The following is a 70,068-nucleotide window of genomic DNA, read 5'->3' on the forward strand; positions in this document are numbered from 1 at the left end:
TGATATTTGATAAAATATTTCACGTTATATATTTACAATTGAAGATTTAGCAATATAATAAAACTGATAAAGATGTCATTCTAGATGAACAACTGAATATTTAACAATGTGATGATAACTGATAAAAATGTCACCCCAGATGTACAACTGAAGATTCAATAATGTGATGATAACTGATAAAGATGCCATTCTAGATGTACAAATGAAGATTCAATACTGTAGGATAGGCACAACGTGGGATCCACACTTTTCTGACAATCAATACAGCAATGAGTTGCATCAACAGGTGTTATTAACTTGACAAAATATGATTTATAGCCTTGCTATCTGGAATATCCACATGCCTACAAATCTGGATTCAATACAACGTTGATATGTTTTGTCTCGAGACAATGCTGACGAGTTAGGATTTAACACAATACTGACAATTAATTGATTCCACATAATACTGGAGGAATGTTAGGACACGCAATAGTTACAATTAGTTTGGAATCATTTAATACTAAAAATATTGGAAAGTTTGGATTTAACACAAGAATGAAAGAAAAAATATAGGATTCAACACAGTATTGACAAGTTTTGTATTCAACACAATAATGAAAAGGAAAGTGCAATACTGTGGTGAAAACGCTCCTTTCCTTTCACGACCATTTCTAATGCCAATTTAGGAATTGAAAACTATCCCGACAGTGGACAATTCACTACTTAAACTCGTGATGTAACAACCAAGGATTATCAGGACTTAAATCATTAAGTAGAAAGACCAGATAATTGTTATATCAAAAATTGCCTATCGATTCCAAACAGCCTATACTACCATTTATTTGGTCCTTAGATTCAATTGACAAGTCATCAATGGACGAAATATGCTGATGACTCAGTAAAGATGCATTTTGTCCTCATGTCATATCTAAATGATTCAGAGTTCATGTTTTTCTGAAAAAATGAAATATCTTAAATTTGAAAATTGTGTCTATGAAGCAACATAGAATGCCAACAAAATAACGAAGACATAATTCTAACTCAAAATCGAATAAACGTGGGCAAAATATAAACACACATATATATATTTGTATGACGACACAAGGAAGAAACAAACTACAAAGGGAATAAATCCAGATGCTCTTGAAAAAGTAAGTCTTCTGCTTCATCGATGACACTCACCATACAAATGTAGGTGAAATCTGGATTAAGTCAAAAAATGTTCTGATACTATCTTCAATATAACTAGCTTCGTAAGAAAACATTAACAAGTCAGCCAACAGACGGTCTTAATAGTTACGGACTAATCTAACTCACATCCTATTATAGCATACTTGGCCAGTGTTAATATCCTACCCAATATAAATATCCACACCTACCGTGAACTAGGTCTAGAACATAGTACAGTGTCATTATAAGGTATGTATCTAAAGCTTAGTTTAACTATAGAGGTGATATATGTACTCGTGTGTCTGTTACACCATCTTTTGATATACTTTCTGTTTCAAATTGCTGTCGACTTCAGGTGAAACTATCACTAACATAATCTCTAAACCTCAAGTTCAATCAATTTTACGTCTGTCTCTTTCCCCTTGTCTCCTTCATCTGTTCCCTCCCCGTTTTCATCCTTCTCTTCATCAGGAGGTTTAGCAGATATGTGACCGACTGGTATAACGACATTGAACAGTGTATGCTTCGATGGGAATGACCATGCCATTTCTGTTTCAATCTGAATAAAGAAAATTAAAGACATCACACCTACACCCGATTCCAGCATTAACATATGGATATGTATATAGAAGTTCATTCATAAAGCAATAGTCAAATTATGCCTTTGAGCTACATCAGCAATGACAATGCATGTACAGTAGTGGACTACCTACGACAATCGTACAGCAGGTGATATATGCCATGTATGTATACAGTTAACTTTTGTTACAGTGTAATATTGCATTAGTTCACAATTTCGCAAATGTTTAAATTCGGTCTTACACACAATTTGATTGTGCTAAAATGAATATATTTTCAGACCCGGCAATCCGATCAGCAGGTCAAATTTTTAGATATGTTTTAATACAAACATAAGCTGAATTAAAAGCCGAATTCTTCTTTACCTTCAGAATGTATTTCACTTCTATATATTTACAGTTGAGAAGTGCTGGAGGCATGTGACTTGGAATTTTCAGTTGAGCGTCCTCCCAAAAATCGATCTGGCCTGCTTTTGTCGGTCCATGCTTTACGAATGCCAAGACGGTCTTTTTGCACTTCTGAGTCCAGTTGTCTTTTATGTATGTAATTTTCTGTTAAGAATTTGAAAGTACATTTAAGTAATGTCTATCCAACAAAAGATACATCTGTTTAGGATGTATATCGGGTTCCTGTAATACACTTGTGACGTCATTATTTCATCATTTTTATTCCAGCTATACAGTATTACCTAGACACATTTTAAAATGTAGCGTGATAATGTTACTTAGAAAATATGACTTTCATATAAGTCAATGGGATTGAACTGAATCTATTCTAGATAGTATCATCATCATTTATTAGAGTAATCCGACACTGATTTAATGAGCATATAACAAATATCGGTCGTTCTATTTTGATGCAAATATACTAAAAAGAAAGAAAAAGGCAACGCATAAAATTTTTTCTGCAGAATACCCCAGCATGTCATGAAAGACTGAAACACTTGACCAGGTAATAAAGCATGGATTGTCTCCTTTCTCGAAAACATATCCTAAATCAACCAAGAGTGACGAAGTCATTGCCTGACTTTGTGAGTTTCTTTGGTCAAAATCACGTAACCTGATTAAGCTATGCGATTTTTTTCATCCAATCATTTCACTGAAGTCTTTAAGTGAAGCCTCATTAATTTTCCACGTGTACGTTTAGAGGGTTTGAACGATGATTTACTTTACAAATCCTTACGCCTTTCTTCCCACGGGTTTGGTAGATGTTGATGTCGTTCAAAATACCACATATAATGTGTATTTGGTTTGATGTTTTCTGATTTGCAGTGTTTATCTTCTAAATTACTGTGGTATTTATTATCTTATGATGACAATATGTACAAATGTACCATCTATTTTTATAATTCATTCTATTCACAGTGTTATAGATAACCTCTGAAGATATTTACCAGAGTCAGTGAACACTTGGTGAACTTCATCTGTTTTTTGGAGTGATTTGTGATCATACCCGTCACTGTAACATACTCCCCGGGTATGTAGGCCCTTCTGTCGATCTGTAGTCTCCCCATCACTTTTCCGGAAGAGCAGCAACACGCTACCACATCTTGATGTTCTATGAACCGCAGCGGAACCTACAGAATAAATCATCAACATCTGAACGTTCTCTACAAAACAATGTGTCTATGATAGTTATACAGCATGATTCATTGTTCCCCGTTCCAGCACTTCACTCTATTTGAAAACGAGGACTGCAGCATGATCGAAACATATTTTCAGCTCAATTACCTATCGCACAAATACATATCGCGTATATATTTTTTTATAATTAATCTTATATTTTGAAATCATATTGTACAATTATTTACATGTATGACACACAGAGACAATAGTATGTTAAGATATTCTTACTTCTGAATTTTCCTTCACACACACATATATATATATATCATTGTTTACACCCATTTATCCTCACATACACAATTTTAAACTAACTTAATATTAGCGTATTTAAAACATATTTATCTGCATGATCGACATCTAGGCTGTGTAATCTTCCAGATCGTCAATGACCGATATATATGTTGGTACTTAGATTGAAGGGAGCTTATATTTATCTTGCAAATCAAGGTTGTCGATTACAACTGTCGTACTAAGCACCATATAGGTAAAATTCATCCAATCAGTTTGTCTCTGATCAAATAACAATAATTACCAATACATACTCTAAAAGCAATGTATATAAAATGAACTAAATGGAGATTCATTGAATCAAGTGAATAATGACTGCGAATATGTATTAATAAGTATTAGCATGTAGCATCACATGACAAGAATTATTTACTGAATGTGGATATAAAACTATAGTATTACAGATGCCTACCATATTCTGAGGATCCTTGCTTAAATCTAAGGGGGCGACGATTTTAATCCTCTGTAGGTGAAAAATGATAGGCTTTTCGTCTATGATACCTCTAACCGATAAATAATAACGAATAAAGCCCCTGTTGCTTTCAAACGACGGCATGACGTCATCAGGAATGGTGAATTTGGCGGGTAAGGTGTAAAAGCCGATTCCATATGACACTGATCCATCTTGCGAAGGTTTGGCTGAAATGTTTAAAAATAACATACACAAGTTCCATTAATCACACTTCCAAAATTTGTGGTTTGAAAAATTCTTTAGAGCTAAATCTCAATCTGGTACTTTTATTCTTTTCTACCAACTCTACACTCCTATATGTGTCCATTTTCACGTAATTAGGTCAATTCCTACGACTGCTCCCGTATGATTTAAACTAATTATATGTAAAAGGAATACGAGGATTCGTTAAGCATAAAAAGAGCGTAAATGCCTAGATTGCTGGCGGGGAGTTTGATTTTGAGATGTCTTAGTTGGATAGTACAGTGTTGTAAGGGAGGATTTGTATCCATATCGGCGAGAGTGATGGTGCGTGCTGCTCATGTGAACTGTTACAACTACCATGGTAATTCTGAAAACAGAATTCCGAAAACTAAGAATACGTTGCAGCGGGGAGATTTCACTGTAAACCTGATGGCAGCGGTGAGATTTTATTGAGCAATATATGTTTTCTTTATAATATTTCTAATATGTCTGGTGTACAGTTTATGAGATACCCTATCTATTTTATAAGATAAGATAACTACAAGAAATTTTATATTATTTTCTTTAACATATATATCATATTTATTAGATAAGAAATCTTATTAAGTTATTAAATAAGTTACATATGTATCTTATCTAATTAGGATAAGTACTGGTCAACACTTCTCTATGAAGAAATTACAACTTGGCTTGCCATATATTGAGCTCATTTGTTCTTATTCCACGACTAACCTTTCCCCATAAACATTCGACGGAGAATATCATGAGAAACAGGCCATGATGTATTACACCGATGGTGAAATCATGAGGATAATTGATTCCATGTCGATAATACCTTTGGAGCATGGTTGCACGAATCGTCCTCAGATCCTGGACATATCCAGTTATTTGTGCTTATACGGTTTCTAGAGCACTTCTTCCTCTCTGTTTTATATACTTCTCAGTTACAAATACTGCTCGTGTATAGGTAATAGATTTATATCCTTCGCATAGACTTCAGCATATTTTACAAGACAACTCTGGATTGATTGTAACAACAAGATAGAGAAATAAAAATAAAAATAATGGGATAGAATCGCAATGACGACGTGAGAGTAGTGGTGTTAATCAATAATCAAAATAAAGAATAATCACAGTGTCATTAGTTGCAGGAACATACAATAAGTAAATAGACTATTTGTAGGGGGAAAATGCAATATGCTGTCTGATTTGACTTACAACTTTTGATTTCTTCCTCCAAATTTACGATGTCTTTGTGGACTCCATATGTTAATTTCTTCTTTGGCCCGACCGTATCTGTCCATTTTGTCTTTATATAGCCTCGCAGATGTACCTTGAAATCTGAGGTGTAAATACACACATGTACATTTTATTACAATCTGATTCAGAGTCTGATCAGGGAAGCTAATGAAAGTTTCTTTTGAGATGATTCTATTTCATGAATAAGAGAGAGTTCTTGTGTTCTTGATTTTTGATATTCGTGGGTATTGCCATTCCGCCCCCCCCCCCCCCCCCCCCCCCCCCCCCCCCCCCCACATACAAACTGTACCACCTAACTTTGTAAGTTTCGCGAATTTGTTATTTCGTATTTCACATTCTCACACCTTTCACATCATAATTTTTTTAAAACTTAACTACTACACTTTTATCACCGTTCACCATTATAGGTGTAGTGGATTGTTTAAAACCTAACTACAATTATCTCACCTTTTACTTCTCGTATTATAGGTGTAGTGGATTGTTTAAAACTAAACCATAACTATTTTACCTTCTCACACCTTTCACATAATATTTTTTTTAATCTATTTAACACTTAACTACTACACTTTTATCACCTTTCACCATTATAGGTGTAGTGGATTATTAAAACCTAACTACAATTATCTCACCTTTTACTACTCGTATTTTAGGTGTAGTGGATTGTTTAAAACTAAACCATAACTATTTTACCTTTCATAACACTGCAATTTTCTTCCCTTCTTCGTCATATAAGTTAAGTGAAATGTGGCATTGTATATTGCATTTTCTCATTTTTCATCACTGCAGATTAAGTAGTAGTGTAACATTGTAAACTATAGCTTTACAGTGCTTCTCTCATCTGTTACCATAGAGGTTTGGACAACTGGAGTTTTTTCTCTTAACTTTTATCACTATTGGTTTGTTTAGTTGTAATATACACATTGCAATCAATTAACTTTTATTACAATACATTTTGTATCATATAATTATATAGGTTTTGTGAGTTGTAGTTTACCCTTCACATTCAATTAACTGTTATCACTATAGGTTTTGTGAGTTGTAGTTTACACTTCACATTCAATAAACTGTTATCACTATAGGTTTTGTGAGTTGTAGTTTACACTTCACATTCAATAAACTGTTATCACTATAGGTTTTGTGAGTTGTAGTTTACCCTTCACATTCAATAAACTGATATCACTATAGGTTTTGTGAGTTGTAGTTTACACTTCACATTCAATAAACTGATATCACTATAGGTTTTGTGAGTTGTAGTTTACCCTTCACATTTATTCCACTGATATCACTATAGGTTTTGTGAGTTGTAGTTTACACTTCACATTCAATAAACTGATATCACTATAGGTTTTGTGAGTTGTAGTTTACCCTTCACATTCAATAAACTGTTATCACTATAGGTTTTGTGAGTTGTAGTTTACACTTCACATTCAATAAACTATTATCACTTATGTTTTGTGAGTTGTAGTTTACACTTCACATTCAATAAACTATTATCACTTATGTTTTGTGAGTTGTAGTTTACCCTTCACATTCAATAAACTGTTATCACTATAGGTTTTGTGAGTTGTAGTTTACACTTCACATTTATTCCACTGATATCACTATAGGTTTTGTGAGTTGTAGTTTACACTTCACATTCAATAAACTGTTATCACTATAGGTTTTGTGAGTAGTAGTTTACACTTCACATTCAATAAACTGTTATCACTATAGGTTTTGTGAGTTGTAGTTTACCCTTCACATTCAATTAACTATTATCACTATAGGTTTTGTGAGTTGTAGTTTACACTTCACATTCAATTAACTGTTATCACTATAGGTTTTGTGAGTTGTAGTTTACACTTCCCATTCAATTAACTATTATCACTATAGGTTTTGTGAGTTGTAGTTTACACTTCACATTCAATAAACTGATATCACTTATGTTTTGTGAGTTGTAGTTTACACTTCACATTCAATAAACTGATATCACTATAGGTTTTGTGAGTTGTAGTTTACACTTCACATTCAATAAACTGATATCACTATAGGTTTTGTGAGTTGTAGTTTACCCTTCACATTCAATTAACTGTTATCACTATAGGTTTTGTGAGTTGTAGTTTACACTTCACATTCAATTAACTGTTATCACTATAGGTTTTGTGAGTAGTAGTTTACACTTCACATTCAATCAACTGTTATCACTATAGGTTTTGTGAGTTGTAGTTTACACTTCACATTCAATTAACTGTTATCACTATAGGTTTTGTGAGTTGTAGTTTACACTTCACATTCAATCAACTGTTATCACTATAGGTTTTGTGAGTTGTAGTTTACACTTCACATTCAATTAACTGTTATCACTATAAGTTTTGTGAGTAGTATTTTACACTTCACATTCAATAAACTGTTATCACTATATGTTTTGTGAGTTGTAGTTTACACTTCACATTCAATAAACTATTATCACTATAGGTTTTGTGAGTTGTAGTTTACACTTAACTTCACATATTGCAGTACTGTTATATGGTTAAGGGTCGTAGTTTTACATTTATCTACATTCACCTACCTTTCACCGATATGCCTTTTGTAAGCTCTAGTTTCATAAAACACTTCACTAAGTCTCCGGCATGGAACGTGCACTCTTCCCGCATGGTAGTCAGTTCTAACGTCAAACTACCTTCCCGTATCAATGACTTAGCTACGTTTGGTTTGTCTTCCTCTTTTTCATCCTCGTTTTTTACCTTTTCTTCTTTCTTTTTCTTTGGAGTTTCATTTGTTTCTTGTTTCTTTACCTTTGGTTTGTTATTCTTCATTTTAAGATAAAAACAACCTGAGTTATATATAATACACAGAAGTTAATACACACAAGTTATATGTGTGTAGTGGTACCGACGCTACTGATAAACACGTGTTTAATGGGTCAATACACACATTTACAGTACCTTGTGATATTGAACAGTATTTTTGTGCTCAATAGTTTGATCATGTTTTGAACAAACCAGGTGCATGAATATAAGCATGTACATTTTGTATACATATTTGGAAGTTTGACTTTTCAAGTCTGAATATTGGTTTTCTTGCTACTCAAAGTAATTAGATGTTTTTCTCCTATCGAATAACTACTTGGACCACTTATTCCCTCGCATCTCATTTCTACTCCGTTACGTTAAGATTACCGATTTTCCCACTTAATTCCCATCTTATCTTATCTCCACTTTCCTTGATGTTTACATATAATGGTACATCCTCGCCTGTTCTGTGCAATTTTTATTTGGTTTCATTGTCTGCGGTCTCTCTGTCCAAATTTCCACAGTTGATGTTTTTGTCATTCTCACCATTACTTGTTATATCTATCATTTGATCTTAAAGTCTAGAAAACTTCTATTTCTGTTTACCTATCCTTTCATATTTGTATCTAAGAGAACTTTACTGCTGGGTTTCCTTTCCTTAATTTTAGTGCCTGTTTGATATCTCCTTTGGTTTAAGTGTTTTTGCTGGTTTCAATTCCTTCCTCTCGTCGATTTTCTTTTAAGAATTTCTGCATTTCGGCATCTCCAACGGTGAAGTTCTGAAGAGACGTACACCGTTTTAATGCCGTTCTGTCATTCAGTATAGAATAGAGGTTTTTATCCTTTGGTATGCCTTTACAATCCTTTCCGACAGTTATTAAAATTCACTTATACTATAAATACTGCAATGTTAAAGATTACACTGGATTGTATAATATATTATTATCAAGTTGATTTGATATTCTCTTCCACGCACACGTAAAAATCTTTATTTGCAATGTTTTAATGAAACCCTAATAGATAAAATTTGATTATAATGGACTTAATACTCTTTTAAATGTAAACATCCCAACACAAGCCAGACTATGTTTTATTAGAACGAGGGTTCACTTGTCCAAGTATCCAAGAGTTGTTTCCCTTACATGTAATGGAACATTACCTATTTCCTGTAAAATAATATATTACTAGCCTTTGGTATTTTTTTAAAGAAAAGTAAATAGTTTATATTCATATTTTAAGACAATACACGAGCAAAGACTCTGAGGTAGAAGTGAAAAAAACGCACACGTCGTGGTCAACGGTGTTAAAAAAACAACCTTCAATTGCTGTATAACATAATACATATGTATTATACCTCGTCATACGTGAGTACATCGTAAGGTAATGATAAATAAGCTTTATCAATACTGGTAACTATATTAATACAGGCCGTGTCTGATACAAATCTACAATGTAGACTTTCACCTCGTCTCCCAACCAGGATGTAAATTGTTGCGAACATAAACATACCCAGTGAACACCCGGAAGGTTTATCGTACAAATATTATTAAGGTAAGTCCTTTTACCTGTTTACGAATCAATAACCAGGTCAACTGGACAGGAGGTAGATATAAACAGGTGGTATATATAGACAGGAGGTCGTTATAAACAGTTGATATATATAGACAGGAGGTAGATATAAACAGGGGGTATATATAGACAGGAGGTAGATATAAACAGGGGGTATATATGGACAGGAACTAGATATAAACAGTTGATATATATAGACAGGAGGTAGATATAAACTGGGGGTATATATAGACAGGAGGTAGATATAAACGGGGTATATAGGGACAGGAGGTAGATATAAACAGGGGGTATATATGGACAGGAACTAGATATAAACAGTTGATATATATAGACAGGATGTAGATATAAACAGGTGGTATATATAGACAGGATGTAGATATAAACAAGTGATATATATAGACAGGATGTAGATATAAACAAGTGATATGTATAGACAGGAACTAGATATAAACAGGGGGTATATATGGACAGGAACTAGATATAAACAGGGGGTATATATAGACAGGAACTAGATATAAACAGGGGGTATATATAGACAGGAGGTAGATATAAACAGGTGATATATATAGACAGGAGGTAGATATAAACAGGGGGTATATATGGACAGGAGGTAGATATAAACAGGTGATATATATGGACAGGAGGTAGATATAAACAGGGGGTATGTATGGACAGGAGGTAGATATAAACAGGGGGTATATATGGACAGGAGGTAGATATAAACAGGGGGTATATATGGACAGGAGGTAGATATGAACAGGGGTTATACATATAGACAGGACGTATATATGAACTGGTGATATATATAGACAGGAGGTAGAAATAAACAGGTTGTATATATATATACAGGAAGTAGATATAAACATGTGGTATACATATAAAGAAGGTAGATATAAACATGTGGTATATATATAGACAGGAGGAAGATATAAACTGGAGATATATATTTAGACAGGAGGGATATATAAACAGGTGATATATATAGATAGACAGGAGGTAGATATAAACAGGTGGTATATATAGACAATAGTTAGATATAAACAGCTGATATATATAGGCAGGAGGTAGATATTAACTGGTGATATATATAAACAGGAGGTAGATATAAACAGGTGGTATATATAGACAATAGATAGCTATAAACAGCTGATATATATAGACAGGAGATAGATATAAACATGTGGTATATATGTACAGGAGGTAGATATAGACAGGGGGTATATTTAGACAGGAGGTAGATATAAACAGGTGAAACAGGTAGTATAATTCGGCCCTTATTGCAGCCATTGCAAGGTTTAGTGTTTATATAATGAATATAAAACCTTATTGGTTGTAGAAAAATGGAGTTTGTTCTGAAAGAAGTGACTGATATAGTACGAGAAATAGGAGGACTGAACAGGACACTTGAGACTTCATTTAAGAGGTAAGAGCCTCTCAAGCTTAACGGTATTCCTGTCGACTGAATGTCAATGTTGAGAACTTTTGGGGATATACATTGTTGTTATGTACATGTGCTTGTACTTCTATGGTTGCTGTATCGAGATTGGTTATCGCATACATTACTGAATATTGTGTTCACTACAGCGCGGGCTATAACTGTAAAAGCGATCCAAAATCTGATAGTGTTGTATACTGGAATGTATAGCATACGGACAGCAAACTCAAAGTCTGACTCTCCATTTGCTCACTCTCTTTCAGACCCTTGGTGAATACAAGTGAAAATGTCCGAAGTTTTATACAAGGTATGTGTACCATTAGTCTCATACAGGATATCATATTATAATAGGCTTAAAGAGGATAGCAAATTTAAAGTCTTTTACAGGATATGACAACATAATAGTCTTACAAAATGTATCAAAAATATCATACTAATATAGTCTTATACAGGACACAATACTTGGAACAGTCTTATACAGGACACAATATTATAACAGTCTCATACAGGATATCATACTATAATATTCTGATACAGGATATACTAATATAGTCTTATACAGGACATCATACTGTAATATTCTGATACAGGATATACTAATATAGTCTTATACAGGACATCATACTGTAATATTCTGATACAGAATATACTAATATAGTCTTATGCAGGACATCATACTGTAATATTCTGATGCAGGATATACTAATATAGTCTTATACAGGATATCATACTGTAATATTCGGATACAGGATATGCTGTAATAATGTTATTTAAAAATGAAGACCAAAATAGACGTGATGTCTCCAATAACAAATTAATCTAGAGGTCTAGCTGATTCACTTTGATGTGCTCGTTACTCTACACAGCATGATGTGTGTCTATTTTCAGAAACTGAGCAGATTTTCACAGCCATAATCGAAAAGGCTAGAACTGCACAAGAGATTATGAAGACAAAATTATCATATTACTGCAATATATTGGAGATACATGGACGTCAAACTATTCCCTCTTCTATCAAAGATGAGCCTAATTCCAGTCCACAGAAGACACGGGGTGCTGTACCAGTTTTCACAGTGAAACTGCCAGTAAATCCACCAGACAATAGGTCTGAACAATGGACATCCAGAGAACCGAACTTGTCACCGAATTCACAGCTACCACTCCGTGAACCGTCGAACTTCGGCAGCGATACCATAGGAAATACATCCCAACTGACGCGTCTACCTTTAGAAGGTGGCAGAGATATATTTGGAAATAACCGTAAAACTGACAATGTAAAACAAACATCAATGAACGATGGAAATGGCATGACTGCGGGTGGAAACAGACAATATTATGAAATGGAAAACACACCAGTTTACGGCAATATAGCATCAGGCGGTTCCTTTCTCACATCTACACCTAGAACATTGATGCCCAGTTTAGGTGAGCTAGATTTGCAAGACCTTCCAACTGCTCAAACACAAGATATCGCCGTTTTACAAGGAGTGCCTGAGACGGGATGACGATTCATGTCTAATAGAATGGATACTTGATCTACATTCAACTGCTGATGTTGGTGTGCAAATGATCAAGTAAGGAGGTATGTCAAACTTCTTCTAGCCCTACTGCATGAGACATAAATTCTGTCCGCAGAATAAATCAGTTCACATTGGAGAGAATTTGATAGATAGATATCATCTACAAACATATGTTTACTAACGCCAGTAAGAAAAGAACATTCTACTTTCTTCTAGCCCAACTACAGACAACATTAGACATAAATTGTGTCCGCAGAAAAAAAATCAGTTCACATTGGAGAGCAATTAATTTGATAGATAAATAAATATATATAAACATATGTATACTAACGCCAATTAGAAAAGAACATTCAATTATATAATAGATTTTTATTTACAAAAATAATATAACAGTTCACACGTTTGCAAGCACAACAAAATCCATTTATGTCTCGCGTGTGTTTATGTGAGTTACCTAAAAATTATTGAACGTGATTTTTAAATTAGTTATATCTTCCACATTATCTTTTTTCTAAATAACTACATAAATATCCTATTATGTCAGATATCTATCCCAATCTAATAATTGTGTTAGTACATAATGTGTCTTAAGATATTAACGACATGGCCTGGTAGAGCACGACAATTATGGGATGGAAATAAAACAATATGTATTATACCTTACACTTTACTCCAAAATAATACACCATGTAAACAACATACTGTGTAAAATATGTATCAATATATGACATTTCTTAAACAGGTTGCTTAACGATTTGTGCCAGGAGTTCATGGAGTGCATGCAACGAGGGATACAACATCTTAATGTCTGTATGTATTTCTTCATATCTGACAATGTCAAAATGATTAATCTAGGTGCGATAGTGGAACGATGTTTTGTTAAAAAATACCTGTAGGGTAATTAAATGCTTTGCCATTCGTTTTATGAGATGCAGGTACATGTTAGCATAGAAAACACATACGGCAGAGGCAAAATTTATATATATTCACTTCATGAGAAATGGGCTTAAATATATCATTTTCCTATAAACGTGATTATATATAGTGTTTCTTAAACAGCTGATAATCAATACAAAAAAGTGCATACAAACGATATCAGTAAAATGGGGGCAATATTTGAACAAAATATTAATTTGCACGGTGACACTTGAAAACAGTACCAGGAAAGTAAGACCAAGTGCATGTTCCGGAAGGGTATGCGTCTTCATTTACAGCACCGGCCATACAAAGCTAGGTCGAATCAAGGTCAAGTTTCTACATCAAAAATAAAACCAGGATATCTTACAGTATAAAACATCATTTATATCGGTTATGGTGGTGACGAGGCATATATAAGAATTTTCATTTCCTACATACCCATTTGCATATATGTTTGGGGCTTTTTTCAGTCGAATTGGGCCAACCGGGTTTTGATTTCCCTGACATTACATCATTTATAGATGATATAGATACAGAAGTGGACAGAGGTGAGTTAACGGTAAATGAAATACTTTTTGTAGTAGCAAGAAGAGAAAACTGGCATATAAAAAACTGTACGAGGACAAACTATAAAAATAAGTTAACGAGGCAAGGGAGATCATGTCTTCTTCAAATAATAGTTATTCACATAGCTTCCAACAAGCAGGAGAAAATACTGTATCAATATTCTGAGATAAGATTATTTATTTGAATAAATATTAGAAGTGTTTCAACATCAGAATTCTAATTCTAGTCCAACACTAGTTTTAGGGTAACACATTTTATTCAGTATCATTTCAATATGTTAAAGTTGTGAGCATATCACACAGCAATACGCCTTCGGCCAAAAATAGGATTAACTTATTGTACTGGTACACGTCCACTACTGTGCACGGTAACCTAGTCTGGTATTGACTTGTGCGTGATGCCTCTTTAATAATCAATACGCATACACTCTCATAATCACTATTTTGGCCATTTATTAGCATGTTTTAAGAACATATGCTTTAATCATGGCGTTTGTAATTGAGTACTGATTTATAGTCGGGACACAAAGTCTGCCTGTTCGGGGAAAAGGTCCAGATACAATTCTGTGTCTCGACACGTCATCAAGCATGTGCGGAGAAAACTTCAACAAAATGATCACAGCTGTGCATAAGTTAATTGATGGTAAATATACATCCAACAGTTAATTTTTTATCAGCTTTCCATCACTACACATTATCATCATATCAGAAAGCACAGATTGTTTTTATTTGACTTAATAACATTTTTAGAATTCACCAAATATTCATCTAGTATCCAATAAGTTTAACTCGCCCAAATCTCCACTTCCATTTTGTTTTATTATCATGTTTTTGAAATCAAATGCATTCAATTATTTATATGATATGGTATGTAAGAAAATAATAAACGTCACTGGGCATGTTTAATATGTCTACCTGTTAGTAATACGGAAGCAAACACAGTTAGTATTTCTGTTGTTAAAACAGAAAGAAAAAGAAAAAAAATGTAATTCAGATTCTACAAACGTTTGTCACACAGGTATTGAAGAGCTTGCCAATTACGAGGAAGTGCAAGAAAACATAGCTGTAACTACGTTTGGATCCTACTCAAGAGTTGTCACTCATCTTACAAATGACTATACACATGTCAAAAATGAAATAGGTAAAGATTCTCAACGAATACTTCAACCGCATTTTACAATTATATTACGGTAAAATATGTTTCCAATCACAGTATAGGGAAAGGATTCTCTCAATTTTGCTGCCAGCCAGATGTCAAGCACACCCTCTAAACTATCCTGACATAAATCACAAACACAGCCTCTAAACTATCCTGACATAAATCACAAACACAGCCTCTAAACTATCCTACCATAAGTCATATACAAAAAGTACATTAATGATAACCTTGGCAACCTGATAGCTACTCGGTCAGGGCAATCTCCTACTTAATAAGTGTTTAATAATCTGTTTAAAATGAAGTCACCTTAGGAGAGCGCTGACAAGGATTTTCTATAAATAGTGACAGTGACTTTATCCTTGAAATTGGTGCCCTGAAACACGCACTCGTTCGAGTTGTACCCGTACTCGTATATATTTTGACCAAAGTACGTATGAAGTTTGATTGAAATCCGGTAAGATATGAATTTGCTAGAGCGCTGGCAAATATTTTATATAAACAGCAACGGTGACTTTGACCTTGTCCTTGACCTTGTCACACTGAAGCACTAACTCATTTGAGAGGCGCTAATATTTGACCCATGTATGAAGTTTGATTGAAATCTGGTTGAAAATGAAGTCGGTAGAGTACTGACAATAGGCGAATATACGAACAAAATGCTATTCCGCTATATTTATATCTCGACTTTACTTTCGTCGCGAAGGGATAATAATGAAATAAATGACAATTACACGCTACTTTACTTTACTTTATTGGATAACAAATATTATGTAAAAAAAAAAAATGCAACCTTCTGATAAAATGGCCCCAACCTTAGAGATTTAAATCGAATAACAGATCAAATACTTTTTAGTAGGCAAATGCTTCACCATCATGGGTGCGGGTCACATTACCATTATTGGAACTCGACCTCAATTCATTTCACCATGCTTCATAAAATCGTGCTACATAGGATTCGAGGACCATTTGAGGCATTGAAAATACGACAGAGAATACCGACGTAATAACGAAATCGTAATTATCGCTCAAAATCGATAAAAACGATGGCAAAGTACGAACAAAAATGAAGATTTTCATGGAGGCCCTTGAAAAGTTACAAGGATAAAAACACCAGGCTTTCCGGGAGGATAAACATGCGTCGTCCGATGAATCGACGTCACCCGCAATAAGAATATAGGTCACACTGTGGTTAGATCACATTCTTAAAATGAGAGTGTGGTGACAACAGAACCACTACGCATATCAAATAGTATCAAACACTTCTGACTTCATATCCCAAAAGGAAAATAAACAATGGCTTCTGTTTTACTTTGTCGGGTATAATACGCGACATTAACTGTGGATTAATCAAAGAATATTGTCTGCGATTAGTTAAGATTTATCAATACATCCTGGACAAATAGAAGGTATCAGTCAGGTGATAAGCCGAATGATTAAAATCAGTAAAACAAAATTTAAGCCCAGCTGGTAGGGTGAGAGCAAAAGTGCTTTACTTATGAAAAATATTTGTTATTAATAAATGTTCTATTTACTCCATATGTAATTCTGATTAACAATATTCAAATAACATAAACCATATAGGAAATTTCAAATGTTCTGCGTCGTCAGTTATTTGTTAAAGGCAAGTGAAATTTGTGCAATTTCTCGTAGATTTCCTTACTGCTAGTGGTCCAAGTTCACTACACCGTGGTTTGTCCATGTCTTTAGCGGCTTGTATTGCAAACTGTAAGTATACTTATAAATCTTGGTTTCAAGGTTTATATTTTAGATATTTAAAACACCAACTCCTTACAGAAATATGATCAATGCTTCAAACATGCGCATTGACATTTTGGGGTAAATATATTCCACTCGTTTAATGAAAAATATTGATGTTCCCTTTTTATACATAGTGGTGATACATCTTACGCTACAACTCCCCTTCTTCCATATTGTGTGACGATTTTAACATTGCGATGTAAATATTAATTTCAAACAAGACATGTACGACTCATTCTCTTACCATAATGTTACATCATGTATTATCAAGACGCAGAAGTTTCTGTCAACGATGTCCGCTTAATGGCTCGGGTCATAGTGATTACAGACGGAATGTTCTCCACTCAACATGGTGTTTCTGACGATGAGTTTGATCCGATGAATACTATCATGGTACTATTGTTTTCCTATTTGTATATTCTTAATGTTATAAAGGTTTATTGACAAACAGAAAACTTTAATAAAAAATGCAATATTATTCCATTCTAATATCAGATCGGATAGAAGTTAATTGAAATGAAGCATGCATTATCTTTCACCAAATTCCGAAGTATCGATCAAGAGAACAAATTTCACCATTTGCATATAATGTTCTCGCTAACATAACGTAAAATAGTATAAGATAGTGGTATTCAACTCTCTTTCACAGGTCCCGCTCGCTGCCAAACTTTTCAAAATGAATGGATTCGTTTGTTACTGTGTACAGATAGGGAGTTCAGAAGATACGGTAAGAAACTTAAAATAGGAACTATGGAAAGCCAAGTTGTCATTGATTCACTGAGCAACGTTGATCCAGGATTTTACCAAATCGTATAAGATATCTTATATACTTTATAAGATGTCTTATATAATAAATGAGATATCTTATGTACTTTTCTTTATAATATATCTTATATAATATATCATATATAATATATAAGATATTTCATAAAAGATATGATATCTTATATAATATAATATATAGGATATCTCATAAAAGATATAAGATGTATTATAAAGAAAATTAAATAAGATATCTTATATGTTATATGAGATATCTTATATAATATATCTTTTAAAGGAAATTATATAATAAATTTTAATAATGAGATATTTTATAAAGAACGAGATTTGAATTTCAGATAATGATCTCTCCACCACTTGATGAAGGAGCCAAGATGAAGCTGAAACTACATATAATGGTTTGAAACACATTTATAATTGCCATATATTCATGTTTGCTCGAACACGACATTGGTTGATTGTGTGTGTTCCGCGTGCCTTCCAGCAAAACGGAATTTATCTTACCGAGGGAGCAGTCATTCTCGAACTTTTAGGTTTTGTCGGTCTCACGAGAGTCTCGTTCTTCATAAGATATCTTATAAACTTTTCTTTATGAATATCTTACATATTATATAAGATATATCATATCTTTTATGAGATATCTTATAAAGAAAAGTGTTTAAGATATCTTATATCTTTTATAATATATCTTATATATTATATAAGATATCTTACAAGCTTTAAATAAGATATCTCATAAAAATAAACAGATTAGATATCACATAAACACATAAGATATCTTATGTAATTTAGTTAAATACTGGATCAACATTGCTCCGCTAATAAATGACAACTGGGCTTGCCATAAACTGCGGTAGGTTGCATTAATATGCATCCTTGTATAAAAATTCATATAGATGAAAAGCCTCATTTGCCGTGCATTTTCCTCATTGATATCAAGTGTACTAGAGAAACGGTTAAGTCATGTATGTATGTTTTCTCATTAAGTCATCTTGTATCTAATATAATGATCAACTTGAATGCATGTTTATGTAATGGAGATTTAACACACACACAAAAAGAGAAAAGGCTGGATAAACCGCGAAGTGGTTGCTTTTTTCAAGTGGTTTCATCGAAGCATTTTAAAGGCCGTGATTTTGTTTATTTTGATAATCAGAGGACAATAAGCTAAACATATATTTTATAGCAAAGATAGATTTGACGAACAAAATCGCTATCATGAGTTTTGAATAACACACAAAAAAAAAATACTTCTCTGAAACCGCAAAAGAAAAATGGAACAATCTGTCATCATAGATGGTCCCGAGTTGATGGGAAAATATGGTCTTGGACTGATCTTACCTTGTTAAATTAGGTTATAGAATTCGTTTATCGTGGTAAAATAGGTTCAATTTTTTATATGACAAATCTGGATGGTTTGTTTTTGGTTAATTTTTTAAAAAAAAATTTTTTTATTTCATTGACTTTTTTGGTCAAAATGAATTTTACAATTTTGATTTAGATTAGGTTATGTGACGACTTTTAGGCATTGGAGAGGACCGATGTTTACCTCATTGTCGATGAAAATGCTTCATGCTTCAAGATTTATACATACATGTAATCTTTCAAAAAAATATAGATACTACAAAGTTTGATTTATTTTATACATGTATATCTATGGGGTAAAATAAATTCATGTAGCCAGTCTGAACCTAGAAAAAACGCTAGGTGAATTATTTTTCTAAATTGATGAACACTTTTCTCTTACAAATTAAAACATCGCTGTATCAACTAGTTAAAAGCGACGTTAAAACAATGACGTTTTTTTAACGTTATGGGCCGATAACAGCCCATGAAAAGGGTTGCTGCAAGCAAGATTCAATTATTCATACATAACCACATTGTGAATTGATATGGGTTTTGATATTTTCAGGAAATGTTACAGTTATTGACAAAGACTACCAACGGCAAATTATTTCCCTACGAACAAATGGGTGACCTCGCAATATTGTCAAAGCATTTGGTAAGAATACATATCAGCAAGATACACAAGAAAAGGGGAACTGTAAGATAATTATACATAGGAATATCCATAGCTTTATAACATAAATATTTCGTGTTAATGTTATCAATTTTAATTGGTACATGTAACACTCGCTCAAATATACCAATATATTGGGTAAACAGCTTATAAAGAATACATAGGTCATGAAAATCAATGACGCAATCATTATTCGTTATTAATTAATTTATCTATACAAATACATACGCTTAATTTGCGATTATAATAATCCTGCGGTTATATTAATAATGGGGCTAAAATGTCTACTTATGTTTCTTTAAGATTGTATTTACATTGGTTTACAATGTACTTCTTGTATATTCTGAAATCAAATGCCTCCTTATAAACATGGCCCTACAAAACTCAGAGGCGATTATGAAAACATTGTATATATTATAATATACAAGTATGATTATAATGACATGCCATATTTGTTCTTGAAATAGATTACTAAACTGAAAAGGCAATGACTTTTCTTTTTGCGTAAAGTTTATTGATTGGTGATGTAAAATAGTTTGTGCTGTTCCCAGTGTAATCTTAATTCAGTTTTCGGTATCCTGTTGAACCTGTAGTGCTCTAGTTTGTGCTGTTCCCAGTGTAATCTTTATTCAGTTTTCGGTATCATGTTGAACCTGTAGTGCTCGATATCTGTTCCCTGATATTTCAGTTCGCTGCGACTCGTCTACTACGCCAGAGTCCAGCGCTTGTGGATGGCGATGAAGAAACAAGAGAAAACGGCGAAGCAACACTTCAGGCACTTCTGGATTTAGAAAGTTCAAGTCGAGGAGCCTTTGGAAGAGAATTTTCTGATTCTGAAAAGGCAATACATTTATATTTATTTGATAGTCAAAATATCAGTTTACATATGTTTAACACGCAGAATGATAGGTACGATGGCCTCGTGTTATGTTTTTTTTTTTTTTATTGATGACGGTCTGAATAATAAACACTGTTATTATCGAATACTCGATACGTTTTTTCTGTCTGTTTCAGGAAACTATCATTGAACTCGCTATGGATATTTCTAAACGTCCGTCTACTAGAATCGCGGAACCAAACGAGTACCCTGTCCAGGAGCTCAGTTTACAGCTACCCCCTCTCGGAACACGAGTCAGGCGTGGTCCAGACTGGGTTCCGACCTATAATCAGGACTCACACGGACCCGGTACCGTAGTTAACCACAACAATAATGGTTGGTGCTTCAATGAATGTTATTGTTTGAAGGAAAGCTAATAGAAGAACTGAAAACTGTCTATGCATATTGATATGCAGCGTGGTTCCGTTGTCTCAATCCTTGTTATTTTTAATGTTAAAGATTTACATTTGAACTGTTATTTCCTTATCTAACTATATATTTGTTTCACCAATGTACATACAACTATTTAACCTGAAATGTATAAATGTTCGCGGTATTCAAGGTTGATAAGGAATAGAGTACAAAATATGAATAATCTCTCACATATGAACGAAAGTTTCAATGCAACCCGCTGTCTCTGGCAACTGCAAATCACTGCTGTGAATGACCTTGGAGCGTCTACGGACTACTGAGTATTGTATTATTTGTTGATGAAATATACATGCAATACAGTACTACGATCAAGAGCATCGATCATATGGCATTGATTTTGAAAAAAAAAAAAAAAAGGACAAAAAAAAAGGAAAAAAGAAAGAAAAAGCAATGAACCCTGTCCTGGCTTACCTCTGTGATGAAAATTAAACTAATTAGATTGCCGGATATCCCTCCTTACTTCGTAGTAATTATGAAACAAAAAGTCATAATTACGAGATTATTAAGTCATAATCACGAGATAACGACAAACTAAGGTGTTATAACGGCATAAAAAATTGCGTAGCATTATCTGGCTTCCTTAAATATCCTCTTTCTCTAAAACTCCTAATATTTTTGTCAGATTGCGAAATGTGATTAAAGCTCCAATATTGTTCCAGGTACGGTAGATGTGCTGTGGGACTGTGGTGTAATGCCTTGTACATACCACTGTTATGACCCTTGTCAAGTACTGACCACAGATAGAGATGAACGTCAAGTCAGGGCCGGTGAATTGATTCAGGTCGGCTGCAAGGTCACGCGAGGTAACTGTCCCTGGTTCATCAAAAGTTTTTTTTATAAAGTATGAAAATTTATTCAGTTTTTAAAATGAAGAACTAAGAGTATGAAGCAGATCGTATAACTGCAAAAAGCGTGTTTCAAAACGTTTGATACCTAGTTTCCAGATATGGATGACAAACTCGAAACATATATCCTTCCATTGTTATGATGCCCAACCTTCCGCGGTACATGTTGCCCATCCATTAGTACCTCTCAGATTCAGTATTATTTCCAGTGTTGTCGCGAGAGCTTTCATATTTTAATTACCCTACGCTGTGTGAATCATTTGTTCGAATGTACAGGGACTGGTTGGAATAGTGGTGACGATGACGGAGGTCCGGACGCATGGGGTGTCGTGTGCATGTGTACGAGGAAAGGAACTGTAACGGTATTGTATATTTGCTTCACGCTTTATACAAACAATAGAGAATACCAACATAACAAAAAATCGTAATTTTACTTCGAAATCGATCGAACAAGAGCAAATTACAAAAATATAGATTCGAATGTGACCTTAAATTCGAAGGGAAATAAGACCAGACATTCTAGAAAAGTACGAGTCTTCTACTTCATCGACGACACCCGCCATAAAAATCTAGGTCACGGCGACACCCGCCATACAAATCTAGGTCACGACGACACCCGCCTTTTAAATCTAGATCACGACGACACCCGCCATACAAATCTAGGTCACGACGACACCCGCCATACAAATCTAGGTCACGGCGACACCCGCCATACAAATCTAGGTCACGACGACACCCGCCATACAAATCTAGATCACGACGACACCCGTCATACAAATCTAGGTCACGACGACACCCGCCATACAAATCTAGGTCACGACGACACCCGTCATACAAATCTAGCACACGACGACACCCGCTATACAAATCTAGGTCACGACGACACCCATCATACAAATCTGGGTCACGGCGACACCCGCCATACAAATCTAGGTCACGGTGACACCCGCCATACAAATCTAGGTCACGACGACACCCGCCATACAAATCGAGATCACGACGACACCCGCCATACAAATCTAGGTCACGACGACACCCGCCATACAATTCTAGGTCAAATCCAGGTTCAGTCACATTACGGTGGGGACAAATTCACCATTAGACATATGAACAGGCATCAGACACCTCTGATTTCATAAGAAAGTATGATATTTGTAAATGAGATCATGATATCGACCAATAAACTTTATTATGATCTCCATCAATCTCCATTACTCAAAACCTTGTTTATAGTGTTATTGTCTTCGTCAATAGTCGACATCTGCCATAGCAATCGTGAAAATGGGACAAAACCGAATCAATTAGGACATTTAAACTGTGCAGATATAGGGGAAGCCGGGATGTTACTATCTAGAAATTGACAAAAGTAACAATTGGGAAATTGAAACTACCACATTTAACATACCGCCTAGCTGTAAGGTCTTCCTGCAGGTTATGTTTTAAGTAAAGGTTGAGGTAAGCGGCTGTAATCTGTAGTGTCCTTGGTTTTCTCGTGGGTTTACAAGGTATATCCTGTCGACATAATAAAGTGTTTTGTTATTTAAAGATAGCACATCGTCAGTATACCCATATGTTAAATTGAAGGATTTTGTAAGGCAAATCGCGATTATCTGTTCTGATAAGCTCGTCAATATAATCAATCTCCGTATGTAAAAAACGAAAAAAAAACAAACAAAAAAACAAAAAAAAACAACAAAAAAGGGTCAACAGAGGAGCACAGAGCACAATTTGTTCCCATGGGTATGTCTGTAGAATTTCGAAAGATCTGGTCACTTTACTCAAGGTGTTGTCGATTTCAATCAGAAATTCATATATTCTATTTATCTATATATATAAATAAAATATATAGTTTATACGTTATGCTACATCTGAAAGTGAAATTGAAGGTCTTGGCAAGACCTTGATAGGATATCCTCAATATATATTTGATACGAAAACAAAATCCCTGCAAGAAAGGGGACCAATTTGTCTCGATAGGTGCCTACTATACAGTATTGTCAACGAGAACAAAACGATATCGTCTATTGGAAATTCTCAAAATTTCACCCTCGGCATGGTTTATCTAGGTCTTTGTTTAACATGTAGCATACGCAGTTGAAAAGTGAAAATGTTTGATAAAAGATCATTCTTCAAAAACGGGTATCGATGTTGAAAAGAAATAGTTTGAGACAATACGCCATTAATCTGTTCATGGCATTCTCTGGTTTGACGCTATCCTGGATATTAGTCCTTTGTAGATAGACATCTTGTTTGAAAGTAACATGTGAGAAGTTTTATAACGCAAAAATCACACGCACAAAAAACAAAAATGAGTTTAAATGTCATTTATTTCCATGTAAAAAATGCTTGCATGACTAATGTTGAATTTCAGGTCCGATGGCAAAGTAGAAAAATTGGGAAATATAAATATGGGGATGAGGTAGAATTGATGGACACCTCTGTCGGGTAAGTATTGTCAATATATCATCAAATAGCTGGCTGTATTGTAGAATTACAATAAAATGATTATATCAGTTTCCGTCTTTTTTTGCAATATTTTGGTATACTAATTGGCTATTTACAGTTAGGGCTATTTCAAACGTAACAAGGCTCGAGGTTAAAATCATTTTTTTCAAGTCCCAGATCTAGTTTTTTGTACGGTTTTGTCAATTCAAATTATAGATCTTTTAAGATATTAAATATACAAATTCCCCTGTCAATAAGGTCAAGGAGGACATAATTGATATCATTATGGTCAAAGATAGTACATAATATTGCATAAAACACAAACTAGTAAAACTTATGTTTTGCATATGTGGGAAATAAGTGTTTGTTTGTAACTAAAAGTTTATCTGATGGTAAACAACAAAGTATCTTAGCTAGCTAGTATCAGTTCGTTTTGCAATGATAATTTATGAATGAAAATATATGTTAACCTTTCAGACAAGCACAAGCGACTGGTTTTGACGTCAACACCGGTCCTGAATTTGAAACAGATAGTAAACCGACGTCTGGTATTAAGAAAAAACGTCTATTGTCTATCGTGTACGATACCGGTACAAGAGACTCAAATGCCCAGTTTCTGAAGTCCACCACATTCAACTATCACGTTAAATCAGGTAAAGTGTTTGTATGGTATAATATATTAAATAGTCTTAATTCGATATGGGGTTTGTTTTAGGGGTAACGTCCTCGCCAAAGGTAGGGTTATATGAGGACGGGTGTCAAGGTCACAACAACAGCCAGGGTTATATGAGGACGGGTGTCAAGGAGACAACAACAGCCAGGGTTATATGAGGACGGGTGTCAATGAGACAACAACAGCCAGGGTTATATGAGGACGGGTGTCAATGAGACAACAACAGTCAGGGTTATATGAGGACGGGTGTCAAGGAGACAACAACAGCCAGGGTTATATAAGGACGGGTGTCAAGGAGACATCGACAGCCAGGGACATATGAGGACGGGTGTCAAGGTCACACAAACAGCCAGGGTCATATGAGGACGGGTGTCAAGGAGACACCAACAGTCAGGGACTTATGAGGACGGGTGTCAAGGTCACACCAACAGCCAGGGTCATATGAGGACGAGTGTCAAGGTCACACCAACAGCCAGGGTTATATGAGAACGGGTGTCTAGTAGACAACAAAAGCCAGGGTTATATGAGGACAAGTGTCGAGAAGACACCAACAGCCAGGGACATATGAGGACGGGGTCAAGAAGACACCTCGAGTACGAAAAGAAACACAGAACTTGAGAAAGGCAAAGAAGAGAGGATAGAAAAGTAAAATTTTATATCCCGATTGTTGTTGATCGAGGGGGGGGGGGGGGGGGGGGGGGGGGGGGGGAGGAGGAGAGAGAGATTATTCTTGGCGCCTCTCTACTGTCCCCTGGATAGAATATAAAGGCGAAACCATCCCAGACCGGGGAAGGGGTTGAAATTAGTCGTCTCTTACGATATGCAGTGAGATAATGCAGTTACCTCCCTACATTTCCACTATACAATAATGTACATTCATGAAATCAATGTTTTACATTACTACACTGCATTCATACAAGTATATTCATAAATGTTTAACAACATTATGACCAATATATATTATTCATATATAAAAGATACTTACATAGAGAGTGAAACAAAATAGTATTCTTTGTAATATATATTTTGTGTTATACGACAGAGTGGTAAGACACTTACCTTTTATTTGGGTCACCTGTCTAATGTGGGTTTCCCCCTTGTACATTTTACTTCGTTCTGCTCCTACTGAAGAAAAAAAAGGAGGGCCTCCGTAGGATTCGAACTCGCGTCGTGATAAAAATTTATTGAAAGACTATCCCATTAGCCCACTCGGCTATAGTTACCTTTTTATGGAATGGGTGAATATTAGGTATATAAAATTGTAACAGCCTTGACTCACGAGCGTGTATTATTGGCACGAGCGTGGGTTATTGGAAAATAATACATGGTTTTAAACCAATCAAAACTGGCGTTGCATAGCAAACATGGTAGAATGAAGCTTATTTCGCAGTTGTTGTGAAATAAATAGTTTACTTTTACAGGTATTCTGGACTACGCACCGGATAACCATCCGAAGCCAGTGAGATGTCGACCTTTCCAAAAGCCGCCTGGAATAGAAATACCTGTTGTGTGGAGTTACCAGGAGGAAGCTCAAGACAAATGGATCGAGTTTAGTGCTGACAACGCCAGAAAACTTGAGACTGATTGGTTAAACAAACGTAAATCTTCTTTGGTTTCAATTTTAGACAAAGGGTAAGCTATGACGTAATAATCAAACAGCTTTATGCATCTTTTTGCATTTTATTCATCAATTTAAATTGTTTTTGAAACCTTCTTTGATTTCAGTATAAAACTTATTACAACTGAAACACTCATTCGGATTCAAAATAATCCTAAACTGACATTCGCAAAATCCTTTTTTTAAAGACGAACATTGTCAGCTTAATACTGCATTGAAAACCCATTCCATTTATCATAGAAACAACCTTAAGCCCCAGTCACACATAACGGCGAATCAAGGCGACTCATTTGCGATCAATTTTGACAGCGAACTCTTGCGAACTTTTAAATTAAAATATCGTTTGCAACCGCTTTGAGAATTATTAGCAACACTTTGACGACAAATAGACGAACTTCTTACGAAAAAACAATTTTACACCAGGAAGATTTTGCGAACATGGCGATCTTTTGCGACAGATAGCGATTGTAAGCGACCCTATTAGCGACACGGGCGCGACTTTTTTACGACACATTTACAACTAAACGCGACAGCGTGTAAGATCACTTACAATCGTTTGAGACAGATTGCGACATGTTTACAATTAATTACAACAATTAGCGATTATGATGAGATTGATTGCGAATGATTACGAATGTCATGAGATTTTGTTATATTTGCATACTTTCTCTCTGCCCTTGTTCCTATTTTTCCCAACCATAGCTGTTCCCTCCGTTTCAGATACTAGTAGGTCCAAAGCCTCGTCTTCTGACTGATTAGGGGTGACCACCTTGGTTTTCCTCGGAGACCTCCTGGTTGGTGGCTTCTTTCTTCCTTTGTCGTTTTTGTCCTGGCCATATTTTGGGTCTGTCTTGTTCAAGAACAATAAAGAAACTGGATGCACCCTATACATAGGCTAACCGTATGTATACCCTCCTCGCAAAAGTCGTTGACAGTCGTAATTATAACGCAAAGGAGTCCCAAACGGTCGCTAATGTAATCGTTATTATTCGCCAAAAGGTCGTATGTGTTTGTAAATGTCCAAGTCTGTATCGACATATGTCTCAAACATGTCGTATATTGTCGCTAACAGTTTGCAAGTCGTTCGTACTTGGTTCGTTAACAATTCGTAAATCTGTTGTAAATGATCGCCAAAGAGAATACTTTGCGAATCGCTAAGACAAGTTACAACTCTTTTTCAATTACATACGACAGAGTGGAGAATCGTTAGAGAACACTTTACGACAAAAATTATTTAACGAATTTTTTTGGCAGTCAAAAAAATTCGCAAAGCATGGCGATCATTGAGCGAACCTTGGAGAGCCTTGGAGAATGTTTTAAGACAAAAATACGACATTCCGAGACAACTTCGCGATCGACTGCGAATCGTAGTTCGTAAAACATTCGCCAAAGGTCGCGCCCATGTGTGACTGGGGCTTAAGGGGTAATATACTACGGAATATATGTAAAATAGTTTGCTTTAGTGTAGCCAGAAGCAATTTCAAGCAAATAACGTTTCCAGATAAAAAGATACATTCATGCTTGAATAAGAGTATGGCGTTCCAAATGCAATTTCTCTTTTAAAAGGACAAGGTCATAAACTGCCGTTTTAAAAAGAAATATGTTGGGGCAACATGGGCGTCATTGAGCTCTAATAAATATAAACGTCCAACAAATGCAATATGTCAGGAAATCAAAAAGTACAACGTGGTCTAAACTCCAAAACTTATAGATTTTAAAGTAAAACGTTAGCTATATGTGGCACCAATCATCTCTAAAGGAAACTGGACTAAAAGCGTAGTTTGATTTCAATTAGATATTAGTTCCTTATAAGTTATTGAAAAGATTGCAGAAAATCTCTCTCTCTCTCTCTCTCTCTCTCTCTCAAACGAAAGTGCTTAATGTAAAAGAAAAAAATAGAAAATAATACTAACATAGCGATATTAATGTTGTAAATAAGCAATTGTAGTATAGAACATTGTGAGAAAAAAAGACATCATGACCCTCGGATGCCGTCAGCACCTGTAAAAAAACGTTTAACCTATATTGCAGTGAAGGACGGACGGGCGAACCGACACACGGACGGATCGAGTCAAGGTAAAACGGCACACTCCTGACTAAATTGTCAAATGACCATATGGTTTTATACTGGTATTTAGATAGCAAGACAACATTAAAACTTGTTCCAGTTTAGATAGAACGGATACTTAATCAGAGATGTTTGGAAAGAATGAATATCTAATCAGAGATGTTGAGAAAGACTGAATAGTTATTAGATAGTTATTATCTTACCTGATTGATGATATAATCATGGTATGGGTTTCTCGATTATGTTTACATTTTAATGATATTCGCTGTCCTATCACAGATGGTTATTGCATGAATACAGTTAAAACAATGGTACCCTACGTCGTTTCCTGATCAAAATCAGTAGCGTGTGTGTCCATCCTGGCATTAGTCGCTGTTCTTATTCTCCTTAACATTGGCCCCATCAAGGTGTTTATTGCCCTTTTAGGGATAGTATTCCACTCCTAAATAAGGGTCTCCGTGAGTTGAGCAGCGTTATTGAGGACGTTGACGCACTTCCTAACCCTCATGTCGAGCTAATCCCCAAAAACGATCAACTGGGGACATATATAGACTGTATGGTGGCCAATCAGGAACAGGAACGATGTTTTGAGCCAGAAAACCATGACAAGGTCAAGCTACAGTACATGGGACGTCTCGTCTGCTGCAACATAAGGTTACGTTGATGGATAAGAGGAAGAATAAGTGGTCTCAAGACCAGATCCCGGTATCTTACTGCTGTAAGATTACCATGGATAACCATGATTGGTGTCTTTACGCCTTTAAATATCCATGCCCATACCATGACAGAATCTCCCAGGAATCTGTCGCTTTCGTGTGAACAACACGCATCTCCAATGATTGAATGGCCCAAACGAAACCGATTAGGTGCATGTGCAAGCAGCCACTGCATTCGACGTTGGCGTCGCCTTAGCCCGAGGCTAGCGTCGCCTCTGTGTATGTGGTGGACCAGCAGAGGGACGTCGTAGCATTAAATGAAACAGCAGTCGATTCCTAATAGTTCTTGGACACATTGGCCGACCATGAGTTCTGACAACTTGACGTGCCGTCGCCGTCTGAAATAGGTTACGGAGGTGCGAGAGACGGTCACCCAATCTCCCGGTGGCTCAAAGACGCCCAACTTAAACGGGATATTGTTGTCTCGTATACACCATATAACTGGACTACATGACGCTGCGAATGCTTCTGCATTGTCAGAGCTATATTTACCATTGTATGGCACTGCCACTATATAACCCTACCAATTCAGTTGCGAGTTCACCAGCTTATGAACTGCCAACTGAAATTTGAATTTGAAAATTTCAAAAAAAAATCGCACGACAAATAAAAAATCGCAGATGGTAAATATAAGCATTGAACGGCTTTCAGTTGGCATTCATGGTCAATATGAATGCCAACTGGACAGAGGCAAATTCAACATGAAGCGCATGACCCTACCCCTACCGACTTCATTCGCTTCGAAAAGAAAAGTTATGTAACTGATCTGCACTACCCCAATGTTCAATTTGTAATGATTTACCAGCGCATATAATCTGCTGAAAGCATGCACCTTAGAGTGGGGTCAAGGTCGACTAAATTTTAACTAAAGAACATTTTCACAGTGCACGGAGGTACTTAGTAGTAAGACCACATGTCTAAAAGTTGTATTAGAAAAACTGAATTTGCGTTTCTTTTATCCGACAGTGTACTTAATCAGAGATGTTTGATTAGACTGAACATTTTTTCAGAGATATTTGGATAGAAGGAAATCTTAATCAGAAAAGGTTGGGAATTTCAAGTGTTTTTGAATACCTCTGTTTTTGGCACAGGGTTGTCTTTGCAAAAATGACAATGTCTTCCATCTCAGTCGGGGAGCGGAAATCACAGCTCACATTAAAAGTCAAGAGGGTATGTAATAAGTTTCCATTGCTAAATATGTCTGCGATTTCATTTTCAAAAGAAAATGTAAATACTAGAATGTCAAAAAGTCCCTCATACGAAACCAATGAAAACTACCTTAACAGTGTTAGTATTTGACTTCTTTAAACTTTGAGATAGTTGTATAATGTTTGTTTGAGCTCTGTTAACTTTGAACGAAAATGTATAATGCTCGTTTGACTTCTGTTAACTTTAAAAAAAAAATGTATAATGCTCGTTTGACTTCTGTTAACTTCCAGATAAATATATAATGCTTGTTTGAACTCTGTTAACTTTGAGATAAATGTACATTTGTTTGTATAATGCTCATTTGACTTCTGTTAACTTTGAGATAAATACATAAGGCTCATTTGACTTCTGTTAACTTTGGAATTTATGTTTAATGCTCATTTGAGTTGTTAACATGGAGATAAATGTATAATGCTCGTTTGACTCCTGTTAACTTTCGAGATAAATGCATATTTATCATTTGACTTTTTCATTTGATAAATGAACCATATTGAAGTGATTGATTCCGATTTATCATTTTTACTAGGAAGAAAAGTTAAATCAAGAAAGACGCAATGAACAACAAATGTCGGAGGCGGGAACAGATAAACCATGAGTGTATAAAACAATATATGCAGCTGATGTCGTCCTTGAAATAATGTGACCCAGAGGTTTAAGAGCAACAGGGAGCTATGATGTCCTCTGGGTAATATTATAATACATGAGTTTAAGATGTGCAGGTAGTTATGATGTCCTCTGGGTAATATTATAATGCACGAGTTTAAAAGGTGCATGTAGTTATGATTTCCTCTGTGAATTATTATGACTCCGAAGTGATGTGGAATAATGGTGTCCTATGAAATAGTTTGCATTGCGTTCCCTCCTGTCCCGATGTAATGTAACTAGCCAATCTCAGGAACTGCTGATGCGATCTTCGCCAGACTGTTTCGAGGTGTCAAGTGCCAACGGGGGCATTTATATCTTACATATATTTTCTAGTTACATCATATGACGACCAAATATGCGAATATACCAGAATTCACAAATAAAAGTGTTCTTTGTATTCACTAATAACTGAAGGCAGTCCTGTGACATTTTTACCTAAATTAGACCATGTACAGCTTACCCTGTGACATCTGTGGTATTTGTTATATCTTTGTGTTTACCATCACTTTACATCCTAACTATGACAAGTGTAAATAAAGACTGAATTCAATTATTACCTTTGTCTGTCCGTCTATCTAAAACCTTTGTTCCCGATTCATATAGTTTGGTATCTTGTCCGATTTACATTAATTTTGGTCAAGATGTTCAGTTTGCTAAAATACACACTGAGGTCAAAATCAAGGTAAATAGTCCATAGATCAAGGTCTTTGTATAGTATATATATCTTTACCGATGAACATTTTATTACATGCAAGATATTATTTCCTGCAGTTGGTCAATATTAAACAAGGAGTCCACTGACTAAAGGTCTAGGTCACAGGGCCAGAGGTCAATGTAAAGTTTTGAATCTTTTCGCCGACGACCATTTGTTATATTATGAAGCAAAGTTTATCAGAATTAAACGGTGCAACTAAGTCATGGTCAAATTTTGTACCTTTCCCTCAATGGACATTTGTTATGTATGTATGTCATTATATAGGAAAGTTTGACAGATTTCACACAAGTCAAATGATCTGACCAAATATTAAGGTCAAGGTCATTTTTTGCATCTTTTCACACATGAGCATTGGTTAGGACACTAGAAAGCAAAATTGGTCAGAATTAAACAATAAATCGTATCAAAAGGTACAAAGGTTAAAGGTCAAGGTCAATTTTGTAACGTGTGTTCACTGATGTCACATTTTGTCATGACATTATCAACCAAAGTTGATCAGAATTATTCAAGTAGATAACTGACAAAAGATCGAGGGAATATGGGTCTAAAGGTCAAGACTAACAAATGAGTAATCAACCCTAATTTACATTTGTTAGCAAATCAAATATGGGGGAGGTGGAGGAAGAAAAAACCAAATGTCAAAACTTCAACTTCAGTGGCTATACATGTATCCACACGACAGAGACTTTGCCCATTGTTGGTACTCTACTGTAGTTATGTTCAAATTTATTCTTTAAACAAGATACAGGGAAAGAATATACCCTGTGGGCTTCCTTGACTTTGATACGGAGAAGCTGGTCATCAAAATCCTTTTTTGTTGGTTTATCTCTGCAATAATTCTATACTTTCATGGAGACCTTTGCTTCTAAAATGATATACTCCTTTATATGTTAGGTTACATAATTGTCTTTAAGATTTTTTTTTATCTTTTTGTTACGGTTAATAAAAACTTTGATCAGGAAAATAAAGGTGTGTTTTTGTAATCTTTTGAAAGGATTGTGATCTCCTACAATCCTACATGCTGTCAATCAATTCATTTATTTTAAGATGATAGACTGTAATATATGCATATTAGGTACAATAAACATAATGAAACAATTTTCGACAAAAAAAAAAGAACCATCAATGTTTCCAAACAATTACTTTATTTCACATTATCTAAACAATATGATCATGCAACTCAACAAGATGGTAAACAACATATGAACCCTATATCAAAAACCTGTCTAGATGTACAAGCAATACAAAAGTATACTACATATTATAATCATGTCATCATTATATTAATCGGTGTATTTGGAGAGAGTAATGTATACCTAGAGACATCTATTCTATATATTGACCACCAGTCTAGCTATCGATCTCTGGACTAACAGGTTTGTATAAAACAACACAGACTAGCGGTAAAAAAATGCCAAAAGGAACTTGGCCAACAAGTTATTAATAGATTGTCGTATTTTGTTATTGAAGTGTAGTTATTGTATGATTACAATTTCATGTGAACAGTAATGTGATAATATTACAATAAACCTCAAGTATAGTTACAATGTGTGCAATAATGATATTTAATACTGTTCTGCTTGGCTACAATTTCAACTGATGATGAAAAAATACGGGATCAGAATACATGGATCAAATTTGTTAGAAAGGCACTTAATTTATATAAAAAAAATCCAAATCAAGTGCTGAATTAGAAACTATCAAAGATTTGTTTTTTAATTATTTGTTTCCAAGCTTCTACAATTCTACTATTACAACAATCGTACATAATTTCATGCCTTGCCTGTCAAACTTTGATTCACAAATATTTCAGTATTTTTTCAAAAAACAACAAAGATAACCCCACTTGAAAGTATGACAATACCTTGTATAAAATGACATGCAAGTTTTGAGGTATTTCAAACCAAACATCAAATTTCGCAAAATCATCTTCTAGTTCTCAAGATTCACTGAATAGGTCATTTTTACCAAAATCACTCTTTCTAAAAAGTAAGAAGTAACAAAGTCAGATTTATTACAGAATTAATTCCAATTTGGCTATTAACTTATTTGTAAAAATCAATAGGAGAAGCAAAATTTTTTTCATATAATTTTCTCTAAATCTAAGGTTTTTTACATGTTACCCAAAATTACAGCAAAAAAATAAAATTCATGTAATCTGTTGGGTGTATCGAGATGTCAATACACTGTACCACAATGCAACCATATTCCAGGTTTGGATGGAATAACATTGATCTTTATTGAGAAAATGAGTTAAATAAAACAAAACTTACAAAGTCTAGATTCTCAGAATCTCTATTTTCCAGAGTCAATTGAGGGAAATTTTTTTAATGAAGAGTGTATTGAGATTTCCACTATGACATCTAACTATAAGATTAGTTAAAGGTGGGACATGTTTTTGAGCAATGAATCTGAACGCTGAACTTTTAAGTAAAAAGTTGATAACATTGATAATACCATCGACATTGGGAATTAAGTAAAACCATAGTCTCGCTTCAAGACTTTGTTGCAGACAAGACAACAAAATGAGGTAAATTCAGTTTTGATTTTTATGAAACTGTGTAAAGCGTAATCATATTAAATCATTGCACCAATAGGATTTTTAAAACAGTAAAATACTATATATATATATATGAAATATGACTATATATACCTGAAGCACTTTGACAATAGATTTCAAATAATTGATATAAACGAATCAACCCAATATATATGATATATAAGAACACATCTCTGAATAGCTACAAAATCAAATTCTATCTAAAAGCGAAACAAAGCATAAAAACGTAAATATTGACAAAACTGACTGAATCTAAAGATATCGGAATTCTTGTTAAATTCCATACCAAAATACTTGATGTCATAACTAGATTCTTGGTGTGTATAACAAATATGTGCATTTCATGTACGAAAAAAATTACCTGTAGACATTGTTTGGACAAAAGGTTATTATAATAATGTCACTTACATTTATACGAAGAAAGTAAAAATTTAATGTTAAGAACTTCGTAAATTCTTATTCTGAACCTCCTAGGGTCTTTCTTTGCTTTCTTACAAATGGGCCATTTGTTATATGACAAAAAGAAAATAAACCAAAACAAAAGAATCTATGACAAAGAGAATATTAACTAATCAAACAAAAGATTTTATGACAAAGGGAATGTTAACTAAAACAACCTGTTGTATTTCTGGAGATATATGACAATAATTAACAGATGTGTTTTGTCAATTTTCAATAACATTACTAAAAAGACATATCTTAGAAATGTATCAATTAAGCTGAAACACAAATGAAGAGTTAAACATAAAACTGTTACATACAGAAATGGAAAATTAACAACCCTCTCTTCCCAAAACAGGAAAATAATATAACTTTTGAATTAAATCACATATTTTGATTAATTCGATTTTTTGACTAAATATTGAAAACATATTAAAACAATGATCAGCACTAATTCCACAACACAGGAACACAAAATCTATTTCCTATCAGCTGTCAAGATTTTTTCAGGAAGGTTGTTTCAAACAGTAACAACAGCAGCAACTGCTCTAAATTTATTCTAAAAAATTACGCATTTGGTAAAAGAAGCAGTTTTATCAATATTACGTGGGAAAAAATTGAAATGTTTACAAATTCAGCAGTGTCCCTTCACTAAGGAAGGAAACATTTGAAAACTTGGTGTCTAAGAATTCTTCTCCGGGACCTTCATGACAACCTGAAATAAAACCATCTCTTCAGAATAATCTGATGATATGAGAGAAGAATGGTACTAATTGTACAACTGATATAATTATGTTTAAGACATAGAAAACGGAATACACAAAGTGTTAGTAAGATGTTATAACATCTAGTTATTTTTTTTTTGAAATTTACTTAGTCTGGTAATTTTCACTTAATCTTGGTTTTAAGAACGGCAAATGATAAAGATTTTAAAAAATTTAAGATAACAAGTTCTGAAAATTGTACTTTAATCGTTGTTGAAAAACTGAATTCTGGTAGGCCTTAATTTTCATCAGCATCAAATGTTTTACTTACATTTTTTACTTCCAAATAGTTCTGTAGACCATATTCACCACTGAAAAATAAAAATTCAGGAATTTAATAAAACATGTATCATAAAATATGTTTGAAAAAGAGCCTTCAATATAATGGTATAGAATATAAAACAAAGAATCTTAACTGCTATCTGTCTACACTTTATACAGATTGTTCTCAAATATCAATATTTCAAACTTTGTTAAGTGTGCAGCAGTTGAAAATACATTGATGAATCTTTTAAGACATAAAATACCTGTCATCGATCAAAGTTCCTCACAAATAAACTCAAATAATGTATCAGTCCTTTCTACTAGGAATCAATCCAATTATCTGCTGACTTAATTGAAAACCACAAAGAAAACAATATTATCTAAATTCACTTACAGCTCCCTGCCAAGACCAGACATCTTAAATCCTCCGAAAGGAGCCTGGGGATTGACAACGTTGTAACAATTTACCCTGCAAAAAAAAGTAACACTGATATTTAAATGCATCTTACATCTCTCTTGAGCTCAACCTTTCATTAAGCTAGATGTCTGTTATTTATGAGTGCCCGAAAACTATACAAATTAGTTTAATTGATTTATCTTTTAATGCAATGATGGTGACCTTGAATTTTGCCAATAAAATAGCTGCAGCATGCTGACAATGGCATCAATAAAAATGGCAAACAAGTACACTGTACTGACCTTATAATGACCATTCCAGCCTTTACAGCTTACACCAGACTTGACCCCTTGTACCAAGGTCATATATAGCCTAAGTGATATATAGCCTAAGTGATGACCTAAAGTGTACGTACCAGACAGTACCAGACTTGACCCCCTTGTACCAAGGTCATCATCTTAATGATGAAATACCAAATAGTACCGACCTTGAATACTAAAACAAATGTCATAGCTTTAGTGATGATTGTACCATACTTGACCTCTTGTACAAATGTCATATCCTTAATGATGACCTACCAGACAGTACCAGCCTTGACCCCTTGTACAAAGGTCATAGCCTTATCAATGTTTGTGGTGAAGATGGCAGCACCAAGACCATAATGAGTACTATTGGCCCGCTCCAGGACTTCATCCATATCCTTGAATTTCAAAATCTGCTGGACAGGCCCAAATATCTGGAATGATAATCATGTAATATTGGTAGTCAGTCTGTGGTACAAACAAGCTTAAACAATTGGTGTAATAATCATGTAGAAGATTTTATGTTGTGATTCGTGATATTTTAATCACTTTCCAGTACCGATAAGCAGGTATTTTACCAAATCTTGTTTGTAGCCATGTTTTCTTATGATTGTCCTGAAATTCTTAGAATTGAATTTCAAAAAAGCTTCATCATTAATAAAGTTGTTTCTAACTTCCAACGCTCCGTGTTTTGAAGGATGGGACTAATTTTCTACTAAAAGCATCATTATCATTCAGACTTTCAAACTTTCAAACAGTCCATCAGGAAAAAAAAGTTACAATTTTTTTATCAGATCTATAAAAGTTTTTTTCTGAGGCTTGAAATTTTTGAAATTTGTGCATCTCAGTGGACATTCCTTGATAAATAATAACAATATTCCAATGAGTTGTTACAGTTACCTCCTCCTTGGCGATTCTCATGTTGTCCTGTACCCCTGAGAACACTGTCGGCTTGATGAAGTATCCCTCATCACTGGCCTTTTCACCACCATATTCACACGTTGCTCCCTCCTTCTTTCCAGATTCAATCATTTCCAAAATTTTCTTGAATTGTTCATCATCCACCTGCAAAGAAAGTATAATACTGTCATATCAATAAAACATCCAATATCTAAACATTCTCTGCTTTGTATATGTATCAAATATGTAAACCATTAAAGAAAAAAATTAAATCTCTTCCAATATCATGTAGAGATTGCTACTTTTGTAGAAACCATTGATGGTTTCATTATTGGGACATGAAACCAAGTACCTTCAAAGGAAAACATCAGAGAAAATCTTCGGTAAATGACATATCAACACTTAAATTACCACTTTTTCCTTAATTTTTTGACAAAACCATCAGTATTCTTGCTACATGATATATAGTTATAACCCTAGCTACCCTTGTAGATGCCCAATTTTTATATTGAGATCTGCAAAAAAAGGCTAACTTGATGTATTTGGACACGCAGAAAAAATGTCCTAGCTTGTTTCCATTTAGAAAGAGGAGGACCATTCGAGTCTATGGAAAGTGATGATGCATACCTCTCACAATTAAGAAAGTTATTCTGAACATAATTTGTTTTCTTATTTAGCTAGTAAGTCATAGATTTACCACCTACATGATACCATTCAATTGCTAGGTTTCATCTCACCAACTACAATCTCTGTTCTCTCAAGTCTTAATTTAATTTCAATTGGTAAGGTTTGTGTTCTGTATGATAAACTAGTCAATACTAGAACACTCATGATTACAGGGCACCTGTACATCCGAGATGGTATCCCATTTCTTCGGTAATAAAATGAATAGATCAGTTAAACAGCTAATATTAAACATACCTGAGGTCCACTTTGTGTGCCTTCATCATATGGATTGCCGACCTTTCGGCTTTCAGCTTTGGCCACGCTCAACTTGACAAATTCGTCATAGATATCCTCTTGTACAAATGTTCGACTTCCTGCTATACAACACTGTCCCATGTTAGTCATTACTGCCTCGTGGGCAAAATCCACAGCAGTAGTCACTGAAAAATAGGGCAAACGTCACAAATCAAGACACTAGCAAAACTGCAGACAAAGGTCAAAGTTTACTGGACTTGTCACTGAGAAAATAGGACAAAGGTCACAAATCAAGACACTGCTAAAACTGTGAAGGTCAAAGTTCACTGAACTTGTCACTGAGAAAATAGGACAAAGGTCACAAAACAACACACTGCCAAAACCAAAGACAAATATTGAAGTTCACTGCAGTAGTCAATGAAAAGAGGACAAAGGTCAAATGTTAAAGTTCACTGCAGTAGTCAATGAAAAATAGGACAAAGGTCAGTCATGATACTGCCAAAACAGAGGACAAATGTCAAAGATGACAGATCATGGTAATAACTACAGGTGTAAGATGGACTGACCAATTGTCTAATAAATAACTACAGGCGTAAGATGGACTGACCAATTGTCTAATAAACCCACCATACATATCATGGTAATAACTACAGGTGTAAGATGGACTGACCAATTGTCTAATAAACCCACCATACATATCATGGTAATAACTACAGGCGTAAGATGGACTGACCAATTGTCTAATTAACCCACCATACATATCATGGTAATAACTACAGGCGTAAGATGGACTGACCAATTGTCTAATTAACCTACCATACATATCATTACTGTACAATTCTACTTATCATACCATGGTAGTATATTAGATATTAATCATGTTTGTTAATGTTCTGTTTATCTTTACATAAAAGTGTAAATACAGTTCATAATGATAAAGTCAAAATAAAAATGAAAGCAGATGAAAAAGATTAAATTAAAAGTAGAAATATTCGGAGGCCACATCATGGTGGTAACAACAAAATAGCAATATGTCAACATAGATAGTAAATGTTGCTGTGTTTCAGTCATTAAATATTTTTCAAAACATGATTAGAAATCTGAAAGACTTACAATCTGCATCAGAGAAGATGATATTAGGACTTTTGCCGCCAAGTTCAAGTGTTGGTCGTTTGAGATTTGAACACCCAGCAGCCTGCATGATTAACTGGCCGACCTGCCAAATAAACCGTGAGATGGTGAATACTTGAAATAATATTTATGACAATATGAAACTGTGATTAACAAATCTTTCAACAAAAATCACAATGAGTACACCACTGACTAAACACAAAATTTATCAAACCCTGGAAATATTTCCTATTGATGTTAACCCCAAAAAGTAGAGCATTAATTGTGAAAATACATTTATTCATTTTACAACAATTTAAACATGGGGGGGTTGTATCGCCTTTTGATACACCTAAGACATATTTCATATTTGTCTTGCTCCATAATCTTCCTAGCGTCCTGGTAGAAATGTGAAAGGGCTTCATCTAATCTACTGAAGCTCTCAAAACTCTTCATCCTTTCCTTTTTTGACTGAACGAATTTGCAGATTAATTGTTACAGTTCACTGTCACTGTCTATTTAGGTCGTCTGCCGAAATCACGCCATATTTGTCAACAAAAGCTGAGACGCTTTCAAGTAGTACAAATATTTTTAACCATTGCAAGATGACTCTGTATGAAAAAAACCCACAGGAAAGTGTTTGTTCGGGAATATTTGGGAATGCGTATGAGACTTGATTTATTTTAATTTCAAAGTGACAGACAAGCTTAAGGGCCGATATATTGCCCCTACAAAATTTTAATTACCCTCTATAGTCTAATAGTGGATCAACATATGACCCGATTTTAACCAATCAAATGCAACAATTCTGTCTAAGGTGCGATTAATCATCTGACTCTAATCATGCTTATTGGTAAAGACTGAAGTGTATAAGGGGCCTTACTGTGGGAGGATTTGGTAAAAGGCACGTGTGGTTATTACACTATGCCACCTGACCACCCATGACGGTTAGGAAATATGTAGAACTACATGGATATATGGACTGTTAGTGGAGTGTATATTTACCTCCGTCGATCCTGTGAAGGCCACTTTTCCTACATCCATATGGGACGAGATTGCTGCGCCTGCTGTTGGGCCATAGCCAGGCACCACGTTGATAACACCTTTCGGAAAACCAGCCTGTATTTGATAAATCAAAGATCGTTACTAAAATACTGACTAACACAATAAATATTTCTGAAACATATTTTTTTCTTTTGATAAGTCTCAATACTGCCAATAGTCTCAAATATAAATCATATTAACGACTATGAATATTAACCAAAAGAAATCTACATAAGGAATTTGAATATTGAGAAATGTTGAGAACGCTGTTTCTATTTCACAATGTCTGAAGTGACAAACCTCCATCAGAAGTTGAGCACAATACAGAGCTGTTAGTGGGGTTTGTTCCGCCGGTTTCACCACCACTACATTCCCAGTGGCTAAGGCTGGGGCTATCTTCCAGACAAACATAGGAACAGGGTAGTTCCACTGAAAATGTAACACAGTCAGAGATACTTAATCATAAGATCATAGAATATTTATTATACCTGCATAACTAATTTCTTAAACCAAATTGTGTTCAGAAACCTATGAATGTCCTCAAACTAAATTCTAAAACCAAACAGTGTTTATAGGCCTATGAATGTACTCATTAATCCTGATCTGTATAAGAGAATTTAAGGAATCATATATGAAAGATAAAACAGAAAGTACATATTTATAATTTTACATCCTATAATACACAGTGGCAGTTAATTATACTAATGTATCTGTGCTGCTATGGCAATTGATAATAATAAATTTCAGGATGTCAAATTCTACATGTTTGTTTTATCAATAATCAAAGGGATTTTACGAAAAACCTGTATAAAAGTAAACAAGAGGCCCATGGGGCCTGTATCGCTCACCTGGTTGGATTAGACCAAATGTCAAAATAATGTTCATATTCAATTTGTTTTATTTGTAAATCTCTAACAATGCTATATATGGTTATAGTGTGGGAATCCGAACTGCTTTAAAGATTAATGAAGTCCAGACTCTCTTAGGTCTCAAAGACCTCAAGAATTGTTTTTAGAACATGCATGCATTCATCACTTTATGACTAGTAGCAATTTAAAGGAATTACCTCTATTTCCCCTATTGGGCCCCGCCCCTTTGGCCCCTCGGGGGTCAGAGTCACCAATTATGCAAAATCTGTTCGCCTTCCCCCAAGGATGTTTCTGACCAAATTGGGTTCAAATCCATTCATAACTTTATGACTAGTAGCGATTTAAAGGAATTACCTCTATTTCCCCTATTAGGCCCCGCTCCTTTGGCCCCTCGAGGGTCAGAGTCACCATTTATGCAAAATCTGTTCCCCTTCCCCCAAGGACATTTCTGACTAAATTTGGTTCAAATCCATTCATAACTTTATGACTAGTAGCGATTCAAAGGAATTACCTCTATTTCCCCTATTGGGCCCCGCCCCTTTGCCCCTCGGGGGTCAGAGTCACCATTTATGCAAAATCTGTTCCCCTTCCCCCAAGGAATGTTTCTGACCAAATTGGGTTCAAATCCATTCATAACTTTATGACTAGTAGCGATTTAAAGGAATTACCTCTATTTCCCCTATTGGGCCCCGCTCCTTTGGCCCCTCGGGGGTCAGAGTCACCATTTATGCAAAATCTGTTCCCCTTCCCCCAAGGATGTTTCTGACCAAATTGGGTTCAAATCCATTCATAACTTTATGACTAGTAGCGATTTAAAGGAATTACCTCTATTTTCCCTATTGGGCCCCGCCCCTTTGGCCCCTCGAGGGTCAGAGTCACCATTTATGCAAAATCTGTTCCCCTTCCCCCCAAGGACATTTCTGACTAAATTTGGTTCAAATCCATTCATAACTTTATGACTAGTAGCGATTTAAAGGAATTACCTCTATTTCCCCTATTGGGCCCCGCCCCTTTGGCCCCTCAGGGGTCAGAGTCACCATTTATGCAAAATCTGTTCCCCTTCCCCCAAGGATGTTTCAGACCAAATTGGGTTCAAATCCATTCATAACTTAATAACTAGTAGCGATTTAAATGAATTACCTCCATTTCCCATATTGGGCCCCGCCCCTTTGGCCCCTTGGGGGTCAGAGCCACCATTTATCCAAAATCTGTTCCCCTTCCCCCAAGGATGTTTCTGACTAAATTGGGTTCAAATCCATTCATAACTTTATGACTAGTAGCGATTTAAAGGAATTACCTCTATTTCCCCTATTAGGCCCCGCTCCTTTGGCCCCTCGAGGGTCAGAGTCACCATTTATGCAAAATCTGTTCCCCTTCCCCCAAGGATGTTTCTGACCAAATTGGGTTCAAATCCATTCATAACTTAATAACTAGTAGCGATTTAAATGAATTACCTCTATTTCCCATATTGGGACCCGCCCCTTTGGCCCCTCGAGGGTCAGAGTCACCATTTATGCAAAATCTGTTCCCCTTCCCCCAAGGATGTTTCTGACCAAATTTGGTTCAAATCCATTCATAACTTTATGACTAGTAGAGATTTAAAGGAATTACCTCTATTTCCCCTATTGGGCCCCGCCCCTTTGGTCCCTCGAGGGTCAGAGTCACCATTTATGCAAAATCTGTTCCCCTTCCCCCCAAGGACATTTCTGACTAAATTGGGTTCAAATCCATTCATAACTTTATGACTAGTAGCGATTTAAAGGAATTACCTCTATTTCCCCTATTGGGCCCCTGCCCCTTTGTCCCCTCGGGGGTCAGAGTCACCATTTATGCAAAATCTGTTCCCCTTCCCCCAAGGATGTTTCAGACCAAATTGGGTTCAAATCCATTCATAACTTAATAACTAGTAGCGATTTAAATGAATTACCTCCATTTCCCATATTGGGCCCCGCCCCTTTGGCCCCTCGGGGGTCAGAGCCACCATTTATGCAAAATCTGTTCCACTTCCCCCAAGGATGTTTCTGACCAAATTGGGTTCAAATCCATTCATAACTTTATGACTAGTAGCGATTTAAAGGAATTACCTCTATTTCCCCTATTGGGCCCCGCTCCTTTGGCCCCTCGAGGGTCAGAGTCACCATTTATGCAAAATCATCTGTTCCCCTTCCCCCAAGGATGTTTCAGACCAAATTAGGTTCAAATCCATTCATAACTTTATGACTAGTAGCGATTTAAAGGAATTACCTCTATTTCCCCTATTGGGCCCAGCCCCTTTGGCCCCTCGGGGGTCAGAGTCACCATTTATGCAAAATCTGTTCCCCTTCCCCCAAGGATGTTTCTGACCAAATTGGGTTCAAATCCATTCATAACTTTATGACTAGTAGCGATTTAAAGGAATTACCTCTATTTCCCCTATTGGGCCCCGCTCCTTTGGCCCCTCGAGGGTCAGAGTCACCATTTATGCAAAATCTGTTCCCCTTCCCCCAAGGATGTTTCAGACCAAAGTAGGTTCAAATCCATTCATAACTTTATGACTAGTAGCGATTTAAAGGAATTACCTCTATTTCCCCTATTGGGCCCAGCCCCTTTGGCCCCTCGGGGGTCAGAGCCACCATTTATGCAAAATCTGTTCCACTTCCCCCAAGGATGTTTCTGACCAAATTGGGTTCAAATCCATTCATAACTTTATGACTAGTAGCTATTTAAAGGAATTACCTCTATTTCCCCTATTGGGCCCCGCTCCTTTGGCCCCTCGAGGGTCAGAGTCACCATTTATGCAAAATCTGTTCCCCTTCCCCCAAGGATGTTTCAGACCAAAGTAGGTTCAAATCCATTCATAACTTTATGACTAGTAGCGATTTAAAGGAATTACCTCTATTTCCCCTATTGGGCCCAGCCCCTTTGGCCCCTCGGGGGTCAGAGTCACCATTTATGCAAAATCTGTTCCCCTTCCCCCAAGGACATTTCTGACTAAATTTGGTTCAAATCCATTCATAACTTTATGACTAGTAGCGATTCAAAGGAATTACCTCTATTTCCCCTATTGGGCCCAGCCCCTTTGGCCCCTCGGGGGTCAGAGTCACCATTTATGCAAAATCTGTTCCACTTCCCCCAAGGATGTTTCAGACCAAATTGGGTTCAAATCCATTCATAACTTTATGACTAGTAGTGATTTAAAGGAATTACCTCTATTTCCCCTATTGGGCCCAGCCCCTTTGGCCCCTCGGGGGTCAGAGTCACCATTTATGCAAAATCTGTTCCACTTCCCCCAAGGATGTTTCTGACCAAATTGGGTTCAAATCCATTCATAACTTTATGACTAGTAGCGATTTAAAGGAATTACCTCTATTTCCTGTATTGGGCCCCGCCCCTTTGGCCCCTTGGGGGTCAAGAGTCACCATTTATGCAAAATCTGTTCCCCTTCTGCCAAGGATGTTTCTGGCCAAATTTGGTCAAAATCCAATAAGAACTTTTTGACTAGTAGCGATTTGAAGCAAATGTTGACGGACGACGGACGGACGACTGACGCTGCGCCATGACATAAGCTCACCGGACCTTCGGTCCAGGTGAGCTAAAAAACAACTCTGGGTGTATGCCTTAATACAGACTGGCAACCAACCCCCAGGTTTTTTTGAAAAGTATTGTTTAGCTGAATTTTATTACTAGATTATCTCCCCCTAGTTTTTCTAGAATCGGGCATATCGTAGAGGTCAAAACTATAAAGCTCAATTTTATGTATAATTGTATAATTCTAGAGATGGGAGGCAAGTCTAACCTTCACATATTACATCCAATTCTATGTGCTTTTTATATCCCACGGTTAACAGTGATGATCAACTAAAATTAAGTACAGTATGTGATCATGTACTTACAGGAATAATCTGGCCACAGACACCAATAGGTTCATGTCTGGTGAAGCTGAAGAAATCTCCATCTGTAATAAACAAACAAAATATATATAGAGACAAGATATCATTGATCACGATACAGTGATAGATCTCTACACTTAAACACTACTCTACACTACTGATCACCAACACTAGCAGCTGTAGTACATTCATCAAATGTAAATACTTGTGATTGTTTGAGTCTAATACTTATAAACATTTATCATTGTGTAATTACTAATTGGTATAATTTGTGATTGTGTGAGTATTATGACTTACTAATTGTTATAATTTGTGATTATACCAGTATTATGACTTACTAAATGATATTATTTGTGAGTGTCCCAGTATTATGACTTACTGGTATAATTTGTGACCGTCCCAGTATTATATGACTTACTAATTGGTATAATTTGTGACCGTCCCAGTATAATGACTTACTAATTGGTATAGTTTATGATGGTCTGAGTATAATGACTCACTAATTGGGATGGTTTTGCCGTGTATCTTGTCAGCCCAGCCAGCATAATATCGGATACAGTCAGCCGAGAAGAACACCTCACCATATGCCATCTTGAATGGTTTGCCATTGTCTAGAGTTTCTAAACTCTAAAAAGATAAAAACATTTAACATAATTGAGGTTAACAAGCATACAGAGTATTGTTTAAGCAATACATATCTGCTACAGGCCCCTATTAAAGTAGTAACCGTGACCTTGACCCCAAAACCCTAAAACTCAACTTGTCTGAGACGTTATGGTCCTTCATCATTGTGTAAAGGTTGGTCAAAATCCTTCAAGGAAAGAAGCCACTGGAGTGCTGAGAAATGTTGGTGTTACGTACATACATAGTACAAGACAGATGCAGAGGAAACCTTTAGTAGTCCCCCCAATTTCGGGGGCTGCAGTGGCCGAGTGGTTAAGGTGTCCCGACACTTTATCACTAGCCCTCCACCTCTGGGTTGCGAGTTCGAAACCTACGTGGGGCAGTTGCCAGGTACTGACCGTAGGCCGGTGGTTTTTCTCCGGGTACTCCGGCTTTCCTCCACCTCCAAACCTGGCACGTCCTTATATGACCCTGGCTGTTAATAGGACGTTAAACAAAAACAAACCAAACCAAACCCCCCAATTTCATTGATAGGGACTAATAAAGGGAGACAATTAAGAATCATATCTATTCCAGACCTGAGTAACAATATTAAATATGACCTGCTCAGATTTAAAATTCACTGAACTCTGCAATCATCCTTTCAGTTTAAAATTCAATGATTCTTTTCTAAATGTATTTTTGATTATTGAGAATGATTAGGGCAGAAAATCTCATAATCATGTTCTATATCTACACCTATATCAACACACTTGAGGACATCCATGCTTTGCAAGTTTACTGAATTGTTATAATTTTAAATGAAGTCATAAACACACAATCCATCAACTGTAGCTACTTCCTGGCGGTAAACCTGTAGAAAATATACCTCCAGTCGAGAGACTGGCAAATATGTTCTTAAGTGTAACATCAATATTAACAACAAGGCAACAATTATACCATTATTATAAATACAGACTAACTTTGTTGTTTACAGTTGTTGCCTCTTCAATAGACTAACATTATGTTAATAGTTAAATATTGTCTCTTCAATAGACTAACATTATGTTGACAGTTAAATATTGTCTCTTCAATACAGACAAACCTGATGTTGTTAACAGTTATTGCCTCTCAATACAGACTAACCTTGTGTTGTTAACAGTTATTGCCTCTCAATACAGACTAACCTTGTGTTGTTAACAGTTATTGCCTCTCAATACAGACTAACCTTGTGTTGTTAACAGTTATTGCCTCTCAATACAGACTAACCTTGTGTTGTTAACAGTTATTGCCTCTCAATACAGACAAACCTGATGTTGTTAACAGTTATTGCCTCTCAATACAGACTAACCTTGTGTTGTTAACAGTTATTGCCTCTCAATACAGACTAACCTTGTGTTGTTAACAGTTATTGCCTCTCAATACAGACTAACCTTGTGTTGTTAACAGTTATTGCCTCTCAATACAGACAAACCTGATGTTGTTAACAGTTATTGCCTCTCAATACAGACTAACCTTGTGTTGTTAACAGTTATTGCCTCTCAATACAGACTAACCTTGTGTTGTTAACAGTTATTGCCTCTCAATACAGACTAACCTTGTGTTGTTAACAGTTATTGCCTCTCAATACAGACAAACCTTGTGTAGTTAACAGTTATTGCCTCTCAATACAGACTAACCTGATGTTGTTAACAGTTATTGCCTCTCAATACAGACTAACCTTGTGTTGTTAACAGTTATTGCCTCTTCAATACAGACAAACCTGATGTAGTTAACAGTTATTGCCTCTTCAATACAGACAAACCTGATGTAGTTAACAGTTATTGCCTCTTCAATACAGACAAACCTGATGTTGTTAACAGTTATTGCCTCTCAATACAGACTAACCTGATGTAGTTAACAGTTATTGCCTCTCAATACAGACTAACCTTGTGTTGTTAACAGTTATTGCCTCTCAATACAGACTAACCTGATGTTGTTAACAGTTATTGCCTCTCAATATAGACAAACCTCATGTAGTTAACAGTTATTGCCTCTCAATACAGACTAACCTTGTGTAGTTAACAGTTATTGCCTCTCAATACAGACAAACCTGATGTTGTTAACAGTTATTGCCTCTCAATACAGACTAACCTCATGTAGTTAACAGTTATTGCCTCTCAATACAGACTAACCTTGTGTTGTTAACAGTTATTACCTCTCAATACAGACTAACCTTGTGTTGTTAACAGTTATTGCCTCTCAATACAGACTAACCTGATGTTGTTAACAGTTATTGCCTCTCAATACAGACTAACCTGATGTTGTTAACAGTTATTGCCTCTGAATACAGACTAACCTGATGTAGTTAACAGTTATTGCCTCTCAATACAGACTAACCTGATGTAGTTAACAGTTATTGCCTCTCAATACAGACAAACCTGATGTAGTTAACAGTTATTGCCTCTCAATACAGACTAACCTTGTGTTGTTAACAGTTATTGCCTCTCAATACAGACTAACCTTATGTTGTTAACAGTTATTGCCTCTCAATACAGACTAACCTTGTGTAGTTAACAGTTATTGCCTCTGAATACAGACAAACCTGATGTAGTTAACAGTTATTGCCTCTCAATACAGACTAACCTGATGTAGTTAACAGTTATTGCCTCTCAATACAGACAAACCTTGTGTAGTTAACAGTTATTGCCTCTCAATACAGACAAACCTTGTGTATATATAGTTAACAGTTATTGCCTCTCAATACAGACTAACCTGATGTAGTTAACAGTTATTGCCTCTCAATACAGACAAACCTTGTGTAGTTAACAGTTATTGCCTCTCAATACAGACTAACCTGATGTAGTTAACAGTTATTGCCTCTCAATACAGACTAACCTTGTGTTGTTAACAGTTATTGCCTCTTCAATACAGACAAACCTGATGTTGTTAACAGTTATTGCCTCTCAATACAGACTAACCTGATGTAGTTAACAGTTATTGCCTCTCAATACAGACTAACCTTGTGTTGTTAACAGTTATTGCCTCTCAATACAGACTAACCTGATGTTGTTAACAGTTATTGCCTCTCAATATAGACAAACCTCATGTAGTTAACAGTTATTGCCTCTCAATACAGACTAACCTTGTGTAGTTAACAGTTATTGCCTCTCAATACAGACAAACCTGATGTTGTTAACAGTTATTGCCTCTCAATACAGACAAACCTCATGTAGTTAACAGTTATTGCCTCTCAATACAGACTAACCTTGTGTTGTTAACAGTTATTACCTCTCAATACAGACTAACCTTGTGTTGTTAACAGTTATTGCCTCTCAATACAGACTAACCTGATGTTGTTAACAGTTATTGCCTCTCAATACAGACTAACCTGATGTTGTTAACAGTTATTGCCTCTGAATACAGACTAACCTGATGTAGTTAACAGTTATTGCCTCTCAATACAGACTAACCTGATGTAGTTAACAGTTATTGCCTCTCAATACAGACAAACCTGATGTAGTTAACAGTTATTGCCTCTCAATACAGACTAACCTGATGTTGTTAACAGTTATTGCCTCTGAATACAGACTAACCTGATGTAGTTAACAGTTATTGCCTCTCAATACAGACTAACCTGATGTAGTTAACAGTTATTGCCTCTCAATACAGACAAACCTGATGTAGTTAACAGTTATTGCCTCTCAATACAGACTAACCTTGTGTTGTTAACAGTTATTGCCTCTCAATACAGACTAACCTTATGTTGTTAACAGTTATTGCCTCTCAATACAGACTAACCTTGTGTAGTTAACAGTTATTGCCTCTCAATACAGACTAACCTGATGTTGTTAACAGTTATTGCCTCTGAATACAGACAAACCTGATGTAGTTAACAGTTATTGCCTCTCAATACAGACTAACCTGATGTAGTTAACAGTTATTGCCTCTCAATACAGACTAACCTTATGTTGTTAACAGTTATTGCCTCTCAATACAGACTAACCTTGTGTAGTTAACAGTTATTGCCTCTGAATACAGACAAACCTGATGTAGTTAACAGTTATTGCCTCTCAATACAGACTAACCTGATGTAGTTAACAGTTATTGCCTCTCAATACAGACAAACCTTGTGTAGTTAACAGTTATTGCCTCTCAATACAGACAAACCTTGTGTATATATAGTTAACAGTTATTGCCTCTCAATACAGACTAACCTGATGTAGTTAACAGTTATTGCCTCTCAATACAGACAAACCTTGTGTAGTTAACAGTTATTGCCTCTCAATACAGACTAACCTGATGTAGTTAACAGTTATTGCCTCTCAATACAGACTAACCTTGTGTTGTTAACAGTTATTGCCTCTTCAATACAGACAAACCTGATGTTGTTAACAGTTATTGCCTCTCAATACAGACTAACCTGATGTAGTTAACAGTTATTGCCTCTCAATACAGACTAACCTTGTGTTGTTAACAGTTATTGCCTCTCAATACAGACTAACCTGATGTTGTTAACAGTTATTGCCTCTCAATATAGACAAACCTCATGTAGTTAACAGTTATTGCCTCTCAATACAGACTAACCTTGTGTAGTTAACAGTTATTGCCTCTCAATACAGACAAACCTGATGTTGTTAACAGTTATTGCCTCTCAATACAGACAAACCTCATGTAGTTAACAGTTATTGCCTCTCAATACAGACTAACCTTGTGTTGTTAACAGTTATTACCTCTCAATACAGACTAACCTTGTGTTGTTAACAGTTATTGCCTCTCAATACAGACTAACCTGATGTTGTTAACAGTTATTGCCTCTCAATACAGACTAACCTGATGTTGTTAACAGTTATTGCCTCTGAATACAGACTAACCTGATGTAGTTAACAGTTATTGCCTCTCAATACAGACTAACCTGATGTAGTTAACAGTTATTGCCTCTCAATACAGACAAACCTGATGTAGTTAACAGTTATTGCCTCTCAATACAGACTAACCTTGTGTTGTTAACAGTTATTGCCTCTCAATACAGACTAACCTTATGTTGTTAACAGTTATTGCCTCTCAATACAGACTAACCTTGTGTAGTTAACAGTTATTGCCTCTCAATACAGACTAACCTGATGTTGTTAACAGTTATTGCCTCTGAATACAGACAAACCTGATGTAGTTAACAGTTATTGCCTCTCAATACAGACTAACCTGATGTAGTTAACAGTTATTGCCTCTCAATACAGACAAACCTTGTGTAGTTAACAGTTATTGCCTCTCAATACAGACTAACCTGATGTAGTTAACAGTTATTGCCTCTCAATACAGACAAACCTTGTGTAGTTAACAGTTATTGCCTCTCAATACAGACTAACCTGATGTAGTTAACAGTTATTGCCTCTCAATACAGACTAACCTTGTGTTGTTAACAGTTATTGCCTCTTCAATACAGACAAACCTCATGTAGTTAACAGTTATTGCCTCTCAATACAGACAAACCTGATGTTGTTGATCGTTATTAATTGTATACTTACAGCAATGTACAAGGCATCTCTCTCTAAAAAATCAGCAAACTTCATCAGCAGCTTCCCACGCTTGCTTGCATCCATTCGTCGCCATGGTGATCCAAGTTTAAAGGCCTCTTTTGCTGCTGCGACAGCTTTATCAATATCCGCCTGACAGGTGATTACCAAAACAGTTGTGAAAGTAGGATAAGTCATTAAGTCAATAAAACAATTAAAATACATGTAGCAATAGATCAGCAAGGGTGTTATGCTCGATGTTGTATAAGGCTTCATGCATCTTGTCAACAGTCTTAAACACTGTAAGTAATATTATGCCTTCTCAAAAATCTGAACTATAGATTTTTAATTAATTGTAAATGACAAAATCCTGCTAATACAAATGTATCATTTGTATCAATTGATTTTGTCATTTATATCCACTGGTACAAATTCAAGCTTCTTAAAAAGTCATTTAAGTAATGTTTGATTTTAAATAAACAGGTACATGTATTCACAAATTTTAATTAACAATGACTTTATAATATAAGGACATGCTAATCAGGTGTAAACATCTACCTTTGTGTAATAATTAATTATGACAATTTAACATTGACTTTATAGGGACTTTTTTTATCAGGTGTTTTATAAGACATCTGACTGTATGTCGTAATAAATGACAAATTTACATCGACTCAATAGGGATATGCTGATCAGGTGTTTTATTAGACATCAAACTGTATGTTGTAATCAATGACAAACTTAAATATTGATTTTTGAGTAAATACCGTTTAAATTGAGATGAATTTGAGTCGTGCTAGTCATCTGTATATAACAGTTAAAGAACTTGCTGCCAGTTGTCTGATCTTGTGAAGTACTGTGATATGTATTATTTGATGGGGTATAACATGTCCAATATGTTATGAACTAAAGCAAATACCTTAAGTTGTAGCACAATAATAAGACAGGGATTTTTCTAAGAGCTTTTTTGGGCCATTAATGGGCTCCATTCCCAATTGAAATTATTTCATATTCATATAATTAAGCTACCGTAAGTTCACAAAATTTGCAGTTTACTTCTGAAAAAATCTTTTCCAATTCACCAATTTTCTTCCCAAAATGAAACAAAAAAGCCCGATCCAAAACCAGTGATAAAAAACCTTGTTGTACATATATTTAAGCATTGAACTGCTTTCATTTGGAAGTTATGGCCTGATGAATGCCAACTGGACGCTAGCGCTTCATGTTGAATTTGCCTTTGTCCAGTTGGCATTCATCAGCCCATAACTTCCAAATGAAAGCAGTTCAATGCTTATATTTACATTTGACAACGAATTTGAAGGACTATATCCAGGAATTTTACTCTGATAATGAATGAACAACTGATTATCGTCAAAGACGGAACAGCCTTTTCAACAGCCATTTTTCCTTATCGCCGACGTGACAATTATGAGTCACTATAATAATGACGTCATAATAAAGATTTGGAAGTTATGGACTCATAACTTCCAAGTGAGCTTGGTAAAGTTATATAGTGGGGCTGCAGTGTAAATGTAAATATATGTATATGATATATGCACTGTCATTGTGTGCCATGTGAAGAGGAGATAATTAATCAGAGAATAAACCCTTGAACTTTGAAGATGATACAAAGTATTCCTTTTATATATGTATACAGTGATGTGCCAAAAGTCTTCAATGTTTTTATCATTTTTCTATATTTTCTTTGTATTTCCAAATCTTGTTTCAAAAATATTTTATGACCTTTGTAAGCTTGTATAGAAATAATGAGGAATTGATTGATTTCATCTCATAATATTTTTACTGTTTTCTGTTGTGCATCATAACTAGAGAGATCCTAATTTATTTACAACATCCCATATTTGGGTTCACAATTAGACCTCGCTTTGGTAGCATTATGTAGAAAAATAGTGTCACACTGAAATTAGTAGTGTAGATAGTTCTGTATCACTCATGAATTGCACAACGGAAAATTCAATAAATATTATGAGAAGAAACCTTGAATGATTTTGGACCAAATTACCAAAAATTGTCAAAATTCATCTATCAACAAAGTTGTAAAAATTCTTTGAATAAAGTTGGAAATACAAAGAATATATTACAGCAAATAGATTTTTGGCACTTCACTGTATATAGAACAGCTAGCTAGAGAACAGTGACAGTTCTGTATGAACATGGTCTATCCATCAAACCATGACATGAGGTCACGAACCTGTACACTCAGTAGGTGGTAAAACATCCTCCTGGGTCAGTACTTAGCGACTGACACAACATTGTCACCAAATTATAAAACAGACTGTGATTGTATGTCAAATGGTAGATGCAGCATCAATGAAGCAGAAACAATGTTTATACCTTTCCGCGGGACACCTCATCTTATACATGTAATTCTTCTACACTAGTATTTTTGAAATGTTTAAGTGTAATGTTTTGTTTTGTGCTGATTTTCCCGTCATTTTATTGACTTTTCATTAGAATTACAGTTTTGTTATATACACACGCTTTCTCTTGTTATGTCACCTTCAGATTAGTCTCTTCCCATCTATAGTCAAAATATCTTCAACATTTCTAGAGGGGAAGACTTTTGAAAACATATAGCAGAATCAATCATTAATTTTGTATTTATAAGTTTAAAATTCAAATAATGTTTGCGATCTCCTGCGATCTCCACAGTAACGGTATAAGATATAATTATGACAGTGTATCTTACCTTATCCCCTTCCTGTACGTCTATGATCTTCTGTTTGGTACTGGGGTTTATGGTCGGGAAGGTCTTACCACTTACTGAATCTACCCACTCATTGTTAATGAAGATCTGAAATGTAAATAAAGAATACAGAACTATATGTATAGATGAGAACCAAATCACTTCTAAAACACTTACTGAATTAAAACAGTAGGGCTAAAACATTATCTCCAGTCTTCTGCTTGACCATTGGGTTAATTACTAAAACAGTAGGGCTAAAACATTATCTCCAGTCTTCTGCTTGACCATTGGGTTAATTACTACCTCATATTCAATCAGAAGAAGATGTAATCTTTGAATGTAGTTAATTGTTATTTGTATTATTAAATATAGCTGGCATAATTAGGTACTCAATCAGCTTTGTAAAATGTAAGTTTTGGTGAAAATCTATTTTCAGTCAGTATATATACACAGTTACATTGACATACATGTATGACCTTTGACCCATATCATAAGCTGATATAAAAACAAATTGCAATATGCTGCTCAATTTAGAATCAAGGAGTAAATTGTCTGCTAGAGTGATGACAATGAAAAACATCCAACAAACACCATGCTATCAATGAAATCTTCAATAGATGTGTTTATCTAAATAAATAGCATAATATTCAATATCCAGCAGAGCGTGTTTATTCTGTTCTGGAGTTTAATTTAAAAGCTTCAGTGAATTTATCTTATAAGGAATTAAGATTATATATTTTAACAAGAGGCCCAATGGGCCTGTATCGCTCACCTGGCTCTACAGCAACTTTGAAGTTGATTGAGGTCATTTCTACAGATACTATGCTGATTACCTCTTTATTCAAATATCATAGTAAGCTAGGTTTATTCATTTCAATAAATTTTCTAGTCCTTCATTCCAGCATTCTATTGGCCTAATATCAGGTCTCAGAGGCTCTTGGCTATCGCAAAATTGTTAACAGATTTAAGCCGATTTCACCCGTGACCTTGAATGTAGGTCAAGGTCATTCATTTGAGCAAACTTGGTAGCCCTTCACCCCAGCATGCTACAAGCCTAATATCAAGTCCCTGGGCCTCTTGGTTATTAAGAAGAAGCGATTTGAAGATTATAGCCTATTTGACCAATGTGACCTTGAATGAAGGTCAAGGTCATTTATTTGAACAAACTTGGTAGCCCTTCACCTAAGCATGCTACAGACCCAATACTAAGTCCCTGGGCCTCTTGGTTATTGAGAAGAAGTTGTTTTAAGATGATAGCCTATTTGACCCATGTGACCTTGAATGAAGGTCAATGTCATTTATTTGAACAAACTTTGTAGCCCTTCACCCCAGCATGCTACAGGCCTAATATCAAGTCCCTGGGCCTCTTGGTTATTGAGAAGAAGTTGTTTGAAGATTGTAGCCTATTTGACCCATGTGACCTTGAATGAAGGTCAAGGTCATTTATTTGAACAAACTTTGTAGCCCTTCACCCAAGCAAGCTACAGACCCAATACCAAGTCCCTAGGCTTCTTGGTTATTGAGAAGAAGTTGTTTGAAGATTATAGCCTATTTGACCCATGTGACCTTGAATGAAGGTCAAGGTCATTTATTTGAACAAACTTTGTAGCCCTTCACCCCAGCATGCTACAGGCCCAATATCAAGTCCCTGGGCCTCTTGGTTATTGAGAAGAAGTCGTTTGAAGATTATATCCTATTTGACAAATGTGACCTTTAGTGAAGGTCAAGGTCATTTATTTGAACAAAGTTTGTAGCTCTTCACCCCAGCATGCTACAGGCCCAATATCAAGTCCCTGGGCCTCTTGGTTATTGAGAAGAAGTCGTTTGAAGATTATAGCCTATTTGACCCATGTGACCTTGAATGAAGGTCAAGGTCATTTATTTGAACAAACTTTGTAGCCCTTCAGCCCAGCATGCTACAGGCGCAATACCAAGTCCTTGGGCCTCTTGGTTATTGAGAAGAAGTTGTTTGAAGATTATAGCCTATTTGACCCATGTGACCTTGAATGAAGGTCAAGGTCATTTATTTGAACAAACTTGGTAGCCCTTCACCCCAGCATGCTATAGGCCCAATATCAAGTCCCTGGGCCTCTTGGTTATTGAGAAGAAGTTGTTTTAATGAAAAAGTTGACACCGGACGGCCGCCGCACGCCGCACCACGGCATAAGCTCACTTGCCCTTCGGGCAGGGGAGCTAAAAATCATGAATGAATCTCACAGATGAGAGTGATTCTCAGAGTTGAGAGTCTGACCTACGTGTTTACTGGTGTCTAAATTTCTGGTGTCAAATCTTCTGACTATAAATATGCATGTTTCAGGAGTCTTAATTGTACATACCGCATATTACTGAAGAAAAAAAAAGAGTTTCCATGACACGTGACATGTCACAAGTGATCTTTCGGATGTACACTCTTAAAATTATAGTTGTAATGTTTTAGGTCTGTGTGTATTTGTAACACAAATAAGTTCAATAAAGGTGTGTGTGTGTGATGTGATAAAGATCTTATGTGCATATGTTGGGTCCGCACCAAAATTAGGCCACACAAACAAGATATGTCGATCAATAGATTCCTACGAAGTGCATGTTCTACCTGTGGGACACATTGCTATCAGCAAAAGTACTTTTTGGGAGCAGGGGGTAGGGTTGCAGGACAAATCTTAGTGGAAGATTTAACTGACATATCTACAGATATAGGGATCTTGGTGGTGGTTTGCAATTTAGGGGAGAGTGAAAGTTTTCTAAAACACATACTGAACTAAAACAGCATTGCTAAAACATTATCTCCAGTCTTCTGCTTGACCATTGGGTTAATTACTACCTCATATTCAATCAGAAGATGATGTAATCTTTGAATGTAGTTAATTGATATTTGTATTATTAAATATAGCTGGCATAATTAGGTACTCAATCAGCTTTGTAAAATGTGCAGTGAAGTTTTGGTGAAAATCTATTTTCATTCAGTATATACACAGTTACATTGACATACATGTATGACCTTTGACCCATATTATAAGCTGATATAAAAACAAATTGCAATATGCTGCTCAATTTAGAATCAAGGAGTAAATTGTCTGCTAGAGTGATGACAATGAAAATGACAATATGATTTTTTATTAAGTAATCATTTACTGATGGTTGTGATGGAAAACAAATTAAATTTTACCAACAGACATTTTTCCATTGATATCCTGATTACTCCTAACTCTGTTGTAACCTTACATTTTATTTTTTAAACACCTTTTCATCAGATCATTATGCTTTGTAACTGATGTGTTTAAACGTTGCTTATGCCCTTAAATATAAACATTTTCAAAGCTGCTCCATAAGTGAATAATTATATAGAATATTTAACATGCCTATAGACCTGTGCTGCCTATTGTTTTCTGATCATAGCTATAGGTCAAAACATTGTTCAATTGAAGGGGGGGGTGGGGGTGGGGGGTCGATGGGGTGGAGGTGGGGAGATTGGGAGGTGCTGATCATGACCATTGCTGACAATAAATCATGTAACTCCAGACTTCCATAACTAATCAAGAAATATATGGCAAATTAACCAACACATCAGTAAACACATACACAATTATCTTTTTGACTGTGTGTTTCAAATATTTTTACACGAAACAATTAAATTGATGACACTGCATGACTGCACTAGCAGTAGCTGAAAAATGTCTTAAGTAAGATTTGCAAAAGCTATTCTTTAGCAAATTACAAAATGCTTCGGCAATACAAAATGCCAAAAATGATAAAATTTTCCTTCAACAAATTTTGCTTCTACATTCATGCTAAGTGTAAGCGGTATAAATCATGATCGAATTGCCAACCGTAGATACCTTCAAGTCAAGACTGAAGAAGGCATGAAGAGGAACCCTGTGAAATGTAACCCAGCTTGCTGTAAAACGGGAACCAATCGGGAGTCTATACCAGTCAAACCGGTAGACATGTACATGAGTAAGTAGTCTTAAGACAAATTATGAAGTTAACAACCGTTTTTTTTTTTAGGAATAAAGTCATCTCTCAAAGTAAATTTTACTGGAAGAATACTCAATATTGTGATGAAGAATTGGGCCAATTCAGTATTCATTTCACTTTTGGTGTCATCAGATGATGGAGATAAGAATTAATATAATGCTCATCTATGAGACAAATCCCATCACCCTCAGACTTGACTGCTACAAAATGTTTATCACTCTATGGTATCAGACAGATCCACAAGTTGTCTGCATCAAACATCGCCATTAATCTTAGCGCTAAAATGTAATCAATGTTATTAAAACTGTTGAAGCTTAATTAAGTGCACAAGAACATATTATATTCAAACACTGTTATAATGAATGCCTTGGATACGAAAGGGACCATGCAGTGTAAAGTTGTACGTCTAAACTGATAACGTTCCGGCAGGAATCATATACTGGCAGTATTCGTAAAAATTGCAATTAAACATAATTTACTTTTCGCAGGTATATATATGTAACAGGAGAGGAGAAAATGTAGCGACCAGACCGGGGTTCGAACCCGGGACCTCCGAATACTAGCCGGATGCTCTATCAATTGAGCTACGTACCTGGTCACCGATGATCGACTCAGTCCAGTCCCGTTACATATATTTGGATTTGCATTTTGATACGATGTGAATGCGTAGCGCAGACACAGCCAGGGCATGAGTGCATATCAAAGGCATGTTGGGAGTACAGTATGTACAACAATTATGTAGAAAATAGAGAGGTACATCAGTGGTCAACACCGATTGGAAGTCCGAGAACAAATATAAGCTCAGGTTAAATGTTTGAACAGTCATTTATACATAAGTAATTGTCAACACTGACAGAGGGGTTGCTCAATAAGTAGCCGAGTTTCCTCTGGCCCTGACTCTACACCAGACATGGTGTCAGGCCCTACAGTGTATATAAGGAAACTTGGGCTATGTGAGATGGTTGTTATAAACGAGGAGTATGTCAACATTATTCTGGCCCCTACATTTAATCTTTGACGTAGCATTTAGACTGGTAGATATCTGCAGTAGATGTCTAACGTTTGGTTCAGGGGTCAGAAGAAACTTGGACAAGCTCTTGAACGACATAATACAATAAAATGCATACGATATAAACATATCTACATGTAGCATGATGTCATGTCCGTGTGCTTATCGATATATGAGACATCAGTTGCAATTATCGTATCTAATTGACCGACGAGGCCGATGACAATGGCCTCGTCGGTCAATTTGATACGATAATTGCAATGACCGATCGATGACACTGACAGCATATATATGTCATTTTGGTTCGGTCTAGTTAACAATGACGTAACACTATCCTACTGAGTGATTTCTAGACACACAAACCGGTACTGATGCAACCTTCTCGACATTTATTATGTACACAAATTACAATGACAACTGTCATTAAATATCACAACGATATGTACCTGTGTATATTTGATTTCTGGTTCACGAATTGGCTCAGGTAAATCTTCCATTTTCTTCTTTTTCGCAGCAACGTTAGCTATGTACTGTCTGCAGTAGGCCTTCTTCTTCTCTGAATACCAGCTGGTCACGTGACACGTTGAAACCTGTCACAGTATGGGATATTTTACGCACTAGGCATACTGGACGGTCAGTACATTCACCAGGCAACTGCTCCACGTGGGTTTCGAACTCACGACCCAGAGTTGGAGGGCTAGGTGATGAACTGTCGGTAGGGCCTACACCTTGACCACTCCGGCACCGCGGCCCTTTTATTCACTGTTTATATAAAAAAAGAAAAGAAAAGTATATCAAGCATTTATTTTTAAATCAAAAGCGATCATAGCCAAACACTTATTGATATAAAAAAAAACTATTAAATGAATAGTAGAATAGCGCCTTTTGCCCACCTATTTTTTTTTAGATATTGGTGAATTATTTTTTTTGATATTATAAAAAATTGCATGGAATTTTATATGAAAAAAATAGTAAATATTACCTATTTTGATTTCAGAATGTTTTTTATATAAACAGTCGAATTCTTGATATGAAAATATCTAATAGAATAAATAATGATAACACATCCTTTACTAGAAGCAATAATGATAACACACCCTCTACCAGAATCAATAATGATAACACACTCTTTACCAGAATCAAAAATGATAACACACTCTCTACCAGAAACAATGATGATAACACACTCTCTACTACAAACAATAATGATAACACACCCTCTACTAGAAACAATAACTATAACACACTCTCTACTAGAAACAATAATGATAACACACCCTCTACTAGAAACAATAACTATAACACACTCTCTACCAGAAACAATAATGATAACACACTCTCTACTAGAAACAACGATGATAACACACCCTCTACTAGAAACAATAACGATAACACACTCTCTACTAGAAACAATAATGATAACACACCCTCTACTAGAAACAATAATGATAACACACCCTCTACTAGAAACAATAATGATAACACACCCTCTACCAGAAACAATAATGATAACACACCCTCTACTAGAAACAATGATGATAACACACCCTCTACTAGAAACAATAATGATAACTCACCCTCTACTAGAAACAATAATGATAACACACTCTCTACTAGAAACAATAATGATAACACACCCTCTACCAGAAACAATAATGATAACACACCCTCTACTAGAAACAATGATGATAACACACCCTCTACTAGAAACAATAATGATAACACACCCTCTACTAGAAACAATAATGATAACACACTCTCTACTAGAAACAATGATGATAGCACACCCTCTACTAGAAACAATAATGATAACACACCCTCTACTAGAAACAATAATGATAACACACCCTCTACTAGAAACAATAATGATAACACACCCTCTACTAGAAACAATAATGATAACACACTCTCTACTAGAAACAATTATGATAACACACCCTCTACCAGAAACAATAACGATAACACACCCTCTACCAGAAACAATAACAATAACACACCCTCTACTAGAAACAATAATGATAACACACCCTCTACCAGAAACAATGATGATAACACACTCTCTACTAGAAACAATGATGATAACACACTCTCTATTAGAAACAATAATGATAACACACTCTCTACTAGAAACAATAATGATAACACACTCTCTATTAGAAACAATAATGATAACACACCCTCTACTACAAACAATGATGATAACACACCCTCTACTAGAAACAATGATGATAACACACCCTCTATTAGAAACAATGATGATAACACACCCTCTACTAGAAACAATGATGATAACACATCCTTTACTAGAAACAATAATGATAACACACCCTCTACTAGAAACAATAATGATAACACATCCTTTACTAGAAACAATAATGATAACACACCCTCTACCAGAATCAATAATGATAACACACCCTCTACTAGAAACAATAATGATAACACACCCTCTACTAGAAACAATAATGATAACACACCCTCTACTAGAAACAATAATGATAACACACTCTCTACTAGAAACAATAATGATAACACACCCTCTACTAGAAACAATAATGATAACACACCCTCTACTAGAAACAATGATGATAACACACCCTCTATTAGAAACAATGATGGTAACACCCTCTACTAGAAACAATAATGATAACACACCCTCTACTAGAAACAATAATGATAACACACCCTCTACTAGAAACAATGATGATAACACACCCTCTATTAGAAACAATGATGGTAACACCCTCTACTAGAAACAATAATGATAACACACCCTCTACTACAAACAATAACGATAACACACCCTCTACTAGAAACAATAACGATAACACACCCTCTACTAGAAACAATAATGATAACACACCCTCTACCAGAAACAATAACGATAACACACCCTCTATTAGAAACAATGATGGTAACACCCTCTACTAGAAACAATAATGATAACACACCCTCTACTAGAAACAATGATGATAACACACCCTCTACTAGAAACAATAATGATAACACACCCTCTACCAGAAACAATAATGATAACACACCCTCTACTAGAAACAATGATGATAACACACCCTCTACTAGAAACAATAATGATAACTCACCCTCTACTAGAAACAATAATGATAACACACTCTCTACTAGAAACAATAATGATAACACACCCTCTACCAGAAACAATAATGATAACACACCCTCTACTAGAAACAATGATGATAACACACCCTCTACTAGAAACAATAATGATAACACACCCTCTACTAGAAACAATAATGATAACACACCCTCTACCAGAAACAATAATGATAACACACCCTCTACTAGAAACAATAATGATAACACACCCTCTACCAGAAACAATAACGATAACACACCCTCTATTAGAAACAATGATGGTAACACCCTCTACTAGAAACAATAATGATAACACACCCTCTACTAGAAACAATAATGATAACACACCCTCTACTAGAAACAATAATGATAACACACCCTCTACTAGAAACAATAATGATAACACACCCTCTACTAGAAACAATGATGATAACACACCCTCTACTAGAAACAATGATGATAGCACACTCTCTACTAGAAACAATAATGATAACACACCCTCTACTAGAAACAATAATGATAACACACTCTCTACTAGAAACAATGATGATAACACACCCTCTACTAGAAACAATAATGATAACACACCCTCTACTAGAAACAATAATGATAACACACTCTCTACTACAAACAATGATGATAACACACCCTCTACTAGAAACAATAATGATAACACACCCTCTACTACAAACAATGATGATAACACACCCTCTACTAGAAACAATAATGATAACACACCCTCTACCAGAAACAATAACGATAACACACCCTCTACCAGAAACAATAACAATAACACACCCTCTACTAGAAACAATAATGATAACACACCCTCTACCAGAAACAATGATGATAACACACTCTCTACTAGAAACAATGATGATAACACACTCTCTATTAGAAACAATAATGATAACACACCCTCTACTACAAACAATGATGATAACACACTCTCTACTAGAAACAATGATGATAACACACCCTCTATTAGAAACAATGATGATAACACACCCTCTACTAGAAACAATGATGATAACACATCCTTTACTAGAAACAATAATGATAACACACCCTCTACTAGAAACAATAATGATAACACATCCTTTACTAGAAACAATAATGATAACACACCCTCTACCAGAATCAATAATGATAACACACCCTCTACTAGAAACAATGATGATAACACACCCTCTACTAGAAACAATAATGATAACACACTCTCTACAAGAAACAATAATGATAACACACCCTCTACTAGAAACAATAATGATAACACACCCTCTACTAGAAACAATAATGATAACACACCCTCTACTAGAAACAATAATGATAACACACCCTCTACTAGAAACAATGATGATAACACACCCTCTATTAGAAACAATGATGGTAACACCCTCTACTAGAAACAATAATGATAACACACCCTCTACTAGAAACAATAATGATAACACACCCTCTACTTGAAACAATGATGATAACACACCCTCTATTAGAAACAATGATGGTAACACCCTCTACTAGAAACAATAATGATAACACACCCTCTACTACAAACAATAACGATAACACACCCTCTACTAGAAACAATAATGATAACACACCCTCTACTAGAAACAATAATGATAACACACCCTCTACCAGAAACAATAACGATAACACACCCTCTATTAGAAACAATGATGGTAACACACCCTCTACTAGAAACAATAATGATAACACACCCTCTACCAGAATCAATAATGATAACACACCCTCTACTAGAAACAATGATAACACACCCTCTACTAGAAACAATAATGATAACACACCCTCTACTAGAAACAATGATAACACACCCTCTACTACAAACAATGATGATAACACACCCTCTACTAGAAACAATAATGATAACATACTCTCTACTAGAAACAATAATGATAACACACCCTCTACTAGAAACAATAATGATAACACACCCTCTACTAGAAACAATGATGATAACACACCCTCTACTAGAAACAATAATGATAACACACCCTCTACCAGAATCAATAATGATAACACACCCTCTACTAGAAACAATGATAACATACCCTCTACTAGAAACAATAATGATAACACACCCTCTACCAGAATCAATAATGATAACACACCCTCTACTAGAAACAATATGATAACACACCCTCTACTAGAAACAATAACGATAACACACTCTCTACTAGAAACAATAATTATAACACACTCTCTACTAGAAACAATAATGATAACACACCCTCTACTAGAAACAATATGATAACACACCCTCTACTAGAAACAATAACGATAACACACTCTCTACTAGAAACAATAATTATAACACACTCTCTACTAGAAACAATAATGATAACACACCCTCTACTAGAAACAATATGATAACACACCCTCTACTAGAAACAATAATTATAACACACTCTCTACTAGAAACAATATGATAACACACCCTCTACTAGAAACAATAATGATAACACACCCTCTACTAGAAACAATTAAAGGTAGCCCTACTGTTCTATTAATTCACCTATAAAGGTAGGTCTTCCGTTATATTTATTCACCAATAAAAAGTGGACATGTCGTTCAGCAGGGATGTTTGCAGATATTCATGTTAAATGTGTACAAATGCACGTAGACAATCGATAAGTGTATACGCATAACAATGATCGTTTAATTTCCACTATCTTAAAAATATCCTTATAAAGTCCAGAGACCTATACATGTATATATACATTATATATATTTCATTAGTGATTTTGTTCTGTATACATGTAAAATGATCATCAGAGCTGAATACTTGGATATGTATATATCGGGTTGTCATTCAACCGCCCGCCCCCCTCCCTCTCCCAACCACGAACCACCCGGTGTAGCGTTGAAAATGGAACTGGGAAGGCGTGAAAAACTGACTCTCCTGTTGAAAATGGATGGACAATATGGTGTAATTCCTACAGAAGAGGAAGTACTTTTAAAGAATTTACTATATTTATCTATTGGAACCCGCTCCTCCAACCCCTGGGAGGCCTGACTCACTGTTTATATACAAATTGGTTTCCCTTCATTCAAGGATGGTTTTGACCAAATATGGAACAAACTATTTCATTCCCACAGAAGAAGTAGGATTTTAAAGAAAATGCTATATATTTCTGCATTGGGCCCGTCCCTCAGGCCCCGAGGAGCCAGACCTATCATTTATACAAAATTGGTTTCCCTTTATCCAGGGATATTTCAGACCAAAGATATGGGACAAATCATTACATTACTATAGGCGAAGTAGGATTTTAACGAAATTGCTTTGTTTTCCCCGTTAGTCCTCGCCCATCTTGCCTGTGTTTATACAAACTGATTGCACTTAACCCAAAGACCTTTTTTTTTTTTTACCAAATATGGACAGAATCCTTTCATTCTTAGACAAATTGTTATATGTCCTATTTGGTTTCATCTATCAGGCTTCTTGGGAGTTAAACACACTTTATAGTTATAAAAACTTGGTTTAACTCCGCCAAGGGATGCTTCAGATCAATTTTGGTCAAAATCGGCACTGTGGTTCATGATTAGAAGTGATTTAAAAAAAAAGGTCCCGACTGAGCGGCCGGGTACTGTGGCCTCACCACCTGGCAGGCTACACATCAAATACTTCATATAGTGGACATTTACTACAACTAAAATACTATATATAAAGGACATTTACTACACATAAAATACTATATATAAAGGACATTTACTACACATAAAATACTATATATAAAGGACATTTACTACACATTAAATACTACATATAGAGGACATTTACTACACATCAAATACTACATATAGAGGACATTTACTACACATCAAATACTACATATACAGGACATTTACTACACATCACATACCTACATATAGAGGACATTTACTACACATCAAATACCTACATACAGAGGACATTTACTACACATCAAATACTACATACAGAGGACATTTACTACACATCAAATACCTACATATAGAGGACATTTACTACACATCACATACCTACATATAGAGGACATTTACTACACATCAAATACTACATATAGAGGACATTTACTACACATCAAATACTACATACAGAGGACATTTACTACACATCAAATACTACATACAGAGGACATTTACTACACATCAAATACCTACATAGAGAGGACATTTACTACACATCAAATACCTACATATAGAGGACATTTACTACACATCAAATACTACATATAGAGGACATTTACTACACATCAAATACTACATATAGGGGACATTTACTACACATCAAATTCTACATACAGAGGACATTTACTACACATCAAATACCTACATATAGAGGACATTTACTACACATGAAATACCTACATATAGAGGACATTTACTACACATCAAATACTACATACAGAGGACATTTACTACACATCAAATACTACATATAGAGGACATTTACTACATATCAAATACTACATATAGAGGACATTTACTACACATCAAATACTAAATATAGGGGACATTTACTACACATCAAATACTACATATAGAGGACATTTATTACACATCAAATACCTACATATAGAGGACATTTACTACACATCAAATACTACATATAGAGGACATTTACTACACATCAAATACTACATACAGAGGACATTTACTACACATCAAATACCTACATATAGAGGACATTTACTACACATCAAATACCTACATACAGAGGACATTTACTACACATCAAAAACCTACATATAGAGGACATTTACTACACATCACATACCTACATATAGAGGACATTTACTACACATCAAATACCTACATATAGAGGACATTTACTACACATCAAATACTACATATAGAGGACATTTACTACACATCAAATACTACATACAGAGGACATTTACTACACATCAAATACTACATATAGAGGACATTTACTACACATCAAATACTACATACAGAGGACATTTACTTCACATCAAATACTACATATAGAGGACATTTACTACACATCAAATACCTACATATAGAGGACATTTACTACACATCAAATACCTACATATAGAGGACATTTCCTACACATCACATACCTACATATAGAGGACATTTACTACACATCAAATACCTACATATAGAGGACATTTACTACACATCACATACCTTCATATAGAGGACATTTACTACACATCAAATACTACATATAGAGGACATTTACTACACATCAAATACCTACATATAGAGAACATTTACTACACATCAAATACTACATATAGAGGACATTTACTACACATCAAATACCTACATATAGAGGACATTTACTACACATCAAATACTACATACAGAGGACATTTACTACACATCAAATACCTACATATAGAGGACATTTACTACACATCAAATACCTACATACAGAGGACATTTACTACACATCAAATACCTACATATAGAGGACATTTACTACACATCACATACCTACATATAGAGGACATTTACTACACATCAAATACCTACATATAGAGGACATTTACTACACATCAAATACTACATATAGAGGACATTTACTACACATCAAATACTACATACAGAGGACATTTACTACACATCAAATACTACATATAGAGGACATTTACTACACATCAAATACTACATACAGTGGACATTTACTACACATCAAATACTACATACAGAGGACATTTACTTCACATCAAATACTACATAAAGAGGACATTTACTACACATCAAATACCTACATATAGAGGACATTTACTACACATCAAATACCTACATATAGAGAACATTTACTACACATCAAATACTACATATAGAGGACATTTACTACACATCAAATACCTACATATAGAGGACATTTACTACACATCAAATACTACATATAGAGGACATGTACTACACATCAAATACTACATATAGAGGACATTTACTACACATCAAATACTACATATAGAGGACATTTACTACACATCAAATACCTACATATAGAGGACATTTACTACACATCAAATACTACATATAGAGGACATTTACTACACATCAAATACCTACATATAGAGGACATTTACTACACATCAAATACCAACATATAGAGGACATTTACTACACATCAAATACTACATATAGAGGACATTTACTTCACATCAAATACTACATATAGAGGACATTTACTTCACATCAAATACCTACATATAGAGGACATTTACTACACATCAAATACCTACATATAGAGGACATTTACTACACATCAAATACTACATATAGAGGACATTTACTACACATCAAATACTACATACAGAGGACATTTACTACACATCAAATACCTACATATAGAGGACATTTACTACACATCAAATACCTACATACAGAGGACATTTACTACACATCAAATACCTACATATAGAGGACATTTACTACACATCACATACCTACATATAGAGGACATTTACTACACATCAAATACCTACATATAGAGGACATTTACTACACATCAAATACTACATATAGAGGACATTTACTACACATCAAATACTACATACAGTGGACATTTACTACACATCAAATACTACATATAGAGGACATTTACTACACATCAAATACTACATACAGTGGACATTTACTACACATCAAATACTACATACAGTGGACATTTACTACACATCAAATACTACATATAGAGGACATTTACTACACATCAAATACTACATATACAGGACATTTACTACACATCAAATACTACATATAGAGGACATTTACTACACATCAAATACCTACATATAGTGGACATTTACTACACACCAAATACTTCATATAGTGGACATTTACTACACATAAAATACTATATATAAAGGACATTTACTACACATCAAATACTACATACAGAGGTCATTTACTACACATCAAATACTACATATAGAGGACATTTACTACACATCAAATACCTACATATAGAGGACATTTACTACACATCAAATACCTACATATAGAGGACATTTACTACACATCACATACTACATATAGAGGACATTTACTACACATTTACTACTACATACAGAGGACATTTACTACACATCAAATACCTACATATAGAGGACATTTACTACACATCAAATACTACATATAGAGGACATTTACTACACATCAAATACTACATATAGAGGACATTTACTACACATCAAATACCTACATATAGAGGACATTTACTACACATCAAATACCTACATACAGAGGACATTTACTACACATCACATACTACATATAGAGGACATTTCCTACACATCAAATACTACATACAGAGGACATTTACTACACATCAAATACCTACATATAGACGACATTTCCTACACATCAAATACCTTCATATGGAGGACATTTACTACACATCAAATACTACATACAGAGGACATTTACTACACATCAA

At 35.2% G+C, this 70,068-nt stretch overlaps 3 protein-coding genes across 4 annotated transcripts; 1 reads left to right on the top strand and 2 right to left on the bottom strand.

Annotated features, from left to right (window-relative positions):
• Positions 1-1,531: 1,531 nt before the first annotated feature.
• On the bottom strand, positions 1,532-8,354 carry LOC117333899 (arrestin domain-containing protein 17-like). The gene is made up of 6 exons (XM_033893317.1): positions 8,108-8,354; positions 5,518-5,640; positions 4,057-4,283; positions 3,125-3,307; positions 2,097-2,282; positions 1,532-1,711 (listed from the first exon to the last, which is right to left on the bottom strand). The coding sequence occupies exons 1-6, from the start codon at positions 8,352-8,354 to the stop codon at positions 1,532-1,534; spliced, it is 1,146 nt and encodes a 381-aa protein (XP_033749208.1).
• Positions 8,355-9,770: 1,416 nt separating this feature from the next.
• On the top strand, positions 9,771-33,269 carry LOC117334089. 2 transcript variants are annotated; one of them, XM_033893533.1, is made up of 22 exons: positions 9,771-9,881; positions 11,236-11,322; positions 11,598-11,641; positions 12,223-12,916; positions 13,597-13,664; positions 14,243-14,320; positions 14,856-14,981; positions 15,357-15,479; positions 17,148-17,222; positions 17,527-17,648; positions 17,905-17,982; positions 19,951-20,040; positions 20,747-20,899; positions 21,073-21,271; positions 22,027-22,170; positions 22,489-22,574; positions 24,584-24,657; positions 25,135-25,310; positions 26,752-26,962; positions 28,980-29,024; positions 30,824-30,902; positions 31,468-33,269. In XM_033893533.1, exons 5-22 carry the CDS (start codon positions 13,625-13,627, stop codon positions 31,534-31,536), a joined length of 1,968 nt encoding a protein of 655 aa, XP_033749424.1. In that variant the 5' UTR covers positions 9,771-9,881; positions 11,236-11,322; positions 11,598-11,641; positions 12,223-12,916; positions 13,597-13,624; the 3' UTR covers positions 31,537-33,269. The 2 variants fall into 2 exon arrangements, with proteins under 2 accessions (XP_033749424.1, XP_033749425.1); XM_033893534.1 differs by lacking the exon at positions 9,771-9,881 and adding an exon at positions 9,915-9,933.
• Positions 33,270-33,425: 156 nt separating this feature from the next.
• On the bottom strand, positions 33,426-60,102 carry LOC117334091 (aldehyde dehydrogenase, mitochondrial-like). The gene is made up of 14 exons (XM_033893535.1): positions 59,972-60,102; positions 54,548-54,652; positions 51,850-51,990; positions 46,243-46,369; positions 45,746-45,807; positions 41,305-41,433; positions 40,966-41,079; positions 39,964-40,066; positions 38,851-39,035; positions 37,930-38,094; positions 37,306-37,463; positions 36,725-36,799; positions 36,338-36,377; positions 33,426-36,017 (listed from the first exon to the last, which is right to left on the bottom strand). Exons 1-14 carry the CDS (start codon positions 60,020-60,022, stop codon positions 35,985-35,987), a joined length of 1,488 nt encoding a protein of 495 aa, XP_033749426.1. The 5' UTR covers positions 60,023-60,102; the 3' UTR covers positions 33,426-35,984.
• Positions 60,103-70,068: the final 9,966 nt, after the last annotated feature.

Source organism: Pecten maximus, chromosome 9 (genome assembly GCF_902652985.1).
Source record: "Pecten maximus chromosome 9, xPecMax1.1, whole genome shotgun sequence".
Taxonomy (NCBI): Eukaryota; Metazoa; Mollusca; class Bivalvia; order Pectinida; family Pectinidae; genus Pecten; species Pecten maximus.

Excerpts from the sequence above, each read along its gene's own strand:
- LOC117333899 (XM_033893317.1), bottom strand. The coding sequence starts at position 8,354 with ATGAAGAATAACAAACCAAAGGTAAAGAAACAAGAAACAAATGAAACT. Across the intron at positions 2,283-3,124 it reads CCAAGTGTTCACTGACTCTG|AAAATTACATACATAAAAGA; the intron begins GTAAATATCTTC and ends AATTCTTAACAG. Across the intron at positions 1,712-2,096 it reads AAGTGAAATACATTCTGAAG|ATTGAAACAGAAATGGCATG; the intron begins GTAAAGAAGAAT and ends TTCTTTATTCAG.
- LOC117334089 (XM_033893533.1), top strand. The coding sequence starts at position 13,625 with ATGGAGTGCATGCAACGAGGGATACAACATCTTAATGTCT. Across the intron at positions 22,575-24,583 it reads CGAGGAAAGGAACTGTAACG|GTCCGATGGCAAAGTAGAAA; the intron begins GTATTGTATATT and ends GTTGAATTTCAG. Across the intron at positions 26,963-28,979 it reads GTTTCAATTTTAGACAAAGG|TGAAGGACGGACGGGCGAAC; the intron begins GTAAGCTATGAC and ends CCTATATTGCAG.
- LOC117334091 (XM_033893535.1), bottom strand. The coding sequence starts at position 60,022 with ATGGAAGATTTACCTGAGCCAATTCGTGAACCAGAAATCAAATATACA. Across the intron at positions 46,370-51,849 it reads GAGATGCCTTGTACATTGCT|AGTTTAGAAACTCTAGACAA; the intron begins GTAAGTATACAA and ends TTATCTTTTTAG. Across the intron at positions 37,464-37,929 it reads TGAGAATCGCCAAGGAGGAG|ATATTTGGGCCTGTCCAGCA; the intron begins GTAACTGTAACA and ends TTATCATTCCAG.